This window comes from Alexandromys fortis, unplaced genomic scaffold, assembly GCF_014885135.2.
Source record: "Alexandromys fortis isolate MF-2015 unplaced genomic scaffold, M_Fortis_MF-2015_v1.1 scaffold_24, whole genome shotgun sequence".
Classification (NCBI taxonomy): domain Eukaryota; kingdom Metazoa; phylum Chordata; class Mammalia; order Rodentia; family Cricetidae; genus Alexandromys; species Alexandromys fortis.
In genome coordinates, this window is record NW_026067906.1 from 12,952,594 (window position 1) to 13,024,682 (window position 72,089).

Consider the following 72,089-nt stretch of genomic DNA (forward strand, 5'->3'; position numbering starts at 1 on the left):
TTTCCTCTTTTCTAGACATAGATGAGGTATTAGTAATATTTCACTATTTTTTAAATGCTTCCTTTATTCATTATGACAGACACTAACTCTACAAAGGGTTACCATGGCTCATATATTAGATTTGAATAACATATTTGTCTCAATTTTCTGAAGTCTAAGGTAAATTGATTGTTTTAAAGAAAATGAAAGCCTTTTTATGAGCTACTACATCAGACTTAATTTAAGTAATTTAAATTTATAATCATACTTATGCTATCTCATAGGTTATAGTACTATTTTTTATAAAGCATATATAGTTTTAAAGGATTAAATGTAGCAATCGCTCAGTGTTTAATGGAGCAACAATAGACATACACAAATTGTGCATTGAATAATATATCCTCTCCTCATGGTTTTTCTAAAACAAAATTATCGTTATATAATTTCTCCTCCATTTAGTCCTTTAAATTCAAGGTAAATTACCCAATTTATTTCCACTCACTTAAAATAATTTACAGCATTCATGTTCTTTAGATGAGAAGTTGGAGTCGAGAACAAAGCGACTTGTGCAGGGACACACACTGAAAGAAGGGGTGGTTGGGAGTTAAAACTCATTATGTTCGTGGTTCTTTGGTTACTTGTCAAACTAAAGAACAATGCCACAGTTCTTATCAATTATCGTCTTTCTAATCCCCTGGGAAAACGGAATTTTCTGAAAAAAGAGAGAAAATACATCCTGAAAGTAACAGACACAAAAGAATAACCCAAGAGGTTTGCTTTCACTGTACTTATCTGTAATTCATTTGAGTTTAGGGATTTTGTGTGAGTGTATGTCTATATGTGTGTACATGAACATGTGAATGAGCATGCATACACAATGTGTGCATGAATGTGTAAAGAAAAAGTTCTGATGTTGGATAACTTCCCCATGACTTCTCACCTCATTTTCTGCCATAGTTTTTTTTTTTTTTTTTCGTACTTTTATCCACTGAAGCTCTCTTAGCAACTGATAGATATGGCTGGATTATAACTCCCTAAAATCTTCAAACTTTCTCCTTCAGTATAAGTGCATACCACCAGGTCAACTTTTTTTATCTTTAGATTTTTTTTATTGTTTTTATTGAGTTATATTTTTTCTCTGCTCCAGCCCTTCCTCTCCCCTCCCCTTCTACCCTCTCCCATGGTCCCATGCTCCTAATTTACTTAGAAGATCTTCTAAGTAAATTACTTCTTTACTTCTTCTATTCTCAAGTAGATTAGATACATGTATGCCTCTCTTAGGGTTCTCTTTGTTGTCTAGGTTGTTTGGGAATGTGAATTGTAGATTGTTTTGTTTCTTTATGTCTAAAAGCCACATATGAGTGAGTACATATGATACTTGTCTTTCTGGGTCTGGGTTACCTCATTCAATACGATGTTTTCTAGATCCATCCATTTGCCTGCAAATTTCAACACATCATTTTTTCCCGCTGTGTAGCACTCCATTGTGTAAATATACTACATTTTCCTTATTCATTCTTCAGTCGAAGGGCATTTAGGTTGTTTCCAGGTTCTGGCTATGATAAACTGCTGTGAGCACAGTTGAGCTCATGTCCTTGTGGTACAACTGAGCATCCTTTAGGTATATACCCAGAAGTGGTATTGCTGAATCTTGAGATTCCTAATCTTCTGAGAAATTGCCGTAATGAAATTCAAAGCAGCTGTACCAGTTTGCACTCCCACCAGCAATGGAGGAGTGTTCCCTTTACCCCATATCCTCTCCTGCATAAGTTGTCATCAGTGTTTTTGATCCCACCAAGTCATCTTTATGTGGTGTGTGTATGTATGATATTCACTCAGGTCATACTCATGACTTATACTGTCTTGGTGTGGTAGTTTGAATGTAATTGGCCCCCATAATCTATTAGAAGATGTAACTTTGTTGGAGTGGTTAAGGCCTAGTTGGAGGAAGTGTTACACTGTGGGGGTAGACTCTGAGGTTTCCTATGCTCCGGATGTATTGCAAGATGTAGCAATCTCAGCTCCAGCACCATGTGTGACTGTAAGGGGGGGGAGCAATTCTCTTCACCATGATGATAATGAAACTGAGTGTGAGCCCCCCCTTCATTAAATGTCTCCCTTATAAGTGTCGCCATGTTCATGGTGTCTCTTCACAGCAACAAAACAGCCTAACCAAGATACTGGGCAAGTATGCTACCAACCGAGATATCTCACTAGCATATAAGTTTTACAAACTATTCACAAATCTTATTATTTTAGTATAATAAATTAGAAGCATGGCTAAGAAAGGTGTGTAGTTTTTTTAGACTAATGTGATTTTATAGGAATGATAAGGAATTTAAATTAGTTGGGGGTGGTTCCACATTAATACGAATTTGCTAGTATGGACCTTGCAAGTTAAGACATCAATTTTCAGCCTAGAAAAAAAAAATATCATTTATTAGCTGGAATCGAACTCATATCACAAAACAATTTCAGAAAGATAAGATCAAGGCATTGGGAGCAAATGATGCATGGGGACATCCTCAGCAGATTCTTTGCAAAGGTAGAGGAGAAGGAACTAAATCTCTATGTTTGAAAAATGTCAAGAACTGATAAGATGGGTAACTGGGTAAAGACATTTGCTATCAACCCTCATGTCCTGAGTTTGTTATTACATTTTATTTATTTTTGTGTTTCTGTTTGTGTGTGTGTGTTCATGCATGTGCAGGTATAGCCACAGAAACAAGTGGGGATCATTGAACAATTTACCTGAATGAATTCTTTCTACATGGATCAAATTCAAGTCTCAGGCTTCATGGCAAACACCTACCCTTGCTGGTCTTTTTTCCATATCAGACTTTTGATTTCAGATTTGAGAGTTAAAGCTGACATAATTAAAGCATGCACTTTGGAGTCCCCAAGCAGAACATTATCAACTGAATTGCTATACCTCCCTAAATTAATTTCTTGGAATTAATCTCTAGGGTGATCCTATCTGGAGACGGAGGCATGGGAATTAACTAAGGGAGCAGAGTGAAATTTCATCAAGGGAATGGTGCTTCTATAGAAAACTACAAGATAAACCTTACATAATTTTCTCTACTCTCAGCCATGCTATACCATTCTGCAGGGTCATGATCTGTAAAACAGGAAGAGACCTCCTCGGACACCAGATCTGTCAATGACTTCACCTTGGGAATTACAGCCTAAAGAATTGTAAGTAATACAGAAAATCAGGCTACAATCTTTGTTATAGAAATACAATCTATATAGGCATGATGCTCTCCTCTGTTATCTCAACAAATGAAAAGATATTTTGTACAAACTCAAAATTTAGCCAAAACTAATAAAGACATTATGAAACCAAAAATTAATTTTGAACTTAATGAGGAATAGTGGATGCCAACTCTTCTGGGAAATGCTGTAGTAATGAACAAGATTGAGTTATAGTTAAAGGGACTGTTACTTTGGCTAATATATAAGATCATTTTTATGTAGCTCTTCATTTATTTCAGGTATATTATAGGCATTTTTTCTAAAAGTAGGTCTATATATTAAAAAATGTGAAACATTATTTTTGAAATTGTGTGTTACAATTGTTTGCTGAAATTATTTTTGATGTTAAGAAATATTAAAAAGTATTTTATTTCAAAATTCAGAGAAAATGGTTTTCTATGTGACTGAACTATAGCAACAACTTGAAACTAAAATAGTTTATAAATTAAAGTGAATAATTTTAGAGGGATTAAAATTGTTTAATATTTCATAAGCATTTTTAAATGTCCTTAATTTCTAGTTGGGACAAAAGATTTTACAATTAAAAACTGAAATATTTCTATTTTTTCTCTAGTTTACTTTATGTAAAATAATCAATAATTTTAGTATGTATTCTTTCATTTAGTGCTCTTATACCTTTTATATTCTATTTTCCCCATTCCAAATTCAAGCATATATGCACATGTATATATATATTAAATATCAAAATATCTAACTTTATTTTCTAGAATTCATAATGTTCAATGTGTAATATGGAATATCTGTTTATATTCATAATATAATTAATAAATAATAAAATGCCAAAATGATACAGTGAAATAAAATACCTGAAAAATGGGAAAATGTTAATGGAAAGTATAAAAGAAACTGAGGTTCTTTATACTTAAGCTTTTGAAAAAGGCCTTTAAGTTCTTGAATGCTGTTTTTGCCATCATGGTCTTTCTGTCCTCTTTTTATATAAATTTGAACCTCAGGCTCATGTTTGATATAAGCAGTGAATGAAGTGGGCATCAAGCAGACTTAGGAATAGATTTTTTTTTTTTAAGAAATAGATTTGATGCTGTCAGTGTGTCTCTAATCAGATGAGAATGTGTGATTGGTTAATTCTGTGAAAGATTTGAAAGGAAGATTTTTTTTTCCTTCACGGAAAAAAAAAAAAAAAAACACGTCAGGATTTGAAATGTAAACTGGCCTAATTTTCCATTCTGTGTCTCACACTGATGACCTCATCAGTCATACCTGGAGGAAAGTTCAAGCAAGCAGGAGAAGGCTGGAAGTACATACGCCTCCCTGTATCAGTGAAGGCGCTGATTAGAAAATATGTTACAGCATCAGCAGGAAATCCTAGGAGTGTTAGTGCAGAGTTGAGAAGAAAAATAATTTGGATTAGGAGGATTAGAAATCCCCAGGTCCTAGTTAAAAGTAATTCAAACACACACTAAATAAACAAAGCCAGTAATATTTGAGTTTTATGAACAAAGATAGCCAGAAAAAAAGGGATAAAGACGTGCTGATACAAGCAAAGCTTTGTTCTTGGAGCTTTTGAAGGAAAGAGAATCTGGGGACTGTAATCCATGAGGGAGCAGGGTCAAGCTTGCGGCTGATCCCTCGCGTCTCACCAACCACCTTCCTTGGCATTCAAGTGTCCCTTTTATTAGGAATGCACATGATACATGAAAACTGTGACATCATAATAATTGACAATTTGTTGACATATCTTTAAAATTTTTCAAGAACTGTGATTGTCTTCATCTGTTTTTACTGTTTTTGTAAGGATTATTTATTCATAATATTAGTGGTTTCACTGAATGTATACCCATGTGTTCTTTGGAAAGCGTGTTGATGCTTCACCAGTAGGCAACAAATCAATAAAGAGAAAAAAAAAAAGATTATTTTCTTCCTAGTGGTGGTCTAGCCTCTCCCAGTTTCTCCAGATGAAAAAAAAAAAAAAAAACCACATTTTATTCCTTTTAAGAAAGTTGTTTCTCCAGAAAATTGAATGATTTGAAAGTAATTCCAGAGAGGATTATTTGATGTTATAAAATATTTTATAAATGGAACTACACATTGTTATTCACTTGACACTCATGAATAGTCATGCCTTTGAGGGCAGATATAAATGACATGGGCAATTATAATTAATTCTGAGACGTCTTGGGGCAAAGGCTGATTCAATTATAAAAAAGTAACTTAAACCTGTGTAAAATTTTAATCACGAAAATTAAGAATATGAACCTTACGAGAAAGTCTGTTCCTATACCTCTTTCTATGTAGGGGATTCCATGCAAGTAAAAATCTTTCGCACAGCTAGAGAAAAAATCAATTGGCTGAGGAGGAAGGCCCCAGTATAGGACAGAGACCCTTTGTCAACTTTACAACTGATAGGGGGTTTAATATCCAGACGACACAAAGATCTCAGAAATAACAGAGTGAAATAAAATGGGCACTTGAAAAATGGGCCTGGAACCTGAATAGAGAGTTCTCAAACGAAGAAAAAACAATGGCTAAGAAATATCCCCCAAAACATGAATCAACCCCAGCAATTAGAAAAATGCAAATCCCTCCTGCTCCAGTCCCTATCCTCCCTCGGGCCACCTACAAAATCTTTTCTAGTTCCCCTTCCCAGGATGTCAATGCATCGGCCTCTAGAGCCCTACTCTTTACCTAAACTCTTTGGTCCTGTGTATTATTATCATTTACTTAACAGCTAATATTCACTTACAAGTGAATACATACCATGTTTGCGTTTGAGTCAGGGTGACCTCACCGAGGATGATTTTTTTTTTTTTTACTAGTTGCATCCATTTGTCTGCAAATTTCATGATGTCATTTTTTTAAACAGCTGAGTAATACTCCACTGAGTAAATGCATCAGATATTCTTTATTTGTTATTCCCTTGTTGGACACCTTGTTTGTTTCTGTTTTCTGGCTCTTATGAATAAAGCAACAATGTTGGTGGTGGTGAGCTGAAAGGAGTGGAGGGAGGAGGAACTGTGGTCAGGATGTATTGTATGAAAGAAGAGTCTATTTTTAATTTAAAAAAATAAAAAAAAACTGCAAATAAAAATGCCTGAGATTTCATTTTATTCTAGCAAGAATGGCAAAGATCAATGAAACAACTTACAACAAATGCTGAACTGAGTGTGGGGAAAAGGAATCTCATTCACTATTGGTGAGACTGAAAACTAGTCCAGCCACTATGGAAATCAGTATGGAGAATTCTTAGAAAGCTAAAAATAAATCTACTATAAAACTTAGCAATACCACTTCTTAGCATATGGCCAAAGGACTCAACATCAAATTCCAGAGATACTTGCCCAATGGCATTTATAGAGGCCATATTCATAATAGGTAGGGAGTGGAGTTAAGCTAAATGTCCTACGACCAAGAATGTATAGTGAACATGTGATACATATTCACTATGTAATACTATCCATTTGTGAAGAAAAAGGAAACCATGAACATTGCAAGTAAATAGCTAGACATAGAACAGATCATATTGAGTGAGGTAACCCAGCCCCAGAAAGACAAATATTGTATGTTCTCTGTTTATTGAAGCTCTAAGTCCTCAGATGTGAGTACCTACAAATCCTGTAGTAACTACAGAAACCAGGAGAATAAAAACATTTCTAGGATTGGAATATTGAAGAACAGTAGAGTGGGCAATAGCAAGGTACAAGTAATCTGATCAGGGTAATGGGAAAAGATGGTCTCCTTAGGGAAGGATGGATGGTAAATGTAGAAGAAGATATTTGGGGGTAAAACAGCAATGGGGATGTCTGGAAGAAAAGCCATAAGGAATCTTATTATTAATTATTTACTTGCAAAGTATCCTGTAACGAAGACAATGCAGTGTATAAAATACATATACAGTTTTAGTTAACTTTTCTTATCCAGACTGATGGTGCTACCTCCAAGAGAAAAACACCACATATCAAAAACCCCAATAACAGTTATTGGTCAAGGCTGTCTAAGAGACTCCCAGTACATGCAGCCTACTTATTGCTGTTGTTCTTGGTTACTGCCAAAAAACGGAGGGTAATCCCTAACTGCTAAAAACTATGTGCACTTCAGAAAAGGTACCAGAGACCACTTAAGCTTGAATTGAACTTAACACTCCCAACCTGAGGGCTGTCTTTCATGGTACTGATAAAGGTATCTTTATTTAGGGATAGACTCACAGATCAGCAGTCCTCTGTATGAGCAGGGAACAGGAACACAATCCAGCAGCCAAGGGGCTGTGTATATTTCTACAACTGAACTTATAGTACACGTGGCTACTCCCAGATTGAGCCAGTATATTAAATGGTATTGGCTGAAGGAGTTCCCACTCACCTTCCCTTTTGTCTAAATAAAAAGAGTCCCAAGCATAATACAAAACTATATACGTAAGAATAATTATCAAGTATAAAAATTAGAATTATACCCAGCATAAACAAGATCAAGCAAGAATCATATGCTAAATGTTTTTTAATAGTTATCCTATCCTAAGGATTCTATGTCTTGTATTAGAAATAGCTTGGTTAAGTCATGAGAGGAAAGTAACTACAACTATTAAGCTTCAAGTCCATCAAACACCTGAGAATGGAAATAATATTATTTGAATAAACAGAACAAACTTTTTTCGGAGAGGGGATGCAGTCTTCTAGAATTACTTCCAGCTGTCATGGGAGTAGCCTGAAACAAACAAGCAGTCTAATGGTGCGGGAAATTCTTCTGTAAATATGTTGCTTTTATTGGTTAATGAGTAAAGAAGCTGTTTGTGTCTATGGCAGGGCAAAATAGAGAAAGGTGGGAATTACAAGCAGAGATAGAAGAGAAAAGAAGGCAGAGTCAGAGAGAGACGCCACATAGCTGCCAAAGTAGACAGAGGTCCAGAAACCTTACTAGTAAACCACGAGCCTCACGGTAAAATATAAAATAACAGTAATGAGTTAATTTAGATATAAGAGTTAGTTAATAAGAAGCCTAAGCTATTGGCCAAGCAGTGTTGTAATTAATATAGTTTCTGTGTAATTACTTAAAGTCTGGGTGGCTGGGAAAGGAACAAGCAGTCTCCACCACCAGTTATATTTAGGAATGATACACAAATCGTGAAAAGAAAGGTCATGTGTTTTAGAGTGACCATGTGGGAAAATGGGAGAGTTTGGAGGAAGGGCAAAAGGGAAAAACAAAGCAATTAAATTGCAATCTCAGCCTTTAATCTTAGGAGGCAGATGCAGGTGGATCTCTGTGAGTTTGAGTGCAACCTGGTCTACAGAGAGAGTTCTAGGATAGCCATGGTGGTTACACAGAGAAATCCTGTCTTGAGAAACAAACAAAACAAAAACAAAGACAAAGAAAAGAAAAAATAACAAAAAACCTTATGAAATAAATAGCTTTTCCCCTCATGGGTCACTCCTACCTCCTAACACCTAAGTATCAACCAGAAGGAGAAAGGCTGATGGCTCAGTGGATAAAGGTACTTATATCCAAGTTCCATGATCTGGGTTCATGCATAGTTAATTATTTATTTTTCTTGTTTCCAATTGTGTGTGTATGTTTGTGTGTGTGTGTGTGCAAATGCTATAGATATGGACTCATGGGTAGAGCAATGCATAGAGGCTCAAGACACATAATTACTTTTCTCCAAATGCAATAGAGAATAGTAAAAGCTTAGCTATCATGCCAATAAATTTATATTCAGCCCAAGATGTTGACATGATTTCAAATATAAATTTCTTTTCGATATGTTTTTGATTGGTAGATTTGTTTTGATGATAAATCTTCTCAGTAGGTAAAGACTATGAAATATGTTTTGATTGAGCAAAGCAAAAATCTGAATAGCATGTTTTTATTTAGTTTTATTTCTGTCTGTGTTTGTGGTGTATCTGTGTGTGCATGTGTGTGTACGTGTGTGTGTGTGTGTGTGTGTGTGTGTGTGTATTCCTGCCTCTGGTGACTAATGGTGAGGTTATTTGCTTGCTTGACTTTTACTTGAGTCTTAGGGACCTGAATTCAGATCCTTTAGTTTTCATGACAAACGCTCTTACCCACTGAGCATTTTCGTAGTCAGTTCCTCGGTTCCATGTGTTTTATTTAATTTTTTTGTTTTTTAATTTTTTTCTCAACTTTTTCTTTTTATTACTTTTTAAGAGTGCCAGCAGAGAAATCTTTTGATTTCTCCATACTTTAGGTCAATTTTCTGAATTCAACCATGCCTACAAATCCCCTACTAATCCCCTACAGAGCCCCTTTAACATTTGCAATATTTGATAGTTACTTCACTCTCTATGATTATTGGACTGCCTTTTTGATGGATTTAAAATTTCTTTCATTACTTAAAAAAAACTTTTAAATTTAAATATATTTTGATCATAGCTTTTCTTTCTTACAGATCCTCTTCCGGTCCCTAACCAATAAAGTTTCTTCTCAAAAAATACCAATCAACCAAGCAAACAACAAAAACCCATTGCAACAACAAAATCCCCTCAAACCAGGAAAACAAAACAAAGACACAGCCAAGACGAAAAGCAGGTTAAAAATACTATCATACTATAACCAACTAAATGCAGAGAAAAAGAAAAACTGTGGCGTCCATTATATATTAGTCAGCCACTCCTGAACATGAGGCCTGTCCTGGAGCAGTTGATAGTCCCCAAGTCTCTCATTTGAAGAACCTGACTTACTGCTCTCAGCAGGTACAAGTAGCAGTTCAGTTGTTAACATTTACACTAGTCCTTAGGTTTGCATTCACTTCTGTAGTGTAAGAAAATAAAATAAGATAAAACAAAACATCACATTGAAGTGGGACGAGACAGACCAACAGAAATATATTTTAAGATGCGATTGACTGTGAGGGTTCCACACATTCACTCATCACATCATTTGAACATGGAAAAATCCTTCATGAACCTGCCCTGTTTCTTTTTCAACTCCCCTGACCCCATTTCTCACCGGCAAAGGGAGCCCTTATCCTTTCATGTCTTTATGTAAGAGAAAAACTTACATTTGTCAGAGTACAATTATCTCACTTCCTCTGGGATAATTACCTCTGATTCTATGACACAGCTGTTATTCTTTATGGCTGAATAATAGTCTAGATACCATGGTTTTTTATTCATGTATCTTTTATTGGACATCCAGGCTGATTCTATAAATTAGTTATTAAAAATAGTCCCACAATAGAAATTATTATACAATTATTTCTATTGCACTAAGACTTTTAACTCTTTCACATATATATCCAGGAATGATATAACCAAATTCTCCTCTCCTCACCTTATCTCCCTCTTCCTCTCAAAAGTTTCTTGCAGAATTCCACAGTGTCTGCACTAATACTACTTTGCATCCCTGCCAGCATTTATAAAGGTTCCCTTTTTCCCAGATGGTCACCCGATGTTGTTTGTCTTCTTGATGATAGTCGTTCTCATTCAGTGTGATGAAATTTTAGTTTTGATTTGCAGCTCCCTGATGGGGCCACAGATGTTGAACAGTTTCTTCATGTGTTTATTAGCTATTTGATTTTCATCTTTTCAATACTACCTGTTTAATGCATTTGCCTATTTATTAACTGGATTATGAATGGATTTTGAGGTTTTATTTCTTGGATATTAATGAGATAGGTGGGAAAGACCCTTCTCCCATTCAAAAGGCTATCTGGTTACTCAGGCAACTTATCTTTTTGGTGTGTGCAGAAAATTTTTAATTTTTGATGGTTTTCCACTTGTCAGTTTTTGGTGTTTCCTGAGTTATTTGGGTCTGTTCTGAAGCTCATTGTTTATGAGTAGTTTTGCTTTGACTTTTTATAGCTTGTCTATTAGATGTATCCTTTGCCTCAAGCTTGAAGTTATGCTCATATCATGCATTCCCTGTTCTTCCATAATTAAATGATTTTAATCGGTTATTTCAGCCCTCTCCCCTGCTGGAACCAAGTACAGGGTCCAGGGCCTTGAGCTTGCTAGGCAAGTGCTCTACCACAGAGATAATCCCAAACTCTTAATGGTTTTAATTAGATTGCATCTCACTTATGATTCATTTTAATTCCATGTGTTTAACCTGTATAAACTATATTATACTTTTTCCAAGAAGCAAATAGCTAACAGTCTATGTTATTTTATGAGTACCCTCTGTGTTAGTTTAATATTTAGAGGACCTAAAGTGAAAATTATACCATCTTACGAAATATTGTTTACAACAAATTCGTTTAAGAGTTGAAAATTGCTTTTACCTTTTAATTTTGCAAAATTCCTGAATGAGACCTCTTATAAATTATATCAGCAATAATATTGTTAGCCAAACATTTCAGTTAAAATCAATTCTTCAGATAAAGAAAAAAATATATTTTACTTTAAATTTTTCATGAACTGTTCCTTTGATTATTTTGAGAAAGGGTCTTACTATATAAGCCCTGGTAGTCCTGGTTCTTGTTTAAACCAAACTGGCCTTTAACTTGTGAAAAATTCTCAGGAGTCACCTCAGTCTCTTTTCGTGTTTTAAAGACACAATTTGGCAATGCAGTTTACAATTTTTAATCATTTTACCAAATAATTAAAATAAACTGTTCAAGTAAATAAATTTTAATCATTATAAAAATATCCATGTATGAATGCAGTGTATTTTGATCATATACATTCCCCAATTCTCCTTCATCTTCTTCTATTTAGCCCTTCTAATGCATGTTTTATTTAGTCCATGTCCAGTGTTCATGACTCACTGAGGACTGTTAGTGTGGTTCATGTACTTGTGAGTGTATGTCTGTTCCTTGCAACATGGGCAAGTTACTAGAATTCATTTCCTTGAAAAGTATGTATTTTCTATCCCCCCCTAAACTGCTTACATTTTAAAATTCAGACATTCTGACATAGTTGTCATAGTCTTAAAATGGATTACTATCACATAAGTATTTAAGATTTTATGAGATTAAGTATGCCATGTAAATTTTAGCAGCCAAAAAGCTCAGAATTTAAACTCTCTTAATGTATTATAATGTGATCAACTAAAACTTGTAGTGAAAAAATGAGGTAAAAAAGTCATTCTCAGTTCTGCTCATGGCCTATTTTTACTTCCTCCATTATTAGTTTTTTTTTTTTAATTTTTTGACTTTTTGAGATAGCATTTATCTGGATGGTTCTAGCTATCCTAAAACTTGCTCTGTAGGCCATGTTGGCCTCAAACTCAGGGGTCTGCCTGCCTCAGCCTCCCTAGTGTTGGGATTAAAGATCTTCACCACTATTACCTGGCCATCTCTTATTTCTATATAATACTTTTTCTCCGTAAAACTTGACTTTCTCACTTTTGCTTTGTTTTTAGAGACAGTTTTTTTCTGTAGGTTTTGGAGCAGTCCTGGAACTAACTCTTGTAGTCCAGGCTGGCTGACTGCTGGGACTATAGGCATGTGCCAACACTACCTCGCAGCTTTGTCACCTTTGAACTGCATAAAAATTAATTTCTGAAATCAGTGGCTATTCCCAGACCTCATATTTCTCTATATATAAATATTATATTTCAATTAATAAGTTTGGGCCAACAAAATGAAAATTTGTAGGGGAAACCTTATTAAAACTCTAAACTATGGTAAAAATATTTACTATAACAAAATTAACGTTAAATGGCAAAAGAGTATATTGGGGGAATTGATTTCTTTATTAATTAATTCACGATATTCTAAGAAACAGATAGAATATGGTTCCCTAAATACCACTAAGCTCTGCTGGCTTCCAAGTCTAAATATATCTAAATAATCAGTCACTCACATCAAACCTACCTTCAGTGTCCTGGAGTTTCTAGACGGTTACACTGAAACAGTCATCCTCCTTTTGGTAGGAATAACTTTTGAGATAGAAAATGTGTTTCGGATCAGGGTAGTTGGATTGCACCAATGCAGAGAGGCGATTGGACGAAAATAAACAAGTAAAAGAAAAACTTAGGTTGATATTTCCATTGCTTGAGTACCGAGTTGAGTATTAAGCTTTCATTGTGGTTAACTTCTGAACATAGCATGCCTCACTGCCTGTGCAAAGGAGAGATCTGCTCTAATCGGAAGCCTCATCCTCCCTCCATCACCTGCTCAGAAATCTGCAGGGCGGAGGTTCCAGTATTGTAGCTGTCTGCTCTTAGGGTCGTTGTGAGGTGGTTCTTTCAGAACCAGGAGATTCTCGTGATGACTGCGCAGCTTCCAAACCTCATAGACGGACCCGCAAGGCTTGTTATTATGTAAATAGAATATCGGCTTGGCTGTTTCACCCACAGACGACAGCGCAGATGTGCTTGCTATCAAGCCTTCTGTTGCTGTCATCCGGTGTTGGATGGAATAAACATAATAGGAGCGATGATTCACGTTGGCTCACAATTTCAGAGAGAGAGAGAGAGAGATCCATCTTGGGGCATTCCATGGCCACTTGAACTTATTTTGTGCGTCAGTCAAGGTAGTGAATTCCTAGCAAGGAGCCTGTGATACCGACAAGCAGGGGACCAAATATTAAACAAGTTGAGACAGAAAGTGAGGAACTGGTTTTCTTTAAGGACATGTCCCCTGTGACCTATTCCTCCAACCAGCTCCTAATTCCTATCATGTTCACCACATTACAATACTGCCACTAACTGAGGAGCAAGAATTTAGCTCATGGCTTTTGGGAGACAGGAAAGATCCACACTACAGAAACAAAACCACAAAAGAATTTCAGAGAGTGCACTGTGAGAGAAGGGAAATTAATACTTCCTCATTGCTGGACCCATGGAAGAACATAGGCAGTTTTCTATAAAAGGATCATAAATTAACTTCCAAAGTAGGAAACTCTTTATAGAAGACAGTATAAATTTTTCTTCAATTAAATATGATCATTTACTTTATAATTTCAATTTTTAAGAAAAACATTGACCTTCATCTACTATTTAAGTGAATATTGTGTAAACTCGATTTATAGAATAGTGATATAAGTTTAAAAACCTAAGTGTTTGTGGAATACTCTTAAGAAATTTAGCATATTAGGTTCATCAAATTCTTGCACATTTCACAATTTTAATTTATGAACAATGAATTTATAATACACCTATTAGACAATGCTATAAAATTCTTTAAAATTACTTTTAGATCCCTTAGGTAAATAAACCAATAAACAATGTAATTCATGAATCTTTATTAAATGAAAAGTAATGAAGATTTTATTGGTATATAGTTTTATTAAATATAAATTTCTCTAAGGCTAAAATATTTATTATCACTCAATAGTGTTTTGGGGAAAATATAAGATTTTAATGCACAGAATGGGTATGCTTATGAGGAAAGCATTGTGAATTTTACATTTTAATTTTAGTGCTCATATTACATACCAACAGACAAAATATTTATATGCCAAATAGCGTATCATGTTACTTGCAAAGTGATTGACGTCACATCATACTAGAGAAATATAGAAATATACTATACACACACACACATATATATCATAAAAACATACTATAGAGTGGTTCTAAAATATAATGCCAGACTACAGAAGCAAAAATCAGTATTTGAGATTTCACGCAACAGATGATTTATCTGAAAGAGCAAGAGATAGGATTTGTTAAATGACAAAGGCTTTCCCTCAAAAACTCCATCATGAGGAAAATTAAAAGGGTTTATTGCCTTCATTAGTTTTCTTCTCCCCAAATCCCATGAACTTTCTTTGAATATCATCCATCAGTATCATCCGAGGAGAAAAGGTCATGGATCCCATCCCTCATTCAGGCACACAGGACATTAACATCGAACATACAATGTTAGGTATCATATATAATAATTAGGGTGTAATTATGTCCATATATTTCCACATAGATGTCTTCAGGCACTAGCTATTCTTCCACTTCAAGAAATTGCAGAGGATACTGTTCCTATGGTTACCAGGAGGAATTTTGTGAAGATGGATCAGGACTATAAAAGGAAAAAGGAACCAAACCGGAATCATGAGACAGGACAAGAAAGTCACTCTGTCAACTGGTGTTTCTCAAATGCCTTAATACTAAAATTATATTCTTTCCTAAGTTCTAGAACATCACTGAAATACTTAACATGCAAAAAAACCAATTAGGTTAGTGTCTATTAAGTTTGTCAATTGGCACTGCTACAGCTCTTGATAAAGATTATTAAAAAAAAAAACAAGAAAAAGACAAGGTAGAAGAGGTTCTTTAACTCAAAATAATAGGCACTGAGAAAGACCCTATTCTGTCACCATCACTGAGACATGAAAGGCCGCAATAAACTCAACTAGAATTTAAAGTAGGAGTAGAACGGAAGTGCCATAAAATCTGCACCCAATCAGTTCGGTTGCTGTCATGTCAATTTTATAGTGACTAACTTGAAATATACTATTTCCGTCTCTTCAAGAGATCTGCCTACAGAGACCTGTATGCAGAGACATAGAGAGAAAGAAGCCCTTCCATCCTTTCCTTAAAGGAGAGACTTAGTTGGTAAAATGAAGAGAGCACAAAACTCTGCATTTCTTCTGTAAAAATTGAGATTTTATAAGAAATCTTTGACTTAAACACTTCTCATTAATAAGACATAAATCCTTATGTACCTAAACACTTTTAGTTTGAAGTAAAAACAACACCTTCCCTGCCCAAAAACTTGGAAAGTGCTGATGTGTCTGAAAATATGCTTATGTTTCTGCAAATATGCTTATAAACTCATGCCTTTTTATTCTTTTTGCTGATCAAAAGGACAATATTTAATCATTTTATATAGTGTGTGCTTTTTTGTTTCTAATAATAAAATATAGATAGAATCTATAGAAATAATTAAGTGTTTTCATTTCAAATATCTTGCATGTTTCTAATACTAAATATATTCTTGCAGCCTAGTTGTCTCAGTCCAAGAGAAAACATGGTTTTCTGACTGTCAGACCTGAAGAACACACACAAAAAATGCATTTTAAGTAAATTTATAATTAAGCCAAGAGAATCAAAGGCATTGGATCTAACCTGCCATCCTGGGTCTTGACATATTTTCAAACTGAAGAAGATATAATTATTTGTATATGTCAGCTAATACCCAGTGGCATATGTGAGAACAACATCTATTAAAACCCAGACACCCTCGTTTTCCTTGGAAGAGCCTGAAATAATTAAGTTAGTAAATCATCACCTAGTCAGGACACTAGGATCCCACGGCTACTCCCCTTGATCTTCACCTTCATTATGCGCTTGTCTTGATCCCTGACTATAAAATGCACTGATGTGCACGTGTCTTTGACTGCTCAATTTTGGAAATACTTTGCAGCCTATTCGCGATGTGCTGTTTTCATTCTAACTCCCCATGTCTCCTTGACGTACATAGCCAGTGTGCAGGGCACAGGGTGGGATGAAATTGCTTAAATTAATTTTCACTGTCCAATGACTACCAGTATATTAGCACCAGGTGGGCAACAGTTAATTAATATTTGTATTATGAGGAACATTATGTCAAGTCTATATTTTAGTTTAATTATAAGTATGGAGAGGAGACAAGAATATTTGAATAGACACATGAACACAATAATCAATCTGTTGGGCCATATAAGTACATTATCTTAAAGATGTATCACGGCCATAACTGTACTTTAAACAATAAATTTTAAGTGGGAGGATATATGACTATAAACCATTCAAAAAGAAATATGATAATATTGACTATATAACAATGGGAAAATGGTATTAGTGTAGATTGGATATACAGGTTAGTCTTACTGCTTCTACAGGCACTTCAAATTTCTAGTTTTATTAATGTTTGTGTATTTATATGTATATGTTAATATAGTTATATGTATATGTAATGATTTTTGTAGCAATAAAAAGAAGCTCAGTATCTTTAGAATAATCATTTATTTAATGTACTATCTCATTAGACACATTAGATGGCCAAGTTAGAACTCAGTATTCTACTAGGTAATTAGTTCTTGTGGAACACCTACAATATTATCTTTACAAAAGTAATAACCTCTACTATAGGATCAAGAATTAACATATTAAGGACAAAACTCACATCATTAAAGTCTTTAAAACTAGATTTTCCTTAAGGGGTCAGGTTAGGGGTTAAGAGGCAGAGTACTGAAAGAGATGACTGAAAGAGGGAAGGTATTCAAGGGTCAGGCAGAAACCTGGTGCAAGGGAAACTCCCGGAAATCTACAAGCATGATCCCAGGTAAGACTTCTAGCAGGAGGGGATATGTAGCCTGAGCTGGCCATCTCTTCCAACCAGGCAAGTCTTCCATTGGAAAAATTGAGAGACCAATGCAAGCACGTAACCTTTAACATACAATCTGTCTTGCCCATGGGATTACTGGAGTAAGGATGGTGCAAGATTGTAGTAGTGACCAACCAATGATTGGATCAGCCTGAGACTCAGGCCATAAGAATGAGCACACGCCTGGCACTGCCTAGGGTGCCAGATCAGAGAGTCAAAATAGTCCAGAGGCCTAGGATAGAATGAACACAATTGGCAAAAAAAAATCAATAAATTTATGCCTAGCAAAATTCTGCTATATTCATACGTTGGTGTCTAGCCCAATTGTCATCAGAGAGACTTCATATAGCAATTGGTGGAAACAGATGCAGAGACCTACACTCAAAAAATTAGGCTGACCTGGGGAATCCTGATAAAGAGAGGGAGGAAGGATTGTAGCAGGCAGAGGGACCAAGGACATCACAAAAGGATCCACAGAACTAAATAACGTGGGCTCATAGAAACTCACAGAGACTGAACCAACAATGAGATAGGCTGCCTGGGACTGATCTAGGCACTCTGCATGATGTGATAGTTGGGTAGCTTGTGGAACTTTTAACAGTGGACCAGGGGCTCTCTCTGACTCTTTTATTGGCATTTGAGACCCGATTCCTCATACTGGGTTGCCTTACACAGACTCAGTACAAAGAGAGGTGCTTAGTATTACTACCACTTGATATATCATGTTTCATTGGTATCCATGGGAAGCCTGTTGTTTTCTGAATAGAACGAATGTGTGGAAGTTTGGATGGGAGGGGGCACAGAGGATTGTCTTGCTCACCTATCATGAGAGAAGTTTCCTCCAGTAATAGATGGCAACAAAATTTTTTCAAAGAATCTCAAGTTTTTCTACCAGGAATAATCACATAATATGGACCAGTTCTAACATTTGATATTAAATTGAAAATTCAAAGATCGTCTTAATATTCATGGCAAACTTTTTCAATTTACTCTTTTGATAACTAAATATATAAGCAGTATCTATATTTTTCTACTTTCTCTTAACTCAAACTCCTCACATGTTTTCTTCCAAAATCCATCCCTTCTGAATCCATTTTGATTACTCACATGTTCACAAAATTATGGCTAAACACTTGTCATTGGATATTCTATGCTTAAGCTTGTCACTGGAGGACAGGACTTCCAATTCTTTTTAGTAGCCATTGACCAACTGTAGTATTTGACCTAAGGATGGCATCACCTGGAGTTTACCCTTTCTATTTTGCGATGTCAAATGATGTTGTCTTTATGATGGTCATGTTGAGATTTTAAGGATGCATTTTCCCTGTCATGCCTAAAAGACACAATCTAACACTAGGCATCCTGGCATCTTCATGAATTTTTCACTTCCATTCCAAAGCATAGCCATTCCACAGGGGCCCCACCATCCTGATACCTATAAATGTGAACTTTCATTCTTTTTCCATCCTAGCTACTGCTAACATTAGCTCTCCATTTGGTCACTTTAGAGAACCGACCTGTCTATCTTTGTTTCCATCTCAATCCCATCATTTGAGTGACTTCAGAGTTACTTAGGTTATAACCAGCGAAACAAAACTACTGAGATATGTGCAAATGTCGATAATGTAGATATGTGGTGAGATTCTTATAGGAACCAGATCATACAGTTACGGAGAGGAGGAAGTTTCCAAATCTTCCATTTGTGCATGTGGAAACCAAGACAAAAGATGGTGTAATCAAGTCTGAGTATACAGCCTGAGACCTTTAGGAGACGAATCCTCCAAGTTTGAAAGAAGGCTCCAATCAGGACCTCTTAAATCCAGACCAAGATAACATGAATGCTGCAGTAAGGAATAGAATTGCAGAGCAGGAGAGAGGAGAAGGGGTGCAGGACAGAGGAGGAGAAGAGGCAGGAGAAAAGCAGAACTCATCATTTCTGTGATCTTCACTTAAAACAGATTAGATCATGCTGATATGATTAGAGCACTTTTACTCTGTCAGTTAATACAAATCCTACTATCTTTGAAATCTCTTTGAAAATTTCCCTGCATTTTAATGCCAGAAATAACAGAGATAGTATTTTTTTTTTCAGTATTCTTACTGGTTTTATGTCAACTTAACACAAGATAGAGTCATCAGAGGAGGATGCTTCAATTGAGAAAATGCCTGTATAGAATTGGGCTGTAGGCAAACCTGTGGGGCATTTTCCTAATTAGTGACTGACATCGGGAGGGCTGTGCTCATTATGGATTGAGCCACCCCTAGACTTGTGGTTCTGGGTTCTATAAGAAAGCAGGCGGAGCACAGCAGAAAGCAACAGTCCTCCACGGCCTCTGCATTCACTGTGACTCTAGGTTCCTGCCCTGTTTGTATTTCTTTCTGACTTTCTTCATTGATAAACATTGATGTGAAGATTAAACCAAATAAATCCTTTTCTCCAAACTTGCTTTTGGTCATGGCATTGCATCACAATGGTAGTAACCCTAACTAAGACAACCAGCCATTTGAAATCCTTAGCGATTTGAAACCTCATAAACGTTTACCACCATACATCTTGTCCACTTGCCTTTATACCGTAGGAAAACCTACAGCCAGCAGTTACCTGCCCACTGGGGCGTGGCCTCTTATACTATTTATGCCAATGTAGAGCTTGCCCCAGCCTCTTTTCTGCCTGTAGGATTCGGTTTCTGTTCTCCATTCCAGCAGAGGATTCTGATTTGTGAGTCTACCCCTAAATTAACCAAATATTTTTCTCAATTCTGAGCTAATGTGGGATTTCTTTTAAGTGTACTTCTTCATCTTTATATGCATATTCTTAAACCAATTTAGTTTCCAAATATCAATAATCAAACATGATAGCAAGTCTATATAACATGATATGACTATTCTATATAAATATATTTTTAATATTTTCTTAGAAGAATTAAGTCCTTAAATGATGATACTCTTTTCCTGATACAGCTTAACCTTAAATAGCATGATGTAAAATCAGCTACCTTAAGTACTAAAATAGGCACCATGATATATAAACAAGAGAACAGAATGCAGAGATGTTTTTATCAATGCAGCATTGTTCAATATGTGAGGGGCTTTGTCTTCAGAGTCTGCATAGACACTAAGATCTATGGATGCTAAATCCACCATACTAACTGGTGTAGTCATATACTTTCTATATGTGTCCTTTCATACTCTCTGCCTTAGACTTATTTTTTTTAATATATTTTTTATTGAAAAAAATTTCCGCCTCCTCCCCGCCTCCCATTTCCCTCCCCATCTCCCATTTCCCCCCTCCTCCCACTCTTCTCCCCCTCCCCCCACTCCACTGCCCATCCCTCTCCAGTCTGAAGGGCAGTCAGGGTTCCCTGCCCTGTGGAAAATCCAAAGTCCTCCCCGCTCCATCCTGGTCTAGAAAGGTGAACATCCAAACTGGCTAGGCTCCCACAAAGCCAGAACATGAAGTAGGATCAAAACCCAGTGGCATTGTCCTTGGCTTCTCAGCAGCCCTCATTGTCCGCCATATTCAGAGAGTCCGGTTTTATCCCATGCTTTTTCAGTCGCAGTCCAGCTGGCCTTGGTGAGCTCACAATAGATCAGCCCACTGTCTCCGTGGGTGGGTGCACCCCTCGTGGTCCTGACTTCTTTGCTCATATTTTCCCTCCTTCTGCTCCTCCTTGGGACATTGGGAGCTCAGTCCGGTGCTCCAGTGTGGGTCTCTGTCTCTATCTCCATCCATCTCCAGATGAAGGTTCTATGGTGATATACAAGATATTCATCAGTATGGCTATAGGATAGGGTCATTTCAGGTTCTCTGTCCTCAGCTGCCCCAGGAACTAACTGGGGACATGGCCCTGGGCACCCTCTAGCACCAAGTCTCTTGCCAACTCTAAGATGGCTCCCTTAATTAAGATATGTGCTTCCCTGCTCCCCTATCCAACCTTCCTTTATCCCAAACATCCCGTTTTCCAAGTTCCCCCCAACCTCCCCTTCTCACTTTTCTCTCCCCATCTGCCTTAGACTTATATAATAGAATCTAACAATACTAAGATAAGTGCTGAGTGCAATTGAGATTCTAAACATGTTTCTCTTGTTATTTGTAATTATGGAATTGTAATCATGAAATATTAGTCCATTTGCTTTTCAACTTCAGATCAGTTATCCCAGCTAACACTTTCTTTTTTCAGTACCATCGCCTCGAGGATCACAAAGAGCAAAAGAATTGGAAGATAGTCTTCCCTTCTCCTTCACAAAATCGTTGTTAAGTCTCTTCAGAGAAGTATTTATACAGTTGGAGAAAAGAACTGCCTGTCTGCAAAACATAAGAGTCATAGAAAGAAACAAAGATGTCGTTGAATGAGTAAGAGAAGCAATGAACAGTGACATTCTCATACATACCTGTGGATTCCAAAAAGTGCTGGGCTTGTCTGTCAAAGAAACAGTAGCATGCATTGGAGTTGATGTTTTGCTGCTTTCTTGAGCACATTCTCCAAAAATTCAAAGAGATTGCTATTTTCGTCACATAGTACCTGAGTCTTCAAAAGGACATTCCATTGTTTAAAATGCTAACTGCTTCAGGATGATACCCTCAAGATGTTAGGAAGAGTGAATTCCACAAATAAAGGTTCATTACACACTACTCGTGATATGAGTTAATTTTTCAGAAACAATGTTATGGGAATACTCTTATGTTGAACAAAGGACTTTCGTACACAGATATTTACTTTGGGCAAAAGCAGTGTGTGCAGAGAAAGCAAATCTATACACATCACAGTTATCTTCTCCAGTAAAGACAAAATGCTACCCTTCTATGATGGAAGGGGTCCAGTGCAATCAATCTGTCCACGAGCAAGCTGGATAATCACTCCAGGGAATGTGACATATTGAAAGCTCAGTGTGGTTACTACTGCTGACAGATTGGACAACCAGAAGTGTAGCCAAGATCGCTATCAGGACTAGAGGTCCCTGTTGCCCCTGATCCTTACTCATGGCTGAGATAACATTTTGTCCTTTATCCTATTTTGTGATGACAGGGTGGCTTTAAATAGCTGACTGATGTGAGCTGAATATATCATCCTATTGACTTTATTTTCAAAGTCTGTTTTTTGTGAGTTCTTCTAATAGCATGTCCTTTCTCATCTACTTCTTTTCCAAAGCTATTTTGTACTCTATGTCCCTCTAGTGTTCCTTTCATGATCTAACTCACCCAGGAAACCATTGTTATAGCCTAGCAATCTGTGTATAATGACATGTTTTCTCATGTTTCTTACAAGCAAAATGAAAAAGCAAATTCAAAGCATAGTGTGCGATCCCTTCACAACCATCACCTACGGATATGTCAACAGGAGTCAATAGTGACATAGTTGTCTACTTCCTGGAACTGGCCACTCATATTGAAGTCGTAACTGTCAAATTCTGCCCAGTCATTTCCCTGTCACATGACTATATAAGAAAGACAGTCATTCTGCAAGTGAAGATAGTATAGTAGAATTGAAAACCATGAATATTTATGCTGTTTCTTTGTGTCACTTACTTGTGCCTTCAGCATCTGCTAGGCAGAATTGCATTGACACAGATTATTTGATAATGGTGCTATGTTGCTTATCCTCCAGTTTGTGGTTTGAGAAAATTCTAACACTCAGCCTATGGCTAAGAGGTCAGTTCTTAGAGTGGGTTTTTGATATGTGGTGTAGCATTCTATTTCTACCAAAGTTTAGTAGCAGATCAAAATCTATCTTTCCAAAAGAGGATAGCTACTTGCAAATGGTGGCAGGACCTCCATTAAAAACCTTAAAATGCTGATTGCATTTTACATATGGGGCTGCAGAGTTACTTGAACAACATTAACATTTTTATCCGCTTGTAGCATTTCAGTAATCAACAATCCCCAAACAACTAGACGTGCTGAATCAAATGGCTAAATGACAGAGACCCTTATGCAGGATGCATCTTCTGAAAGGACCCATACACAATCAAGACCAAGCTGTAGGACCATTGGATCTCTTTGTGTTTTGGAGGCAGTTGCTCATCTAGTTTTTTTCTGGATCACTTGCAAAGAGACTAGATTTGAGGTAATCTGAAAGAAGACAAGTTTCTTTACCAGGTCCAGAGTCCTATGTAAGAAAGAAGACCTTGAAATTCAGCTGTTTTTTTTTTTTTAATATAATGTCATTCTCGGATATCTGAGTATTTGTTCAATCTCACTCGCCAGTTCCAGTTAATCAAATGTCCCTCATATAATGAGCTGGTCTCTGTCAATTAAATTGGGACACAGTATTAGAAGGTTGATATGTCTATGAGGAGGCATAATGAGGTATATTTATTGGCTGACTAGCTAAAAGAAACATATTTCTGGTGGGCTTCTAGGTAAGTATTAAGTAAAAGGTATTTTCTCTAGATCAGCAGCTGCCTCACAGACACCAGGGACATGATAATTTGCTTAACCAAGGGAAACACATCTGGTGAAACAGATGCAGGTGGAATGACCACTCAGTTCCTAATCTACTTTAATTCACTCATGTTCATATGTTTCTGCATAGGGCAAATAGTGTTGAAAGAGCCTGCACTGGGAATCGCCACTGTTAGAGCTTTTCAAGTCATTTCTGATGACACATCTCTCCACACTCCCTCCAGGACTTTTGTGTTGCTTTTGATTTACTGCTTTCTCAGATCGAGGCAGTCTAATTGCTTCCCATATTGCCTCTTCTGTCATAACAGTCCTCACTTTACAGTGAGTGCAATCAATATGAGAATTCTGTCAACTGCTAACTACATTCCTTTCACTTATTCCTTCTGAAACTGGGGGAATATCCACAGGATAAGGTTAGGGAAAACTCAACCCACCCTGAGTGGAACTGTGTTAACATTCCATTGATCTTCCCCTCGCCATAAGCACCTTCTCTCATGGGAGGGCTTTGGAAGCATGTTGAGTCTCTTGGAATCAATGCTAGTTCATTACCAGTGTCCAGTAATTTCTTAGCTTTTCCTCTTCGTAATGCACAGTTGACTTGATAAAGGCGGTTGGTCTCTTTTGAGAAATCTAATATAAGGACAAACAGCATCAATTTTCAGCAATGCCCACACATCCGTGTGGCTACTATCTGCTTCATTCAATGGGTTCTGGGAGTGTAAATTAACTTCAGCTGTGAAGCCGAACAAGTGTGTGTCCTTTCTGGATTTATGATTAACATTAGAATTCTGTCCATTTGCCCCAGAGTGTTTCTTCAATGGATCAAGTAAGGATTTAGTAGACTTCCCATTGACTTTACTCCTACGAACACAACGACTATCTTGTTAATGGCATAGGGTTGTGTAGGTCAGATGATGTAGATTCATCCTTTGATCCCGCTGTCCATTATCATGAATTATTCTCACCTCGCCCTAGGTTGGCTGCTTCCATTTGGATGCTGCCAATCTGGTACCTAATTCTTCCATTGCATGCAAGTTTTCCAGTTGATTGGCAGTGGTTTTCATTGCTAGATCTGGTATACAGATAAAAATGTACATTTCAAACATGCTTATGTTTACCTCCCTAATTTTATTGTGATGTATGGTGACAGGTGTATTTTATAGACCATCACAGAAAAGCTAAGCAGTCTTAAATTGTATTTAGATAGTTTTACTTGTTATGTGTGCTTGCATGTTTTGCCTGCATATATGTAAACATGTACAGAGTGTGTGTGCCTGGTGCTTGTGGACTTCAGAAGAAGGCATCAGATTTCTTGGAACTGTTGTTATGAATGGACGTGAGGTACTACGTAACTGCTGAGAGCTAAGTGAAGTCCTCTGCCAAAACAAGAAGTGCTCTCATCCACTAAGTCAGTCCTCAAGTGTCTGATAATAAGGTTTGAAATAACCAGTGTACTTTAACATTCTTATCTTTCCCTGTCTTTGAGTCTTTTCTTTCATGTAGAACATTGGACATTTTCAGCCTACTCATAGTAAGCAATCTTTTGATCTCTGGTTCACCTAATCAAGCAATCAAACTTTTAGAGCTTTGTCTTGTTCTGCAAGCTGACTAATCAATGCAGCACCTTTTCTTAATAGGCCCTTAAGGGTGATGCTAATGAGGACAGAAGCAGGGTTGGGGATATGCTCAATGTACAATGCATACTAGTGTGAAAATAACCTTACAATTGCATGCAGTAAATACATACAATGAACATTTTAAAAACACGAACAGTATCTGAAACAACTTAGACCTCCCTTCAACCATTCCTCTGTGCCTTTACTGATGGAGAATATAAAGGCAGACTAGTAAGAGGTCATGGGAACAGTCTGGTTTATTCTGGCTAAAAGTGTCAAGAAACAGCAGACACCACTGATAAAACAAAGTTTCTCTCAGATACGTGTTTTGCTAAAGACACCTCACATAAGAATGTTGAAGACAATAAAACCACCTGTCCTTGTTTAAAACCTAGATTCTCTGTAAATTGAGTTTCTTGGCACATCGATTGCCTTCTTAAATAGAAGAATTGTCTATTATCAATATACCTTACCACTTTGCTTCAAGAAGAAAATTCCTTAACTTTGAAACATTGTTGTAGATTCCACCATCTGACAATGTTAACTTAGAAAACCTTAGAATTGCACACAGCCATTGATAAAAAGACAACGAGATGGGAATCTACTTTAAGAAGCCCATTCCTATATTTTAATGTGTCGTATGTCTCCCAAGATCATCAGGCCAAGCTTACTATCCCTTGCCTCTGTATTATGGTTTCCTCTTTTGTGTTTTTATGGGCTTTCTGTGTATGAGACTATGCACATCTCTGTGTCTGGATTGTTTACTGTGCTTTTTCCTTGACTCTTTTTCTTCAGTTTGTTTGTTTTCCTATTCATGTTCTTTTAATTTTCTCTTTTTTTTTGTATTTTGTTAGATGACTCTTTGTTTTCAAATAAGAGAGAAAGACGTATGTGGATTTGGATGGGTGGGAAAACTGGGTGGATCAGAGAGTAGCTGGTGGAGAAAAAAAATCATAATCCAAATATAGTGTATGAAAACAGATTTTATTTTTGTTTGGTTTTGTTTTTAAATATAACTTCATTATTGATTCTTTGGTAATTTAACCTCAAGCACCCCAAATCTGCTCACCCCCCCTCAGTCCACCCTTATCTTCCGTTACTCCTAGAACATCACCCAAAAGAAAACAAAACAAAACATAGCAAGCAAGCAAAGAGTAGGTGAGGATCTAGTGATCATGGTGTACCAGAAACCAGAGGCTTTGAAACAGACCAGTGATTCATCGCAATGAACATCTAGTAAAACTGATAAGACAAAATCTATTTTCAATTTTAAGAAAAGTTCCATATGTTTTGTTAAATACCACCTCTGCTTTGTATTTGTTCCTGTGCAGCAAAGTCATGAATCCTGGCATTGGGTGAGCAGAAGTCCTTCTAATCCTATAGGATTCCTCAGGCGATTGCATGTGGCCTTACAGAGTTGTGTCTCTATTCTTTCTCTCCTTGATACTTATCTATTTAACCACATATTACCTGGATTTGTTATCTAACTTTCAGGGAAACACAGGGTGTTGATCTTGTCATAAGGTTAGAACACAATAGGTACAGAAGATCATTCTGAGGAGTGTAAAAACAGTCAAACAGAGGCAGTTTTGATAGTTTGCCTGTAAAAGGGAGAATTAATCCAAAGATTGCATTTGTTAGTGGTGAAGGAACATGTTCTGTCAGGAGAAATGAGGAGCTCACTTCTGCAGAGAGGAGGAGTCTACTTCCATTGCAGCTGGTAGGACAAGTTCTATAGGAATTGAGGAGACTTTCCTACTGGAAAACACAACTCAGAGTCTAGGAAGAACTTAATCATCCCACATTTAGGCATCTCCATCTCCATTTAGCAGACTCTTTTCTTTACCCGCTTAACAGGCCACATCTTTCGGGATGGGGATCCACCTTGCACTATACCTAAGTTCGCTGTTTGGTTTTTAACATTCATTGTTTTCCTTCAGGGTTCAGTTAGAAGCTGTTAATGATAAAGACAACTCTGGCTGTGAGTTCTCAAATTTTTCATCTTATCTTTCTTTTTCATGACACTGCACAGCAACCAAGATAATCAGGGTAAGCCATTCTACTCTTGAGTTTCTCTGAAAATATTTTAGATGATTAAATTCAGAGTTGCTTAGTGGTTTATTTCTTGTAGCTTATTGAATAGAAAAATCCAAGGCATATTTGCTATGTATTTTTGTAAATGGTTTACACTGTGGTTTATCAATACTTGATTATGTAGAAAAAAATCACAAATTTTGAGTCTAATTAAAATGAGAACCTTTTTTTTTTTTTTTTTGTATGACAATCCCAGAAAACTTAGACCTGGTTCTGAACACTAAGCAAGAGGGAGAACCAAAGATTTATTTCAGGAATTGGCTCGTTTTTACAGGATTTCAGAGACTGAGGAACTCCATGATATACCGTCTGTCTGTGAACTAAAGAACCAGAGAAATCAGTGATTAGCAATTTGCTGAGTCCAGCGGACTGAACAGCAAAAGATCTGATAGTGTAACTGAAACTGAAGTGCTGAGAAATGGAGGAGAAACCAATGTACCACTCTGTCCTCTAGTCTAAATTCTCAGGACCATGATCTGTGATGTTGGAGAGCAAGAGAAGATGGATTAACTCAGAAGGGGATTTTCATGCTCTTAGCTTTTTTGCCCTGCTCAGACACTCAATAAACTGGGTGAAGTCCACTCTTATTAGTGAAGGCCACCTTCTTTTCTCGGTGCACTGATCCATGTCTGAGTCTTGCAGATCGACTTTTGCCGACGAACCAAAAAATGCGGGTTCTTCTTGTTTTTATTTGTTTTGCTTTTCAAAATAAAACATTTAGCCTTCCACAACTGTGACTATTTTTAGAAATATTTTGATATATATGGACAAAGTCTAAGAATCAAGCTAAGGCAAGTCAATTAGCATTCCTCTCCCTTTAGATGCTTCAGTTTCTTCATGTGGGAAGCAGCGAACTAACTCCTCTCTCTATACAAAATACTTAAGAATGTCAGAAATTACACTCACCTTTTCATGCTGTAGAACATTAGAGCTGGTTAGCTCTCTGTAATTGTATTTTGATCCATGTTATTCAACATTTATCTAACCTGATACCCACACTTGTTCTACTCTCTTGAGAGCAGAATTCCACCTTTTGCTCCTATGAAATTGTTTCTTAGTTTTAATATTGAAAAGAAATATATCCATTTGCCTTTCTCATGAGTGTGCCATCAGAAACAAAGGTGAACATGTTTATATCATTACACATACAATATCAGAATGTTTAATTTACAGGGTAAAGTTGTTTTGAATATAATTACTTGCCACATAGTACTGATTGCCTTGATAGTTGATAGAGGAAAACAGAGGGTCTTTTATTCCAACTTAATTCCTAATATTGACTTTCAGATGAAACATCCCCCCTCCCACCCTCTCACCTTATCTCTAACTACCAAAGGTTAAAGAGGCCATAGAGGAGTGTGGCGTTTTAAACATGTCAAAGAGACAAAATAAAAATCTGATAGAGAAGCAAAATGTGTCTCTGAGAGTGAGTGTCAGAGAACTAAACCTGGAAGTGATCTTCTCAAAGCACCCCCAGCCAAGCCTCCTCATCCAGCTGTGCAGCTGGAGCATAGTCACAGAGGCTCTCGAGGTAAAAGGAATGATTGGGCCCAGATGAATGGATGGATGATGGACAGTTGAGTGCGCAAACAAATGACTAGATAGATAAGTGAAAGACAATTTGAATAAGTCACATCATCATCGAGAATTTAGCTGAAAATGAAGTCTTGGTACAGATGAGTCTCTTTCTCCTTTCTGCTCCTACCATGCACACGCTGTGCTACAAGATGATAAGATGTTGGGAAGTTGCTGCTATACTGTTCGCTGTCTTTCTCATGATGGAAGAAAAAATGTTTCTCGTTCCTCTGTATTTCCTCAATAGATTAATAATGTAGATTTTTGTTATAATTTGGTTTTGGATCTCTTATTCTGGCCTCTATTCTCACGATTCAAATATTCATTAATTCTTTTTTCATTCTGGGAAATATTAGAACAAAATAAAGAGAATGAAGGTATCACAGTGTACACTTACTCATTTTGGCATGGTATTGTTACTGTGTTATTCTCACCTATCTTGTTACCAGAACCTCATAAGTCATCAAAATATATGAGTCAAAATTAATAGAAAATGTGAAAATATTTATACATTGTCGTAATATGAATCATAGGCAGGGAGTGTGTTTATTGTTTTCTCTCATATATGTGTTCAGTCATGAATAACAAGATGTCCTTAGTGATAATTATAAAATTTTGAATTAAAACAGAACATTAAAATCGAGTAAACACTTAGAACATTTGAGTTGTTTATTTATTCACTTATTGATGTAATCATTCAACAATGTCATGCAGATTAGGCACGGATGATATGTTGAGCTACAAATATGCAAGGGCTAAGATAACTTTCTAATAAGAATGATTGAGATTGTATATATGTAATTGATACTTTAATTCAGGGAATGAAGTGTGTGAGATAGGGAATTAATATCATGTCAGTTCTGCTGAGACAGAAGACTTACTCCTTGAGGTGTCACATTATTGAATGTATTAGAGAATTGGAAGGAGAATAAAAATGACTATATGTATAAGTTTGTAACAACATTAAAAATGTATGTTGGTGAGTTCAAATAAAATAAAGTTCTACTGTATTCTTTTCAATCCATAAATAGAGGAACAGATGGAGAAGTTGTACTCTAATAATTGATTTGATAAAATGGAGATAATTATGATTTAGTTTTAGTATTATTGTCAGTGTGTGTGTGTGTGCATGCGCGCGTGCGTGTGTGTGTGTGTGGCATTCTAAGGGAGAGGAAAGAAATGATTTATTTATTAAGACTGGCAATCAAGAAATAATTAAGACAAAAAGTGAGTTTTTATTTATATATTTTATTTTATTATTTTTTTGTGCTTGTATGTGTATACCATGATATGAGGGTGGAGGTCAGAAGACAACTTTCAGAAATTTGTGATTCCTTTCCACCATCATCTATGAAGAGAAAGCAGAAGTCATCACACTTATTGGAAAGAACTTTAACTTCTGAATCATCTCATTCGCCCACAATACATTTTCTAAAAAGTTTTCTTTCATGAAAATTAACAGACATGTAAAGAAAGAATTGAAGACACACGTAAGCCTACCGTTATTTTAAATTAAATGTGAGCTTCTGCAGGATGGAAATTTTTCAGAGTGTTTGATGCATTACACAATCATAGTTGTAATCTAGAAAAGTAAAGTTCATTGATAAAGGAGAACGCTATCAGTCAAGGAATCATGAAAACTTTACAATAATACAAGAGTCGAATATGAGGAAATAGGAAAGAACACTGGATAGTTGGAAAGTTCCAGTAAGAGAAAATATCAGAAGCCTTGGAAAGATCAGAGTTTTCATTTAAAACATAAAGAGTGTGACATACTTTAACACTTGGAAGAAGTTGAACATCTTATTTTGTATGAATAGAAATCCATACATATGCCATGATTTTTATAGGTAATTTAGTAAATGAAAGAGGATCAACACACACACACACACACACACACACACACACACACGTAGGTAGTCTCTACAGTGTTCTGTCTGATGTTGAACTCAGGATCCTCTTACCTTAACCTCCCAAGTACTAGGGTTGCCAACATGTTAAATAAGATTATTCAGATTTCAGTGGACCATTTTGTGAAGTTTATTAGTAGTGAAAAAAGGAAAAATAATAGCCAAAAGTGTTCAGCAAAGAAACATCAACACATACTTTAAAACATCACATAGTTGAATAGGAGCAAAACAACTAATTGTGGAATAAGTTGTCTAGAAACAAGTAAGTGGAGGGAAGAGTGAGAGACAGAGAGCAGAGAGGGAGAGATACAGACAGACAGACAGACACACACACACACAGAGGCAGAGAGGAGAGAGAAACAGAATGGTTCTAATTAAGAATTTATATTGCTTCTCTTTGTCTCATTTTCCTTTGCTCTTCAAAAGAAGAATAAGGTTTTGCTTCATTACCCTAAGATTGTAAGACAGCTCTCTGTGTGGTGACAGATTCAAGCCCATGTATGTACTGCAATAAATGTCTAATATCCTTATACATCTGATTTTGAAATCTCAAAGTACGTGAACATTTATGAAATAGTATTCTCCCCAGTGGAATAGGTCTGTGGTACACACAATTCCACTTTAGGTTCTACAAAGCTTGATTTTCTTTCCCTATAGATTTCATTTGTACCTTCAAGAGATGAAAATAGGCCAGGTGCACTGATCGCTACTGAACTTCCCTTTGAAGTCCGTCTTCTATAATTTACCGTGGCATCTCTGATATAAGGTTTCTTCTAGTCGGGAGAGATTTTCAGTTTAACTGGTTGTGTAAACTTTGAGAAGACCTGGACTTATTTCAGAGTAATTCCTGTCCCAGAATAAATAAATAAACACAAGGTGATGATTATTTGCTAGTTTTGAATTTTTTGTGTTCTGTCTTCCTTGGCTGAAAGTTTTCACACAAAAGTAGCATGCAGTTTTTTTATGTTTTTCACTTATACTTACATGTAAATAAGTAAATAATAAATTAATCCTGGTTTGATCCCCATTGAGTCTATCTTTCATTAAACTTATAGGTTTCACATTGACAGCCTGGGACTACATCATGGCTCACTTGGTAAAGAACACATCTGTAACGCTTCCATCCTAAAAACCTAATCTTTCTCATTAGTGAAATTTGAGACCTAATTAAACAGTTCTGAAATTTCTAATTAACTTTATATAAGTACCCATGTCTATTCTAAGTTTTTCATTTGTGGAATTTATAGTAAAACTCATTTTAAAACTATTTGAAGAAAATTGTTTGCTGTTGAGTACTGCCCTGAACCCTTATTGATAAGTTATTCTAAAACAGCCCTGAATATTCTAGAAATACACTATCAGTTCAATATTATACCTCTGTTTACTTAAAAAGAGAGTAATGTAACCCTGTCCATGTAATTATTGATATGACTGATCTACAATATTCTCTATGTTATGAAAACATCACAAAGGAAGAATGAAATAGTAACAACATGTATTATTTATTTATTTACAGTTTTACTTGTTTCACTAGTGTTGAGGATAGAACATGGAGTCTATCTAGCTAAAACTCTACCACAGACTTATAGCTCAGCCTTCAAGTGAAACCCTTTTATCATGATTATGTTTGTGGGAGTATATGCCACACGTGAGGACTTACCAAAAGGAGCCAGAGAGGGTATTACATCCCCTACAGCTGGACCTTCAGACATTTGTGAGCTGCAGCTGTGAACTGCCTGGTTTGAGCATTGGCCACTGAGCTCTGGTCTTCTGTAAGAACAGAAAGTCCTCTTAAGCACTGAAATTTCTCACTAGCCTTAAGTTCAACTTCAATTCCTTTACTTAGGTACCAGGAACTATAGGACAATTTATTTTGCACCTGCTAATAATTATTCAAGTACTTCTTGAACATTCTTTAATTCTGCAAAGATATAAACTCTACTTTTAATTAAAATGTAGTTAAATCACTGTCCGTACCCTCTTTCTTCAAACTGGCTCTTCTTAAGTATCCTTCATCTGAATCCTTATATACCCATCTTAAACTAATAAAGTCTTCTCAAATAAACAATCTTACTTGTATATAATCACTAATATTTTAACAGTCTTCTTAATCCATTTTTGTTTGTGTGTAAATGATCTCAGTGCTGGTCACTCAACATTTGACAATCAGTTAATAGTCTCATTCCGGGTAGTTGTGACCTCTCCCTCTCTCAGCAGGCATTAAGTCCCTGTGGGTCCCTATGCAGGGCCCTGACCCTGAAGAATTTCTCACTCCCAAGTTAGCATGTCTATCAATATAGCCATCATTCATATATTATGCCACCATTTTATGAGAGATGGTTTCACACCAAATTTCCTGGTATTCTGGATACTACAATTACCAAACCTTCTTCCATATGTTCCCTGAGTGGGACAGAATAATAGTCCAGTGGTTGAGAGCACTTGTTCTTACATAAAAGTCACAACTGTTTGTAACTCTAGTCTTTGGTGATCTATGATCCACTTCTTGACAAGCAGGCATGAGTCATGCATGTGCTACAAAGGTATACATGTATGCAAAACACTGAAGTGAATGAAATAACAAATTCCAACAACACCACCAATACTAATAATTTTAAAATATTCATAGTAGTATGTGCCTCATTCAAGCTCAGGGTGTTCAATATGAATTTTAAATTTGGAGGTATGTTATTATGATTTATTTATATTATTAAGATAAAAGTTGGTTGCACACGAAGTAACAATCTACACAAAAGTATTGGCCAATGCTAATGGGATTTCTTTTGACTTTGGAAGTTCCACATCTCTGCTAGTTGACTTTTGTGCAACAGAAAACTTTCAAAAGAAGTTCCACATCTAAATTGCCTGAATATAACTACTGCTATCAGCAGTTTGCCAAGAACGGTATCATTAAATCATCTGTGAAACACAGTGTGATAATGGTTATTTATCATGTGTGAATCTCATCTCTCATATCAACAATGAGAGATGAGATATAATTTACAGCATCAGTTAAATGAATTATCAATAGGAACACCAAAAATTAAGGAAATTTAAAAATAGACTAAAGGCAGAAGAAAAATTAAAGTGAGTCGGGCTTGTATCTCTCAGAAGTCTTTCCTTTTTCGGAGGATATTTTTCATGTTTCCCACTTGACATTCTTCATGTCCCATATATCTTAAATGATTTGCCACAGTGGTCAATGGCACGGCATGAAATCATTATTTTTGCTTTTGAATGGAAAATTTGAAATACTAATCTTGCAGCTGTTTACCTTATTTATTCAAAAACACCAGGCAGCTGCATCTTGTCATTTTCTTGAATGCTGGGATAAGTTCTGAAGACCTTTCAGATCGATCACTCTATTTTTTAGTTTGTTGCTCTTCAAATGTATGGAAAAATTATCCTCAAATCTGATCAACTCACACATTCCATCTTGCAGGTAGAATAAAGAAAGATTATGAGAAATAAAGAGCCTCAGGAAGAGCTGTTCATTTTGACAATTGCCTTTGCCTTGTTCACTCGTAACATAAAGCACAAAAGTTAAAGAGAGTGTAACTGAAATGCATTGGAAAATATATGTGTTAATCTGTAAATCAGATAATCAGTGAATGCTGAATTCAAATTTATAAATTATAGATTAATTTATATGGTAGGCTAACAAATAACAATTAAAATATTGACATTTTACTGTCAGCAAGCTAAAGAATATCTGCCAGAAAGTGTGGAATCTTTTTTTTTTTCACTAAAGAGCAATATGGGCATAAAGGAAAGCCTTGAAAAACTCAGGATGACAGTGAGGTCTAGAAAGGGTTGGAGAGGCATGAAATTTATCTATCTTCTTGCTAGCATCCATCAACTGGACGACTGTTCATTACAAGTTGAACCTACATTTTATATTATCATACTTGTAATAGGGATAAATCCTGGGCCTATGTCAGTGACCCCAAAGGCTGCCCAGCCATAAAAGTGTCACCCATATTCAGAGGAACTAGTTTGGACCTATGATGGTTGTTTCCCTGTCCAGCTGGACCTGGTGAACTTCCATTAGCTCAGATAAACTGGTTCAGTGGGTGTCCCTCTCATGGTCTTGACCTCTTTGTTTATATTCTCACTCCTCCCACTCTTCACCTGGATTTTGGGAGCTCATTCCAGTGCTCTGCTACTGGTCTCTGCCTCTGTTTCCATCAGTTGCTGGATGAAGATTCTATGGTGATGTTTAAGGTATTCATCAGTCTGACTACAAGGCAAGGCACCCTCTCCTCTATTGCTTAGGGTCTTAGCTGGAGTCATCCTTGTGGATTCCTAGAAATTTCTCTAGTGCCAGGTTTCTTGCTAGCCCCATAATGGCTCCATCAATCAAAATATCTCTTTCTTTGTTCTCATCCCTGGCCTTTGTCCATCTTGACTACCCCTTCCCTCTAATTCTCTTACCCCTCCCCTTCTTCCCTCCTCCTCTCCTTCTGCCATGCTTTCTCCCCCCTCCCCCAATTTGTCAGGCGATCTAGTCTATTTCGACTTTCCAGGTAGATCTATGTATGTTTTTCTCATGGTTCACCTTGTTTCTTAGCTTACCTAGGATCATGAACTATATATAGGCTCAATATCCTTTGCTATACAACTAATATCCACTTACGAGTGAGTACACACCATGTTCATCTTTCTGGGTCTAGGTTAACTCTCAGATTGTTTTTTTCTAGTTCCATCCGTTTAAATGAAAATTTCAAAATGCCATTTTTTTTTTCCGCTCAGTGTATAAATGTGCCACATTTTCTTTATCCATTCTTCAATCGAGGCACATCTAAGTTGTTTCCAGGTTCTGACTATTGCAAATAATGCTATTATGAAGATAATTGAACAAATGTTATTTTAGTATGATTGAGCATCTTTTGGGTATATACCCAAGAGTGGTATTGCTGAGTCCTGAGGTAAGTTGGTTCCCAATTTTCTAAGAAACTACCATACTGATTTCCAAAGTTCTTGCAGGCATAATCCTCTTGCTCCATATCCTCTCCATCATAAGCTATTGTTGGTGTTTTGGATTTTAGCCATTCTGACTGGTGTAAGATGGTATCTTAGAGTTGTTTTGATTTGCAATCCACTGATGGCCAAGGATGTTGAACATTTTCTTAAGTGTCTTTCAGTCATTTGAGATTCTTCTGTTGAGAATTCTGTTTAGTTCTGGTCCCCATTTTTCTTGAGTTATTTATATATTTTGGAGTTCAGTCCTCTGCCTTGTAGGGTTGGTGAAAATCTTTTCACATTCAGTAGGCCTTGGACCTTCCCCAATGCAATGTGCCTTAACCTCCCTGAGGAGAGTTTGGGGGATGGGTGGGGACAGTATTTTGAGGGAATAGGAGGAGTGGAGTGAGTAGGAACTAGCATTGCTATGCAAAATAAAAAAGATAGTTTATTTCATTTAAAAATAAAACTAAAAGAAGAGAAATAAAAATAAATTATCATACTAGGTGTATTATTTTATTGAACATCTAACTTTAATCAATCAATTTTAGCTACTAGACAACAAGAGAACACTTTTAATTTTAAAGTGAGAGTTTTTAATCACAAAAGCTGGCAAATATGCTGTATCATATGAGGAAAGAAAGAATACAGAAAAATTAAATTATTAAATGATCAAGGGTATAAACATAATTTTCCAATATAACAATAATGTCCATTAAAATGTAACTATAAAACATTAAATACAACTCAAAACTAAAGAAACTATATAAATAAGGTGAATTCTAAAAAGCTCATGGATTCAGAAGATATGAAAAAATTCAAAAGTGTTCCAATTTGATCAAGAAATGATATTTTAATGAGAGGATTATTTAAAAAAAACAAATATTTTGCAAAGTAATGTTTTTTTTTTGCAATTTAGAGACAATTTCCCCCCCAGATTTATAGTGCTGTATCTGGATACTTGAATGTAAATACTTTTATAAATTTCAGGGGCTGGATCCATGGCTTAGTAGATAACATGTTTGCTGTGCAAGCCAGAGGAATGAATATTGGATTCCTCAGACTTGTGTAAATACCAGACAGGTTTTGAAGGCCTTCACACACACACACACACACACACACACACACACACACACACACACACTCATACATGAACATATATATGTATCCTCATGCATGTACTCCCACACAAGTGAGGACATACATGCTTTCAATACATATATGACCATTAAAAATGATTTCATTCCATGCTTGTATTAACACTAATAGAACATTTTTAAAATCACAAAACAGGAACAAAACAGAATTTAAAATTGGATTAAATGATGCTATCTATCACCTATTATTCTTTTTTCTCTATCAAACATCTATTACCTATCCATAAATAGGTAATATATATGTATATATACATATATTTTTCTATCTAAATATCTATGTATCTACGAATTTATCTTTCTACCTATCTATCTCTCTCTGTCTATCTCTCTATACATCTATCTACCTAGTCTAATATATCATCTATTTACCTATATATTGATCTATCCACCATCTATTTATTATCCTTTTTCCTGCCATGTAACCAAATTTTGCCTCTTTCTTGTAGCTAGTTTTCATGAGTCGTCTATATCTCAAGGTAATCAGATCATCCTTTCTGTATTTTCTACCATTTTATTGATTTTTATAACAATACTATAGACTATGTAAGTTCATAAATCTATAGGGAATTCAAGACAAATTAAGGTAAATATTTTATACAAAAACAATGCATACAAAGGCAATTTTCCTTAGCCTTTTATATCCTATAACTGCCTATACTTAAAATAGTTTGAGTTTTGTCTGTCCACCTTTTCAACCTAATAGAACAAAGATACAAAACACTTGACAAAATGAGCTGAGTTGAATTTTTTATTTTTGCATGTTCCATTAATCTGCTAGAGATGCCTCCCATTGTATGATATCAATAAAATCAACAAAAGACACATAACTCTCTCATAGTTCTAGGGACTAGAGGAATATGATCAAGCTTCCATCCAATTAGGTTTACATGAGACATCTCTTTTTGACTTTTAGGTGGATGTTTTCTGTCTATACCCTCCTTATGTCTGTCCTAAACAAATGTGTGGTGGGTGTAGGATGAGGGAGGGTGGCCAAAACATTTATATGCATCCTCTTATAAAAACATCCAAGAATCTATCATTGCTAAACTTAGGTCTTCATTGAAACTTAATTAATTATCCAGAGTAATCATCTCCAAGCAAAACCACACTGCAGAGGGGAGGTCAAACTAATGAAGTTAGCAGAACAGTTAGTCCATAATAAGTTTCAGTCTTTCAATCTAGACTGAGAGTTTGTAGGTGTAAGATATATACAAATCTTTATTATTTCCATTCACAGTAAATGACATATGTCATCAAGGTTGAAAATATCTACTTAAAATCTATAAAAACATTGCTAACATAAATACAGAGAAAATATTTAAAGTTTTGAGCAATGTTATTTTTTAAGAGTCCATAGCTGCCATTCTGTATTATAACATATAATTATTTCAGAAATGATTTTAAAATTTGTATGTTGAAAGTCTGGTTTATAATTATGATAATAATATGGGATTCTATGCACTGATGCTGCTAAGATGTAATGAACATAATTACAAGAATAATTTGTCCTTTGGTGTTGAAACTTCATTCCTATAATTTAAGCACATTTCTTTATTTCAACTATACAAAATACACACTTCCTCATTTCCCTAAATACATTTCTCTATTTTATCCTAAACTACATTTGAATCTTTTTCTCTAAATCTTTGTGGCTCTAGCCAGTCTATTTTGATTTCTTGTTTCCCAAACACTCATAAAGTTGTTTCAGTGGTAGTGAGCACTTGTTTTTTCCACAAGGGGTTCAGGTTCAATTCCCAGCACCTACATGGTGATTCACAACTATTTTTTAGCTCCAGTCCCAGGGCATTTCATATCATTTTCTGACTTCCAAAGGCAGAAGAAATGTATGAGGTGGATATAAATTCCTAAAGTCAAAACTCTCATACATACAATAAAATAATAAAATAAATAAACTTTGAAGAAATGAAACTTACTCACTTAAGAAAAATGTTTGTTTATGAATAGTAAAATAAAACAAATAGTAAAATTAAACAAAAAACAGAATGGGATGGTCTTCCTTAATGAATCAAAACTAATTGTAACATGTATAAACTTATGCTTGAACAAAATGCTTACATGAAAAATGTTCTCTGCCTTTCAGTCTCAACATATTCCTCCAAATAATACCTGAATAATTTCCAATATATTATCATAAGCTATGCATTATTCTAAAACTAATTTTCTAAACTGTATTCATTAGTGTATGAAATAAAATATTTCAAATTATTAAATAATAGATTAAATTAGATTCTGGGAGCCAATTCTTTATCAAGTATTTTTATTTCTGAAAACAAAATTATATAATAAGTAAGCCATGTGTATTTTTAGATTTTTTAATTAGACTGGTTTTTAATAATGATCTGAGGCTGTGGAAACTGAATAGAAAATAATAATAAACTATATAGTGATTTTTATTTTGTCATTTTTTACATTAAACCTTCAAAAATATAGATATCACCTCTAGTCATAAATGATTACATTATGAGAAAATATCCCAGTGTCAGTTGAGTGGCATCCATTTTGTCCAGCAGTCATATCAAGAAGTAAAACTTTCAAGTTCCTTGGTAAAAAACAATCTGTATTAGTCTTTAGTTCTTTGTATCCTTTCTGAAAATATATCCTCAAGTACCAGATCTGATATTTCACACCCTGAGGTTATAGGTTTAATCCCTTACATTGTTTTAGAAAATAATGTATAAAATCAGTTTAGGAAGACACTTTTTCCCTTTGCTTGCATAATGCTCAAATCAATATATAGGCTTCCAGAATTATGATCAATAGTTTTATTATCATTAAATAGGTTGGTTAGCATTGGAACCAAATTTATGATTATCTGGTAGGAAACAGTATCAATCCACCTGCAGTTTAGGTCAATAAGGTCCAATTGCACAATTCCAAGTATGATAAAGAAGCTAAACTTATAAAATTTTTAAATTATACAACGGAAAAAAAGAAAGCAAATGGTGTTGTCATAAATGGCTATCAATATGTAGAAGAATGAAAATAGATCCATATTTATCACCATGTTCAAAACTCAAGTCCAAATGGACAAATACCTCAACATAAATCCAACCATACTAACCACCTCCTAGAAGAGAAGGTGGTAAGTACCCTTGTACACATTGGCACAAGAGACCACTTCCTAAATATAACACCAGTAGCACAGACACTGAGAGCAACAATAAATAATTGGGACCGCCTGAAACTGACAAGTATCTCTAAGGCAAAATCACAGTCAGTAAGACAAAACAGGAACCAACTGACTGGGAAAAGATATTTACTAACCACATTGTACAGAGGATTGATCTCCAAAATATATAAAGAACTAGAGAAATTAGATATCAAAATACAAAATAATCCAATAAAAATAGGGTACTGATCTAAACAGAATTCTCAACAGAAGAATCTCAAATGGTCAAAAGACACTTACAGAAACGTTCACTAACCCTAGCCATCAGGGAATGCAAATAAAAATGACTCTGAGATACCATATTATACTAGTAAAAATTATTAAATTCAAAATTACCAATGATAGCTTATGATGGAGAAGATATGGATTAAAGGAAACACATTTTCACTGTTAGTTGACAAACTTGTACAACCACTTCAGAAATCAGTATAATGGTGGTTTCTCAGAGAATGAGGAATCAATCTACCTCAAGATGCAGCAATACCAACTTTGGGCATATACCCAAAGTAGCAACACTCATACTACAAGGAAATTTGTTAAACTATGTTCATAGAAACATTATTCATAATAGACAGAACATGGAAGCAACCTAGATGCCTCTCAACTGAAGAATGAATAAAGAAAATATGGCACATTTACACAATGGAGTAGTACATCAAAAAATCAATGACATCTTGAAATTTGAAGACAAATGTATAGTACTAAAAAAATCCTTAATGAGGTAACCCAGACCCATAAAGAAAATCATGGTATGTACTCACTCATAAGTGTATATTAGACATAAAGGAAAAGGGTGATCAGCCTATAGTCTATGACCCTAGAGAAGCTAGGTAGAAAGGAGATATACATGTCTCCCCGACCCCGGAAAGTGGAAATAAATAAGAACTCCTGAGAAAATTTGGGAGGGGAAGAGAGGACTGAAGAGGAGGATAAGGGGAAAAGGGAAGTTAAGAGGAGAACAAGAGGGAATGGGATGGCCTAGATGGGGAAGGAAACAGGAGGAGAGCAAGGAAAGAGATATCTTGATGGAGGGAGCCATCATGGGATAGCACGAAACCTAGCACTCAAGAAATTCTCAGGAATCAACAAGGATGACCCCACCTCAGACCCTAAGCAATAGTGGAGAGGGTGCCTGAACTGGCATTCCCACTGTAATCGGATTGATGACTACTTTAATTGTCATCATACAACTTCCAGAGTCCAGTAGAAGAGACGGAGGAGTGATAATATGAGCAAAGGGGTCAAAACCATGATAGATAACCGACAGAAACAGCTGACCCGAGCTAGTGTGAGCTTACTCCAGACTGAAAGTAAGGGAACCTGCATAGGACCAAACTAGGCCTTCTGAATGTGGCTGGCAGTTTGTGTGCCTGGGGCATTTGTGGGGCTCTTGGCAGTGGGACCAGGATTTATCTCTATTGCTGAACTGGCTTTTTGGAACCCATTCTCTCTGGAGGGAGACCTTGTTCAGACTAGATATACTGAGAAGGGCTTTGGTACTGCCTCAAAGTGATATGGTAGACTTTGTTCCCCATGGAAAGCCTTACCATCTCTGAGGAAGAATGGGTGGGGGTGGGGGTGGTTGGACTGTAGGTGGGGACAGGAAGAGGGGAGCTAGGGGAACCTGGATTGGTATGTAAAATGAGAAAAGATTCTTTTTTAACAGTTAAATTGCAAAAAATATTGGAAATTAGGCAATATACTTGGTAGCAGAGAGAAAGAGATACAGAAAGAGAGAAAACAACTCTTATTCTAACTTCTATACCTTTAGTGACTTTGAATGTTATCAATTTGATAATATCTTGACTACTTTCATAAATATTTACAGTTACTGATTTGGAGATTTAGATGATTTTACAAAAAAACTATCTAAAATTTTCTATGAAACTCAGTTTTATATTGCTAATTATTTAAATTAGTCTACACCAAACATACTGGAAACAGATTTTTCATCTTGAAATAGTTCATAGTCTTACTTCTATGTATGCGTCTTGAAATTCATAGTTAATTTTACATTAGTTTCACAAAAACCACCACCCCTGCTCAGATTATTTCGGTGGGAATGGAAGGATAGTGCTGACAATCTGCCTTTAGCATTCCTGCTATTTCTGGAGGTATTGGAGGTTTTTCTCCTGTCCATAATTTCCTAAATAACCACTCTGAGGCTTAATATAACTCACACACTGTTTGGCCTACCAGATCAGGCTTGTTATTAAGTAGCTTTTACAGCTTAAAGTAACCCCTTTCTATTAGCTTATATTTTACAACGAACTTCTTAACTCACATATTGCTTCTCTGGTGACTGCTGGTGTCTTTCAGACTCCAATTTCTTTTTCCCTGTGTCTTTACTTAGATTTACTGCTTGACTCTATTCTGCTTGGCTATTGGCCACATTAGCTTCTTTTATTAACTAATGAAAATAAAACATATTAACAGCTGTATGTAGGGCATTCTGCATCCTATCTATCTATCTATCTATCTATCTATCTATCTATCTATCTATCTATCATCTATCTATCTATCTATCTATCTATCTATCTATCTATCTATCTTCTATCCTGTATCATCTATCAACTATTTATTTATTTGTTTATTTTTTTACTTGAGGAAAGGTCTTATGTAGTTCAGACTAGCCTATAATTGGTTATGTATCAAAGATGCATTCAACCTTTTCTTACTTTTTGCATCGCAGGTGCTGGAATGAATGGCACTAAGCAAAGATAGGAATCTTCAAATTTTCAGGCAGTGCAGTCAGTGTCTTAAGATTATGTGCAACTTTAAGTGACATCTGCTTAACCTAGCATTGTAGATACTTGGGCCTGCTTTTCTCATTCTTTTACTTTTACTAGTCTTTAACAATCTTCAGAACAATCCTCCTAGCATACAGACACATACACACACACACACACACACACACACACACATCCACAAATGACTAAGTGAGATCATATGTCAGTTTCTCAAAACTCAACAATGAAGTGGGGACTGAAGGTAATAGTTGAGTGATGAATACTATACCAAGTCAACTAACTTTCTTACATTGTCTTTAAAAAGAAAAGACCCATTTGCCATTGTGCTTTGATACTCCATTCATACAACTGATACTTAATATAATACATAAACAATAGGATGGGGGCTGTGGAGCTCAAACTGTACATAAATTTGAAAATGCAAAACAGTCTATCTTACATTTATAAACATTTTCCTTCTATGAAGGTGTAATCCCATAATGGTTGTACTGTAAATATAAAATTGAAGATGGGTTCTGTGTAACCAGATAAACATTAGATTTTAATGTTCATTATATTAGTTTAAAATGCAACCTCTCTGCTCTAGGGTTTTAAGATTACATTTATGAATGCCTCACCTCACTCATTCTATGGTGCATATGGGGATATTTGTTAGCATATATTCCAGTGAACATGGCACTCTCCCTCCGTTTATCTTTAATTTCATTCAGTGCAACTCTTTGTGCATTCATTGGAGACTTTAAACAAAAGCTATTACATGCCCAGGCGATTTATCTAGAGTTTAATGTGGCAGAATAAGCTGTTGAAAAATTAATTCTGTAGTTCTTTTATTATAGAAAAATGTATAAAATGTTATTGTCATTTACTTTCCATTTGAACCTGGGTAGTTCTGATTTTGTATCATTGGATGCTGGGGCTCCTTTATGTATTGGGGGGGAAGCAGGCAGAGATATTTTTGGAAGTGTTTTAGACAACATAGTCATTGGTAATTGCTGTAGGAAAGCAATCAACATTTCAAAGTAAAGTTGCCTATGCTTTCCTCATTCTAATATTGTAAATAGTCTTGACTCTTTAAGACAATGAGCACCTGGAACATCTTGTTTTGACACTCAGAGGATTGTGGTCCTTTAAAAACTGAGTAGCCTAAACTGGACATCTCTTGGCATCAGCTTGGTGCCTCTATCAGTTGCCTTCAAAGGGTCTTTATCCAGTGACTGATGGAAACATATTCATCAATCCACAGCTAAGCACTTAGCTGAGCTCAGAGAATCCTGTTGAAAATAGGGAGGAAAGACTGTTTGAGTCAGGGGGCTCAATGTCATTGCAAGTGAACCCATAAAAACAACTAACCTAAGCTTATAGGATCTCATGGACTTGCTAGCTAGGTTAGCTGCATGGGGGTAACCTAAAACCTTTACATATGTGCAACAGATGTGTAGCTTAGCCTATTTGTGGGTCTCCTAATAATGGGAGCAGAGGATGCCCCTAATAATTTGGTTGGCTTCTAGGAACCTATTCCTCATACTAGGTTGTCTTTCCCAGCCTTAATACAAGTAGAGGAGCTTAGTCCTACCTCAACTTGATATGTCATGCTTTGTTGACACCCATAGGAGGCCTGTCTAATTCTGAAGAGAAACAGACTGAGTGGATAGGGTAGAGAAAGGTGGGGGGAGGGGATGGGTGGAGAGGGGGAGGGAAAACTGTGGTCAGGACATAAAATAAATGAATAAACTTAAATAATTAAAAACTTAAAACATTGAAAATCAAAACAAAAAATCAGCAACAAAGCTTGTGAGATTATTAAATCTTTACACAATGAACTGATTCTGAAGTACACATTTCAAGACATTCACACAGCTGTATTCTTTTCATCACAGCCTGGGGATTTCTGGAGATACTACCCTAACATTATTACCCTTGGAAGTGGTCAGAAGGATAGCAGATATGGTTTTATTTTAGTTTCAGGGTGTCGCACAGCTAATGATAGTTATGAGCCAAATAATATGTGCCTGGATTAACAGGGTTTAAAGTTTCATATAATTTCCTTTGCATTTGTAATTTAACTGAAGACCACAGTTTTATAGGGAAAATATGATTTATTTTGTGAAGTGTCACTACTATAAAATATATAGAATTAAAAGAATACACAATTTCTCTTTTTTTCTTTTGTTACTTTCATTTTACATTCCATTCACAGTTCTTCCCCTACTCCTCCTTCTACAAACCCCTACTACCATCCCCCCAGCCCACCCCCATCCACTCCTCTCAATGGGTAACATTTTTAAAGCAATCAAAAATAAATAAACAAAAACCATTGTTTTGATTTATAAGACTATAGGAACAAATCAAAGGCAGAAGATGGCAGTGGCTAAAATCAACATGAAGAGCTAAAAGAAAGCATTGATTTTTTTAGAAAATTAAACATCCTGGCCTGGAAAATTTCCTGAAGCAAAGAGAGTGAAGAAAGTCTGCAGACTTTGTAACATGTGGATGCTAAATAGTTCAACAACATCAGTATGTATGCAAACATTATAAAATTCTCCACAACCACTTATACCCTTAGATCTGAGAATTCAAAAGATGCACATCAATGAAGTGTGATATTTTCAATAGCTTATAAAATGGAATATAGTGTATTCTCACCTCGAGTTTTCTATGAAAAGCTTTGCTACACAAAGCTAAAACTGAAACTTTAAGAAAAAAAGAACTGTTTCTCAGAATGTGGAAAGAATGTTGTGGGATTCCTTTCTGTATTCTGTGAATACCATTGGTGACTAAAGAAACTGCCTTGGCCAGTTGATAGGGGAGAACTTAGGTAGGCAGGGAAAACTAAGCTAAATGCTGGGAGAAGGAAGGCAGAATCAGAGAGAAGCCATAGGGCTGTCACTGGAGACAGACATGTGGGAACCTTGCTGGTAGGCCACAAGCCACATTGTGAAACCTAAAATAATAAAAATGGGTTAAATTAAAATTAAAAGTTGGCCAATAAGAAGTTAGAGCTAAAAGGCTAAGCAGTGATTGACTAATACAGTTTCTGTGTGATTATTTTGGGGCCTGTGTAGCCGGGAACAGACAAGCGGCCTCCTACTACAAACGAAGGCTAATGTTCAGACTTAGTATTTTGAATATTGTAATCGTATTGTTCTTCCAGATCACAAACTTAATAAAGTATTTATGTGGGTAATGAAACCTAATATAGCCTATATTTTACTGTGTTTCCTTGAGGACATTATAAAAGTTAAACTGAAATGAAATTTCTTAATTTCTACATGTCTTAACATTTTAAGATGAAGCTATATTGACAACTAGTTTTATTTCATATTCAAATGATGACAAAAATAAGATAGAGTTAGAATTTATCAAGGACACAGAGTGTTCTTATTTAGAATTATGGCCATCAATATTATCCTCATGAATTATTCTTCTACTTACTGTTCTGTATTTACTTTAATGTAAGTTAATAAAGTTTTAGTAATGAGCTTTGTAAGTTTGCCAAAAGACATAATAGTATGCATAATACTTTTGCTAAGCTTTAATGTTTACTTAATTTTACCATTTGGAAAAGGCCCGTTCAGTGTTGGACTAATATATACTTTTACTGCATTCCTTATGTGTCTCAAAGTAATTCCCAAGAGTTATTCAGTGAACACACTTGAAAGTAGTTCATTAATTCATTTACACCTACAGCCTGGCAGCTTTTATTCTATTATGCCTACATAGTGGTGCCATTTGTCTGTGTGTTTTTCAGGACAACAAATTAGCTTGTAGAGTCGATATAGAAAATGGTACTGATTAACTTTTTAATTGAATCTACTCAATTCAGATTTCAAAACTAAACATTCATGGATAAAGGGAGAAAGATATTATAGGTAATATCATTTAATATCATTTAAGCATTGGACATAGATTAAAAATTAAATTTTATGTTGTATTACAGAGTGTACACAGATCTTCACCATGAGATAACCTATCTCAATATAATCATAAATAAGCCTAAATAGATAAATAATCATAAATAAATTATAAATAAGCAACATTCTGGAAAAAGCACTGCTTTTATCATTTGTCTTCAGTAGTCAGAGAATTCTGAGAGCAAATTTTCACTAACTCTTTGTTTAATCTAAAAAATTCCAAATTGATAAATTGATAAAATAGACAGAAATGGTTAGAAACTGCTTTGCAATATATATATATATATATATATATATATATATATATATACTTATTATTATAGCAACAAGAATTTAATTGCATCAATGAACTTTCACCAGAGCATTGATAATATATTGTCCTTGTTATCCAGTCATTCCTTTCCACCTTCCTCCTCCTCATATGTAGTTTCTCTCCTGAATGAAGTGACTACTTGTTTGCTCTTAATTTAAAATTTTTGAGAACTTTATATATGATTATTCTTCTTGGATCAATTACACTCATCCCTCTTCCCCATTTAGATCCTCCAATGTCCCTTCATCTACTCTTAAATTCATGACATTTGTTTCTTTAATTACTTTTTTGTGTATTTTATTGTTTATTCATTTTGTGTGTGTGTGTGTGTGTCTATACATGGTTTGATGTGTCCTTTTAGGGTTTTTCCTATACATATTTAGTAGAACTGACTTCTTAGGATAGGATCAGGGTTTAGTCTCTAGAGAAATATTGTTCTCTATCTCTTAGTAGCCATTAACTACCTGTAGCTCTTCATCTAAAACTAGGGTCTGGTGATATTTCTTGATTCAGGTCATCCAGGGATTGTTTGGGGAACATTATGATGATGATGATGATGATGATGATGATGATGATGATCATGATGATGATGATGACGATGACAATGATGATGATGATGATAATGATGATGATGATGGTGGTAGTGGTGGTGAAGTTGTACTAGTAGTAGTATTTTATCTTCATTATTTAGATTTTGTGGATAAAGCTTTTGTGGATAGATTTTGTGTTAGAGTTAGAAGACAGCTTCTCATAGCAGACATTCTGACCTTCTGGTAATCTTTCTGCTCCACTTCATTGTCCACTGAACTGTAGTTGTAGATATTTTGCTTTAGATGTATCAATTGGGGCTGGCAACTCATTATGAATTGTTTTTTGCATTTTAATTGATTATGGATTACTGTGATGGTCTCTGTCTACTATTTGGATAAAGCTTCATTGATGAGGGTTGAAGACTGGATATATTTATCTGTGAATATAAGGACTGACCATCAGAATATGGCTAGAAATTACACTGACTCAGGAAAGTGAAGAGACAGTTTTTCTTTGAGGTCCATGGCCTTACTAGCTAGTAATAGTTGTCTACATTTACAGAAGTGGGCATGAGTTATATCACTTTGAACTGGCCCTGATTTTTAACTCAGTGACATAATTGGTGATGTTGAGCTTTTTATGATCTTTCTTCAGTTTCAAAAACATGATCTAGCCTAAATTCCTATTTTCCTTACCTTTGTGAAAAAGTACAAATGAAGGCACATTTTTCCACCAAACTGTTTCCACAGAATATACTTGCAGTGTATAAACCAGAGTTCAAGTGATTTAGCTGTACACATTATTTAAGTATAGACCCACAAAATGTAGTTGCTAATTGCAGACCAACAGCTAAGTGTGTAATGATATTAAATAACCTTATTGAATTACTTTGGCATTCTATGTACATGTTGATTTTTAAAACATAATTTTTGGGGGACAAAAATAATGCTGTTAGAATTTTTGCCAAGAAGTTACTTAGTATTGCTCAGGTCATCACTTCTGTTCTTTTATCCAGTGTGAAATTTTAAGAAAGAGAACACATAAAGTTACTTTGAAAAATTTAACTTGTACAATTCTACTATAATATTAGCATGATATTCAAAAGCTATTTTTCACATATTTTTAGTAGAACAGTGTGTAAATTTGTCCCTATAATTTTCTTCAATCTCTTTGCTTTTATTAGATAATAATATCTAATTGGGTAATTAAATTTTCTGTGAAATCTGTATACATATATATATATATAATTTCAAATTAGTGAAAATACAAATATGCAAACTGAAGATGATTTTCTAATGATATCAAGAGGCCCTGGGTGATATTAGCTGTGTTATAGAAATATGTTGATAAAGGCAATTAGGAATAAAATATTTACAGCCAAACAATTGACTGAATATAAAATCCAGGAGAGACATTTCAAGTTAGTATGTCAATAAATTTTCAGCTTCAAATATTTCATATTTTGCATGCAAGAAAATAGCATATAAAACCATCCACTGTGACTGAAACATAAAATTATGTTGTTTATATCATTTAACAGAAATTTGTCAAGGAAAATAACATGATAATAAACAAAAATACTCTTTGGCTCAAAGAAAAGGAGAATAATTATTTAAAACTAGATGAGACCAAAAAAGTGAGGTGTTTTTTTACTTGTAATCTTTTAATTTTTTAATTGCATTTTATATTTCAACTACAGTTCTCTGTCCCAACCTTCCTCCTGCCTCTACACCTGCAGCCCACTCCCCCTACCATACTCCTCCCAAAGAGTAAGGTCTTCCAGGGAAAGTTAACAAAGTCTGGCCCTTTAAGTTGGTGCAGAACAAAGCCCTTCCCCCATGCTTTAAGGCTGAGTACGCCATCCCACCATAGAGAAAGAGATCCTATAAGTTAGCTCATGAACTAGGGATAGATCCTGGTTCCACTTTTAGGGGCTCCTCTGATAGACCAAACTACACAACTGTCTCCCACATTAACTTGTAAGTTTTAAAGAAAGTTCTGCCATAGGCATTGCTAGCCTAAAATTTACTAGTAGCCCAAGCAGCACTCATCTGCTTGATGAGTGCTGGGATTACAGGCAGTAGCCCAAAATCCTGATTAAGTTATAAAGGCATTTTGTTTTTATTTTAAATTCACCAATATTGTCCTGAAGAGAAGGTACACATTTTGGGTCTCAAGATATCTGTGTACATTTTTTGTGGATATTTCTTAGAAGTAGATGGAACATTTAAACTATTATCACTTAACAAAATCTTTGTCTGCATGAGGGTATGCATTGCCCATGCAAGTCCTTTCATGGTCTCCTTTCAGGTCCGTCTTTAGTAGAGGCTTTTTTTTTTTCTTGGATTTCTGTGGAACTGTTCCGTTTCTGCTATTAATTAACCTTTCTCTCTCAGAATTGGTTACACATTCAATGTGAATGCTTGTCTCTCTGTGTGTACTGTCCGTGAATTTTGGAGACTAGCTGACACTCTCTCAGGAAAAGGGCACCAAATTTTTTCACATTCAACCCTTTGGTTAGTGGATTCTCAGTGGTCAGTCGGAGGCAATAATTGTGGTCATGTGTCACCATAGACTACTCTCAAGGGCCTGATCTCTATTTCTTAGTCCCTTATAGAACCCTTAAATGCTATCTGCAGTCCTTTTTCCTCTTAAGGTTTCAATTAAACAGCTGCAAAATGCGATTGCCGGAGGGAGAGCAGTTATAGAAAATGCGGAGAAAAAGTAGCATGGCTGGCTATGGATCTGGTGATTCAGTATACAAGCTGTAGAGTTATCCAACATTGTTCCTCCCTCATACATTCCAGATGGAAGAAGAAATAATGTAGCCACCCAGAGAGTCTCATCAATGAAAATATTGCAGGGTTTAGTTGCCTTTTTTTTTTTCAATCAAAGCACCTGCAATTTGACACTCACTACAAGCCAAGAATAACTTAACATGATGGTTTTTCTTTGTCTAAACATTACAGCTGTGCCCTGCTTAATTTGTTTCAATCATCAAGTATATTGTTTAAATACAGAGGTGTCTTAAATGTTAATTCATTCTGAGAAGAGTAGGGGAACACATCTTTCAAGAGCATGTTGACTAGCAGACACAAAAGTCAAAGAGTTCATTGACTTTAGGTCAACTTAACAGTGTGGCAGAGCATGTGGGCCAAATTCTCAGTCTGCAAACCACTCACTTCTGACACAGGCACTTAGCAAGGTGACCTTGAGAGAAGCACTAGGAGTCGCAGGAATTATATGCATACTTCAATGACAGGTTAAGAAGGGGTGAGGAGAACATGTTACCACAAACCTATGATAGCAGACTGCTCACCAGTCATCCAAATAGGAGACCCACAACAGCCACCAACAACGGCAAAGTTTTAGCCTGAGTTTTGCCATTCGAGGATCATTCTTTCCCAGGAGATCTCACAAGGGATATCAATATTTATCAGAGAAAAAGGAGTGTGTCATTTCACTCTCAATATTAGTTTTAAGCAGTACAAAAGAATCTGCTACCACAAGCTGAGTTAAGGATGAAGGACATTTTACTTGAGAATGAAAGATATACCCAATTTATTTAATTGTTCTGGACTGAATCAATTCTCCATGGTTAGTATAGTAGCTATGTTTCTATTTCTGTGATCAAATATACTGGCAAAATAGTTAATTTTGTCTCATATTTCATAGGGACGCTGTTATTCATACAAAAGGAGGCACAGCATCTCAAACAGAAGGCTGCTTCTCAGGTTGTTTTCTAGGCCAGGAAGATGACAGTAATGCCAGCAATGTGTGTTTGCGCATCTCTTTTTATTTTCTTATTTTTTAAATTGATTTTTCATGATTTCTCCCTTTTCTTTCCTCTGTGCATATACTTTCCCTTGCTCTTCTTTTCCAATTCAGGGCAAGGCTGCTTCATTCATTTATTGTTGTTACATGAATATGTATGTATGTACATATATATATGAACATATATAAAACACATTTAGATAAATATAAATGCATACATATACATAAATACTTACATATACTTATATACCAAAGACTATATATGCATGTATGTATTCATATATATTCCTAAAAAGCACTTGTCTCCAGGCCTGGATATTTGAGTTCTGTCTTTGGAGCTGGAACCACACGATAGAAAGTGAGAAGTGTCCTCTGATGCACACACACAAAGGCACACTGCCACAAGCACAAACACACATGTGCATGCACGAGCACAGTGAATATACAAATTAAAAATAAGTAATAGAAAAGTTATACAAAACTAAATTACCTATACGATGCTTTCCTGTGTGGAACTCATGCTAGTTTAATTTTTTCCATTTCTATAGAAGGAACTGAGAAAAATCCTTCTTCCAATTCTAAATCAAATCTAACATTTATGAATAGAGGTGACAGAAGTTCCTGGATTTCTGTTCTGAAAAATAATAAGGGTGTCCAAATATTTTCTCATGCCGTTGGTAAGGTCAAAGAGTTGAATTCACAAAAACTATCTCCATCAGTGGGAAGTTATACTGACAGTGTCTTCCACGTGAACTGTGACTGCTCCTGGTTTGACTCAGTGGACTCCTGGAAGAGGACAGAAATAACCAAGGAGATGAAGCTATACTGTATTTGGTGCTGTATGTATTTGGTCAAGGGAAACTTTACCTTTCCACATGTTTTTATATTAACTGAAAAGATGAAAGTGCTATCACACCAATGGAGCAGCGAGAACTTCTGTCTGAAAAGCGTGCATCCACTGACACAGGATTTATGCAAATCTTAGAATTGTAATTGATTTTAAAGGTCCAGAAGCAATGTGTTTTACTTATATGGTGAATAAATGTATATTAGGGAAAAGCCAATATAAAATGTTTCCCTTTTAATATATCACTTCCCCTAACAATATGTCAGCAACTGTGACCTTTCCACGACTACCAATTCTTCTTCAGAAAACATAGTCGAGCGTCACTGAACAAGGGGACTGTCAAGCACCTCTGTCAGGTTTGTGACAATGAAGACATGAAGAGATTACATTTTAGGGTTGTCAGAAAAAGGTGAACAAGATTTTTTCACTGATTTGGTAGCAGTACAACCTGTGAGTGACATGGACCTTTAAATCATAACCTTTGACAGTGAAAGGAATGCTGGGCCTCATCAATGTGTATATAATCATGTACAAAGAAACAATGGGGACACATGACTACTGTGCCATGCATAAATATATGCATACCTATACATACATATATTGTGTATTTATTTATATACATTATATTTATATTATGGAATTATATAGTATTTATGAATATATATGGATTTTAATTGGTTATGTAATACCACATCATCAGCATTGGGGTCACTTATATTTAAAACAACACTAAATAGATTCAAAAGATTATATTTAGATATTTATTTGTTATAAATATATCTAAAATATAATAATAATAACAATAATAGTAATTGAAGAAAATGGGCCATGCTTTTTTGTGGGATAGAGATGTGGGAGGAATTAGATGAAGCAAAAGGAGTGGGAGATGATTTAATTATATTTTTACTTTAAAATATTATCAAAATATTTTCACCTTAAAAAAGAATTTTCTGTACATGAGTATATAAGACTAGTCATGTCTTCCAAGAATTTTATTGTCAAAATGAGCATTTGAACAGGTATTAATAAGAGTTATATTTAAAAATAACTACATATTTTTTGAATGTAAACATTGAATATACAAATATATTGTAGAATATACAAATATATTGTAGAATCTGATAATGTATGGGAACTTCCCACATTTGCTTACATATTTAACTTTTAAATGAGCTATCCCAAGATAAATATTTTGCAAAATTAACTACATATATAAAGCAGATTTTGAAAAATACTATCACTGACTAAACATAATTATATTTATATGTCATTATGTCATTTCACTATTTCTCCTCTTTTTAAGAATTCAATTTCCCATTTTAGTGTACTTCATTTTATTTTATGTCTGTTGGTGCTTGGACTGAAAGTATATTGGTACACATGTGTGCCTGATGCCCATAGAAGCCAGGATAAGGTATAGGATCTCTTGAATGTGGAGGTCCAGATCATTGTAAGCTACTGTGTGGGGGCTGGGATCCTCAAGAAGATCAGCAAGTATTGTTAACCATAGAGCCAGCTATCCAGCTCTTTCTAAAGATTGTTCATGTATATTTCATTTTCAGAGCTTACTAAGCATTCACTAAACCTAACGTACCAGAAGACAGAAGCTAATTGTTGAAGTGGCAAAGCATATAAGCTAAGAGGGGTATAGCATAAGAAGAGATAAAAAGAAGTTATTCTTTAAAAATCATTTTTTTCCTACGGTCTTCTTGGTCCTTTATAGACCCATTTCATTATAATATAAATGACTATAAGAATGTCAAGCTAAAGTACATCTTGGACCCAGTACTCTGATTCTTAGAGGTATTAACTATTTGGAAATTTCATACACCAATGAACTGTCATATTCCACATACTAGCCCTCAGATACTTGACTTTTAGTAAAATTTAAAACATTTCAGAAAAGCACAAAGGAATTTCTAAGCACCATGACAGTTCTGAGTAGGCTTCCATAAATGGATTCTCTCTCATCAAAGTCTTTCTAACCTCCTTTTTTGAGATACTATGTTGGATAATTAATTCAATGGTTATATTAGCAGCTGGTCTCCTTACATTTAATAGAAAGTTCACCAGTCAGTTTTAATTGATACCATCCTCGGATGGATTTGTTTAAATATTCAGCCTGATACTCCGTATGACTAGTTTATTGTCATAAACTGAATAAGTGACATTTCTAAAATTCAGCATTTATCATAAATTAAATTTTCTAGTATAAAAAAATTTCCCATGGGCAAGTTAACTGCTTAAACTGAAGCCTCACCCCTTTCTACCATACACTTCTCTAAGCATAAATTAGGTTCTCTTATGCCATATTATACTAGAAATTCATCTGTGAAGAAATGGTATGTCACTTACTCGTAAACTATTTTCTGCCCTAGACAAAGATCACAGGGTGGGTAAACAAAGGGCACAGACTAGGGAATCAGACAATGCTTCATTTCCAAAGTCCCATTTAGAATATATAGATGATCTAATATCATTAAAATGTTGTATGTTAATTGCAACATTGATAGTGAAATCCCCAAGGCAAGCACACATGTCTTTGTCTTCCAGAAGGGGAGAACACCAAATCCAGGCATCATACACACACTAGTGAGAGGGAAAGAGAAATTGATGGAAAGACTCACACAGAGACACACAGAGAGAGATAGGCACAGAGAGAGAGAGAGAGAGAGAGAGAGAGAGAGAGAGAGAGAGAGAGAGAGAGAGAGAGAGAGAGAGAGAGAGAGAGAGAGAGAGAGAGAGAGAGAGAGAGAGAGAGAGAGAGAGAGAGAGAGAGAGACAGAGAGAGAGAAAGAGAGAGAGAGAGAGAGAGAGAGAGACAGAGAGACAGAGACAGAGAGACAGAGAGAGACAGAGAAAGAGAAAAAGATAATGAGAGATGGAGTCAGACACAGTGTGTGGTGGCTGAAACTCATTGTCAGCTTGACTACATTTTGAATTAAATAAAATTCCAAAATGGAAGTGGTACCAATTAGAGATGTTTTGCTTAATTTAAAGTAGGACGATCAATTTATAATCCCACACTTGAGGCAGAATGACACACTTATAATCTGGGCTATACATTCTGTTGGAAGTCTATTATACAAGTCATGGAAGAAGGAAGCTTTGTGCTTTGCCTGCTTGTTCTTGCTTTGATAGCAATCCATTCCTTCACTGGCATTAGACTCTACACTGGCATTTAGAGTCCTTGTGGATAAGGAAACTACTGGGTTCTTGGATTTTCTGTTCACTTTCATTCTTTAATTAACCATACCATAGCCTACTATTCATTCCCATAAGTCTTTGTATATGTATACATACACACATATATAATATGCATCCTATGCACACATACACACATATAAAGAGGCATTCTATAAGTTCTTTTACTCTAGAGAACTCTGACTAATACACAGATAAAACAAAATAAAGTAAAATAATAAAATAAAAATAATAACACACCCACAACAAGATCAGCAAAATCAGCATTTCTTATGGTTTATGTCTGCTTGATTTGTTCTTCTGCTGTGAAATCTGGATCTGTTCATATTAGAATATTTTCATGGCTTAGTTTCCAAGTAACTTTCTGTTTATTGCCAATCAGATGTTAGTATTCTACAGCTGTGAATTAAACCGGATTTGAAACAGGATTTTCAGTTTTTCTCATGCAAGGCATATGGGTATTTAGCAAACTTGGAAATATCGTCATTTTAAGGAAATGTGAGAATTTTTATGTCAGCAATCTGATTTCAGAAATTACAGTAATTCTCTGAATTAGTAATTCAGAAATTATTAATGATTCTCCCTTTTTGTTTAAAGTTTTGTCTTGTTACTTTATAAGTTTCCAATATTGTAGGGAGGCCGTTAGTTCACTTGCAGGCCACCCGGCAGCTCACACCCAAAATCATCACACAGAATTTGTAACCCAAAATCATCACACAGAATTTGTATTAATTAAAACAGTGCTTGGCCTGTTAGCTTTAGCTTCTTATTGGCTAACATTTATATCTTATTTTAATCCATTTTTAGTAATATGTGTATTACAACGTGGCTGTGGCTTACCACCTAGAGTTCCAGTGTCTGTCTCTAGCGGAGCTACATAACTTCTCCCTGACTCTGCCTCCTTTCTTCCAGCATTGAGTTTAGTTTTCCCTGCTTACCTAAGTTCTGCCCTATCTACAGGCCAAGCCAGTTTTTTTTTTATTAACCAATTCATCACATACAGAGGGGAATCCCACATTGCCTTCCCTTTTCTGTTTAAACAAAAAAGAAGGCTTAATCTTTAACACAGTAAAATTACATACATATAACAAAACAGGTATCAAGCAAGAATTACAGTTAAAATATTTATATCTACTTTGTCTTTTATCATATCTAAGGAAAACTATAATTATAACTATAAATTCTTCAACTCCATCAAAGACTGCAGAAGGATATAATGTTACCTAAGTAAACAGGAAATACATTGTAAGCAAATTCCCAAACTCTAGAAATGACAGAGACATTTTGCTGTCTGGACAGACAACCAAAGTTCTTCTGTATTGCTGGAGCCTCCATCTTTACCCTATAGGCCTATAGTATCCTGCAGATTTTTCAAAGACAGTTCAACCTATATTGGCAGTTTGTCAATCACATTTTTCTGTGTACTGAAGAATGTCTAGCAGTTTCTTTCATGAAGCAGGAACCCTAAAGAAAGGTTTCACCTTTAGGCAAGTTCAACAGTCATTTCTTTGCAGGTCCTGCTTGTCCAGCTCAATAAACAGTCCAGGCAAGAGCAATTTCTTGCCCAAATGACTAGCAAACTCCATAAGGAGTCTCTTTGATGCCCATCTTTCTCTTGAAACAGATTGGAGCTGCCAGGAGCATATGTGTCTCACTGTCACGAAGTCCTAAGTTATTCAGACATTTTAATGCCATATTCTGAAGGACTCTGAAAGATTTGAAGAATACCCATCTAACTGTAATATATCTTTATATATCTCGAAAACCTAACTAACACGTATCTATAAATCAAGATCAATACCAATGAAAATGTCTATAGCATATGCCCCTTTAATTAAATGTAAAGAAACATTTATAAACAATATGTGGGAATATGATGATGTAACTAGGAATGAAAAAAATAGAAGGAAATAGAAACATTAGAATAAACATTATCTTGAAATTAAATAGCCATATTACTAAACAGTTCCATAATGTGATAGTGTAAGAGGATAGTCTTCTTCCCATAATTTATGTATTACAGGATGAACTTATTATCCTGCAGGATAGGAACTAGTTTAATAATTTCTTATTCTTCTAGTCTCAGAAAGCAATTTGGAAGATGTATCAAACAATTTAGAGGTAAACACAGTTGACACAGAAAAACAAACGAAAGGAGATATAATAAAGAATTCTTTCTTAAGTCCAAGATTATGTTTCCATTAAAAATACTATTAGATAAAGGTATTTTTCAGTAAAGTTGTTTCTGACAGGTATTTTGGACACAGAGACAAACAAGTAGCTCACACATGACTGCATACATATTCATGTTTAGCCCTGTAAGCTAAAATAATTGAATTCATAGCAAAATACTGTAGTTTAAAAAATGTTATTCATATCAAAGTTTAACTATTTTCTCCTTCTAATCTTGCCAATGATCTCAAAAAATCATCAGCTACATCAGCTAAAACATTTCATCCTTTTATTCAAAAACATTCAGTAAGTGCCCATTTCAATCAGAGCAGTGAATACACCTAGAAATAATTCTACGGGTAGATTTATAATTTTAGTTTCACTTCTACTATTTGATGTGACAAGGACCAAATAAGTATAATACACACTAACACCACTTTTCATGTAATTTTGTACCTTTCTCTCAACTGTTCAGCATTTTTTTCATTTAATATTTACTTAGATGCGAATATAATGGTTGCCATAATGATGAACACTTTGGTCTTTCTAAAGCACTATAAAGAGGCATCATTATCATCTCCAACTCACATTAATGCAAAAAAAAAGCAATAATAGAAAGTAACTTTTCAGTGTAACATTTAGAACACGATCTTGGAACCTTAGCTCCAGAGATTTCCATTTCAATCTTTACATCTTATTGCTCCTCACATCAAAAATAGCCAAGGTAGTGATTTAGTAAAACATGCTTTTTCACACTCTTATACATAGACCCAGAAATACAAGTACATTGTGAATATTTTGTCATTTGATTTTAATTCATGGGAGATTACAAAACTTAATGATACATTGAAATGTCTTGAATAACAATTAGGCCAGTGTTTTTCTCAAATCCTGTGAGACGTTTTAATTTCTAGAAGGATCTAATTCATTTGATTAAGGAAATTCCAAATAGGAAGCCAGCAACAAACACTAGCAATGTTTTGAAGTGGGAAATTATGCACATTTGGATACATAATGTGTGTGAGTGAACCAACAAATGCTAAGTCCTAGTAAGCAGATTGAATCCTGCAAAGACTTAGTAAGTTTCTACCAATATCTTGTATTTGTATAGTGGTAAATAGGCATCAGTCCTGAAAGCAATTTCTCTGCCTTCATGGAGTTTACAGATTAGCAATTGGAAAGACATTCATGTATATGGAATAGCAAAACAAAACCCAGGATAAACATAAATTATAAAGTAGTAATAACTATAGAAGATATAATTAAGGCATACTAAGAGAGATTTGAAATCCCAAGTGGATTGTGGTGATGGACCAATGTTGTTTTTTAAATCAATTGTTCATGTAAGAATTCTTATTTGAAGGGAAAAAGCAAGAAATTGACAGGTATAAACTATTCAAAAAAGAAAGTCAAGCCAAACAAAAATCAAGAAAATCAGTAAAGAACTCAGATTCTAAAAGAACTCAGATTCTAATGTAGTAGCTCACTCCTATATCCCATCACTTGTGATGCTGAGGCAAGAAGATCAGGAGTTCAAGGCTAGTAAGGATTGCATAGTAAATTCTAGACCAGCCTAAGCTGCATGGAAAGTTTGCTCAAGAAACAATAAAACCAAAACAACAACAAAGAGTTCTCCAAGATCAGGAAGGACTGAGTATATGATCAATTTATATAAATAAATTCATCAGGAGAGGTTGTATAACCTATATAAATAAACACACTGTTTTGAAAGATGATGACATAAGAAAATGAAACGTGTACAGAATATCCATTATCACCAGACATGAACTGCAGATGTCCTGTGGAACTGGCTCTTGTGCCAGAGTAAATGAGAAGGGAAAGGAGTGAAAGCTAGAGAGACGTGAGGTGGCAGAAACTTGTGCTTTAATTTGAACGGTAAAGAGGATTTCTGCTCTGAGTGAAATGGGCACTTACTGAATGATTTTAAACAAAAGGGTAGAATGCTTTAGCTTTTTTTTTTTTTTTGAGAACATTGGCAAGAGTAAAAGGAGAAAATAAAAAGCATTAATCACCAGTAGTTCTTTGAGTTGGATAACAGGTTTTACAAAAAGAAACTATAGCATTTTGCCATGAATTAAACCATTTTGGCTTACATGGATAAGCATGAATATGTATGCAGTCATGTGTTAGCTACTTGTTTGTCTCTGTGACAAAAATACTCGCCAGAAACAACTTTACTGAACAATGATTTATTTTGGCTCCAAATCCTAGAAAATCCTCCACAGTGAGGAAGGCTTTCTAGCATTCCCAAGAAGATAAGCATATAGTCAGGGCTCCCAACATGGGAGCAGATCAAGAAGTGAACCCAGAATTAAGTCAGCACCGAGTACAATCGTCAAAGGCCCTGTGCACAGTGACCTTCTTCAGTCCATCATGATCCTCTTGCTAAAGGCTGGAAAAGCTCCCTGAGCCATGCTACAAACTGGAAACCAAGATTCTAACCCATGAACCTCTAGGCACATTATACATTCAAATCCAAACTGTTGATGAGAATATATATTGAGAGGAACTTCTCAAAATGAGATCATTATTTAACTTTATGAAAGTTGATTATAAAAGATGAGGACAAAGTTTTCTGCTGTAAAATATGGACCTATACTGTAATAAATGATATTATACTTATTATAAATTTGCATAAATGGAAATTCCTTGCATAGTTGGAGTTTAAACTGTAGTCAGTTTTAATTGCAAACATTTGATGAACAAGAATATGTGAGTTGTCCTTTAAAACCATCACAAGTCAAAGATAAACACTTATAAATAATCCTGGAGATTCCACACTTTAAATAAATGGAATCACAAACTGCAGGAAGAGGCTCATAAGAACAGCAAGCAGGTACTTGAGCTCGGAATTAGTAAATTCCACGTGTGAGAATATCTTCCAGGTTTCACAGCTCCAGCTGAGAAAATAACCTCAAACTGAGAGGCAGTGTCTAGCAGCCATGAATAAGTGAAGACTAGAAGACTATTAGAATAAAGGGTGATTTGTCTAGACTTTAGTAAATTTCGAACAAAAGAGTTTCGAAAGTTTATATATGGAATGCCATTTTCAAGAGCACAGGAGAGAGAGAGAGAGAGAGAGAGAGAGAGAGAGAGACAGAGACAGAGAGAGACAGAGAGACAGAGAGAGACAGAGAATGAGAGACAGAGAGGTGGGGGAGGGTGAGAGAGAAAAAGAGACAGAGACTGGATCAGGGATTGTTTTTTTGAAGCCCCAAAACTCACCCCGAGTTATACACCTCCTCCAACAAAGTGACATCTCTTAAAAAAGTTTTACCCATTGAGGACCAAGCATATGTACCTTAGGGGGCAATCTTCAGGCCACCACAATTGGCCAATAATTATCTCCTAAAACAACAGAAACAGTAATATCCCTTATGAATGGCTGAGGTTGAATTTCATAGGAATAATTACCAAGAAGTCATGGTCCTTAATGTTATATGAAAAGGGAATATCTATTTAAATTGCTTAGGCAAAGAAAATGAAGCCAATATGTTATATTTAGTCAAACTATGCCAAGATATTAATGAGTGCCATATAATAGTGGAAGATCTTTTCCCAATGGTGTTTCTTTAACACTGCAGTAAGACTAACATTCCCAATTATAAATGCTGGAGTTGGGCATATATTTAAAGAGATACTGATTTAACCATGCAACATTTTCTCTTTGTACATATTATAGCTTTAAGAATTATTAGAATGAGTTAAACGTTGCAATACTTCATTGCTGTTTTTAGAAATTTCTGTTGGTGTCCTCAGTCACCTAATATCTGTTTTGATCATATTCAACCCCTCCCTCAATTCTTCCCAGATCTTCCCAGATCCCTTTTCTACCTTCCTAGCTTAGTGTCTTTTTTTTTTTCTAAATTGCCTTCTTTTTTTGTGTTTAACCCAAGAAGACCAATTTCTGTTGTTCATATATTCGTGGATGTGTAGTCTTCCACTTAAGTATTGTTAAGTACTAGGCTCTCGCTCTTTTTGTAACTAACAGTTACCAATAGCATCAAGGTTAGAGTGCAAATGCTTGTCTAACTCCCATCTCCATCCCGAGTTTAGTCCTATGTGGGCTTTTACAGATTTTGTACATGGTAACACAAGATATGATATGGGATATGGGTGTGGGTGTGTGTCTTGCCTCCAAGCTTCTGGGGATGATCCTGTCTCTTCTTGCCACCTCAACCACGAAAGGAGAACTAGAATTAGGTGAAGAGCTAAATTCTGATCTCCATGCTTGCACAGCCAGAACTTAACCTGCTTATTCAAATCTCGAACCCCAAAGTGGGTGTTTCTTCAATGATTATTTAAATCATCAAAGAATTTTTTTTTTGAAATTCATTGCTTTGCTCTGATAACTCAAAATAGCTACAAATATCTTGACTCTATTAGGAACACAATTAAAATAAATGAGAAGAAATAAATTTTAGCCTGCTGTGATGAAGTAGAAGGAATTGGTATTCATACCTCTGGTAGGCATGGAGACAAATCAAATTTCAACTTATTTGAAGAAGTATTAAAATGACTCAGTGACATAAATAACATTAAATAAATGGATGTATCTAATGGAAGTCACAGTATTAGAGACAGGGACTCCAGAAAGTCGTCTAGAAAAAGCTTAGTGACAGAATTGGGTTAGCTAGAAAGTGAGTGCACTCTGGGCAATGATGTGGAGAATTTCAATTTTGCATATTCCGAGTCTGAGATGACAAGCAAAGCCTCTAAGTGGTGACAATTTCTGCAAATGCCAGGTGCACTTTTGTTGCCAGGACTAGAAATATGAAAGTGGAAGATCTCCTAAAGAAACAAAAGACTCTAAGGATGAACTTACAGGCTGGGGCTAAGGACATGAAAACCAAATGGCACCGATTTCCAAGATTAAACACCTTCCCATGATTTATCAGAAGCTATAATCTTTTTCTAGGTGAAGAATTGATGGGGGAAATCTTGATATTTCAGGACATTGATGCAATGTGTCTTCATCTCAGGCGACTACGTGTTTGTGTAAGTCATTCTTAACAAATGAAATTTTCATGAAGATTGCTGCAGGCATGCCTTATAAAGGCCCAGCTCTCAATTATATTTTATCTTTTCAGCTCGTAATAAAATTATTGTGGGGAGGATGGTAGGACTCTCTGTGTGTTCTGGAGGAACAAAATGCATTCAACTGTGCAAAGTAATTTATCTTTATACATGGAACTGAAAAAACTCAGTTATATCCTTTTCTGGCAGTGTTGTATCCAACTTATAAGAAAAATGAGGAAACAGCCTAAGGCTGTGCCAACCCAATGTCAAAACAGATTGATAAATTCACTATGAAAACATTCAAGTCCTGTACTTCCTTGAAATAATTTTAGATAAACTTTAATATTTTTATCTCATTTTAGGAAGATTTATGAGTCAAACTATACAGGCTAATAACCAATTCATCCTATTAATTTTATGAAATATTAAATATGGGACCAACAAAACATTATGATGAATTGATGCCATGCCTAAGTTTTTATGACTTTAAATATACAGAAAATATATGATAATGTATTTTCTGAATCTTTAAGCTACTCTAGTATAGTTATGACAATAACTTCCTAAGTGGAAATGCCATAAGATTTTGAACAAAAGACAACTTGCAAAATGATAGTGTGAAGGAAGACGGTCCATGAACTTTTACAGGATAAGAGCCATTAGGTAGACTTTCTTTAGTTATTGATATATTATAAAGGTCTTACTTTCATACTCTAATTGATCTTAACTCATAATGTAAGTCAGTCTATTATCAAACTTGCTTTGTAGCTGAGGCTAACTCAGAATTTTTTCATTCTCTCCCAAGCATCTATAATACTAGGATCGGCATAAGTGGCCACATAGAGTATATGTAGCTTCTTAAACCTCCATTCAGAGTTAAAGCTCAATATAACCATTATTAAATTTTAGCATGTTTGTTTGTAAATAATATTATATCAGATTAAATTGTAGAAATAAGAGAAAGAAGCTAAAATATTCTTAACCTCTACATATTCCACTAGGTTTATTTTATTATTTATTACATGAAAACATAAGTCAAGATATTCAAATATTGTGAAAGAACATTTGTTATACTATTAGAGAATTTAAGAAAAAAATAATTAACTTTTCTTCAAAATGTAATATGCTTTTATTGTTTATCATGTCCTCTCTCTCTTTTTGCTTTTTTCTTCATCCAGGCAACTGGATATTTCATAAATTAGAATCCTAAAAACGTGGTTCTTTGTAAGCGTCTCTAGTACAAGTCATCTCTAAAGCTCACAGACATTGAAGAATGCTTAAGATTTCATTAGTTTTCGGTGCTACATTATACTCCATTGTTTGGTATAACTCCACTAGGAAGATAAAGGTGCTGTAGTATTGTTACCTGTAAGCTATGCATATCCAGGTACAGTACTTTCTGAGAATATACCTGTTTGTTTTTCTTTGAAAATTTCTAGACTTGAAATCAACAGGTCAAGTGAAAACTCTGTTGCTTAACACTTAGAGAATCTAGCATGCTATTTCCCAATATGGTTTTATCATTTGACATTGTAAGTCATATGACAGAAAATTTTAACCTTCCAATAGTCCCAAAGTTTTGAAATCAGAAACCACTTAGGTACAAACTAAGATAAAATATTGTATTTAAATACAACAGGGAACTCTCAACAGAGGAATCTAAAATAGCTGAAAGACACTTAAGGAAATATTCAATATCCTTTGTCATGAGAGAAATGCAAATCAAAACAACTCTGAGATTCTATCTTACACCTGTAAAAATGACCAAGATCAAAAACACTGATGACAACTTATGGTAGAGAGGTTGTGGGATAAAGGGAACACTCCTGCATTGCTGATGGTATAGCCCCTTTGGATGTCAGTGTGGCAATTTCTCAGAAAATTAGGAAACAAACTTCCTCAAGAAACAGTAATACCACTTTTGTGTATATATCCAAAGGATGCTCAATCATGCCACAAGGACATGTATTCACCTATATGTTCATAGCATTATTGTTTGTCATAGCCAAAACCTGGAAACAACCTAAATGCCCCTCAGCCAAAGAATGGATAAGGAAAAAGGAAAATGTGGTACATTTACACAGTGGAGTACTACACAGCAGAAAAAAATGACATATTGAATTTTGCAGGTAAATGGATCAAGCTAGAAAACATCATTTTGAGTGAGGTAACCCAGACCCAGAAATACAAGTATCACATGTAATCACTTATAGGAGGTTTATAAACATAAAGCAAAGAAAACCAGCCCACAAATCACAATCCCAGAGAATTTAGACAACGAGGATACTAAGAGAGACATACATAGATCTAATCTACATGGAGAAGTAGAAAAAAAAAAGGTCACTTTATTTTACGAGCATTGTAGAGGGAAAAATATATTAGCAAAAGAGATGATCACTTACCATAACAGAAACTATTATTGAAAGAAGAATGAAAAGTTAAAATGTTTAATTCATGAAAAGATTAATTTACCCACTCCATAAATACTTAGTAAACAGTGATTATTTAACCATGAAGTAAAATATTAATTTAAATCACCATTTTGATTTAAAATAACTGTTTTTATGCATGTTCAGACTTCACCTAATAAGAATGTGTTCCAGACAAAATCCAGTAACATAATGAAAATTGGAAGGTTTTTCATGATAGAAACTTTTTGGAAGTGACAATTCCTATTCTCAGTTCATTTTGTAAATGGGTGTATAAAAGGAGACCTGATGGCTTGAACCAAAGGAACAAGTTTATTCATGCACTAAAAATTATTTCTGAACTACTGCATGCTTCTTCTCCTACCATTCCTATTACAGATAATTACTGTAATTCATGTGTTACTGGGAATCCTATGAGCCTGAAAACAACATTGCAATTATCAGCTCAATTTTCAGAAAAAAAAAGTGCTTTATGAAATGTGACAGGATCCTACAGTTTGGTATGTGGTTCCAACTCAAGGTTGATTGTTTTCTACCACAGCCACAATAGAAAGCACAATTATCCATAGGGATATAATTAGCTCATTAATTACTGACATCTTTTCTCAGGTTAAAGTTTCATGCACATGGTCACAGAATGACTATTAAAGACATCACAGTTGTAACTGCTGAGATTGAGATGAATCTACAGATTTCTGTATATAGCATAATCATTTTCTTAATTTGACTTTGATCTTTGAGGTGGAGAAGCCTTTCTACCATCTATTGTCCTCTTTTTTCTTTTTCGGTGTTAAAAAATATTTATTGTGTAGATTTTGCACCATCTTGAATAGCAAGATATTTTTATTTTTTGATGCTGTTGTTAGTGAGATTATTTTCCACTATTATTGGAACCAATAACTTTGTAGGCATGTTAGAAAGGTTCTATATGTTTAATTTGAATTCTACTACTATGTTTAAAAGGTCAGATGTTAGAATGTGTGTGTGTGGGGGGGCACTCTTTTGTATCTTTTATATACAGGATCATATCGCCTGAAAATAGAAATATTTTGACTAATTTTCCAATTTACGTTGTTTTTGTCTTTTATAGTGTTGTAATGGGTAACACTTTGAGGACTGCAATGATGAAATGAAGGAGTGGATACCTTTATCTTATTCTTCAGTTTAGAGTAGAGGAAGCACTATGAGTTTTTCACATGTAATATGATGTTTAATATGAGTTTGTCATTTACAGCCTTGATTATACAAATGTGTATTTATTCTACTTCAAATTTTCAGGGTTTTAGTATGAAAGGATGTTGAACTTTGTCAAATATGTCTTTTTTAAAATATATCATAGAGTTTTTAATGTAATGCCTTGCATTTATTAATTTTTTCATATCTTTCTATTGATGGAATAAAGCACACTTGAACAGGGTTCATGATATGTGTGGTGTATTGCTGAATTCTGGTTGCAAGTCTGGAAGTGTTGTGCATACATGTTCTTCAAGGAGATTGAACTGCAGTTTTGTGTAGTGTCCTTTCTGGTTTTAGTATCAGGGAAATGTCTTTCTTCAGATAATGGACCTGGTGTATTCCTTCACTTTCTAACTATAAAGTAAGTCTTAGTGCTTTAAATCTCTGATAGAATTCAGGATAAATCCATTTGGGCCTAGAACATTTCTCTTTGTGGATTATTGTTTTCTTCAGCATCTTGACTTGGTATAGATCAATTGCCTGTGTTTATAGACTTTTGATTAAATTTTGGTTCATCCCGTGATAGCTTTTCATGGTATTTTCATCTATTGGACTATAGATTTCAAGGTTTCAGACTTTTAGTATGTCTTTTGTTTGCTGAACTCATGTACTCACCAGCAACACTGTCTTACTTACTATAACTGCGATAAAATACCACGACCAAGAAAATTTCCAGAAGGGAGTATTTATTGAGAACGTGTTTTATAGATAAATGGAACAATGGTGTAATGGAAGTTACACAAGACAGGTTTCCAGAGTCACAGAAGCGACTTCTGCCCTCAAACCCCAACCTGGATGCAGAGAGATTCTCCTGGGAGGGCTGGTGGTAGAACTAGAAAGAGTGAAGCATTAAACAAAGGAGTCTTTTTTTTTCCTCTCTTTTTTTAATTTATTTATTTTTTTATTAATTAATTAAAGATTTCTGTCTCTTCCCCACTGCCGCCTCCCCTTTCCCTCCCCCTCCCCCAATCAAGGCATTACCATCCCTGACTTCAAACTCTATTACAGAGCTACAGTATTGAAAACAGCTTGGTATTGGCATAAAAACAGAGAAGTTGACCAATGGAATCGAATAGAAGACCCTGACTTTAATCCACAAACCTATGAGCACCTGTTTTCGATAAAGGAGCTAAAAGTATACAATGGAAAAAAGAGAGCATCTTCAACAAATTGTGCTGGAAAAACTGGATGTCAATCTGTAGAAGAATGAAAATAGATCCATATCTATTACCATGCACAAAACTCAAGTCCAAGTGGATTAAAGACCTCAGTATCAGTCCAAACACACTGAACCTGATAGAAGAGAAAGTGGGAAGTACTCTAAAACAAAGGAGTCTTGAAACTGAAAAGGGACTTGAACCACTGTAGGTTTCTACTTGTTACCTTACCTGAGAACACCTGCAGATTTATAAATGTATCCACTTGCTTGAGAAGACAAATGTAGTACCTCTGTGTTATCCTTGCCTGAATGAACACGTCAGTCCTGTGTCTGTTTGGTTTTGCTTTTCTTTCTCATGCAATTTATCTTCCTATGTGAGGAGAACCCTATAATTATTCCTCATTGATATTCAAGTTTTCCCAGCCACCAGAGGGAATTATTCATGGTCTATGTGTTGGTTTTTGTAGATAGAATTGTTTTGTAGGCTTAGGTATGCCTTAGTTCAAAATACTTGCCACTGGTCAATCATGTAGTGTGTCACACTCCAAACTATATCTCTGATTAAACTTCTACCACGAAACAGTTCTGACTAAGGAATTTATTTTTCTATGAATAGACAAATAAGGCAGTCCAAGCTGGTACATGTGCACAGAGTAGGTCAAACTGCAGCCCAATATAAAATGGTAAGACTGTTTGGTTTAAAGTATTAGGAGATTGTTTGGTGATTTGTTATTGTTATTATTGTTGTTATTATTATTTACAACTCGATTATGTTGTTTCAATGTTGTGACACAGGGTGAAAACACCAAGAAATCATAAAATCCTTATAGATAGTCTATGCCTCAAAGGTAGTCTACAAATGCTCGGGCTGGGCTTTCTGAGTAGGTTGAGTATGGATGAATGTTCACCATTTGGAGATGAAACATAAGAGATGTTTTTAAATGTCTTTTTGATGATTACCTGGTCAAATGTCAGGAACGAATGATGTTTCTAGTCTTATGTGGACTACCAGCATCTGCACAGTGATGGAATCACGGATGGTTGTGGTTTAAACTCTTTTTTCTTAAGTTTCCTTCTTTATTTTGGTCTCCAACCCTCTGTGTGCTGATCCATACACTCGCCGAAAGGACATTTCTTTCCTTTCCTCTTCCCTCCCAGTCTCTGCCTAAAAGTTGGCTCTATCAGTATTAAGGGTGTAGTTTCCATATTTGGAGGCCCTTGTCTCATCCCAGGCATTGGCTCCAACCCTCTGCAGTTGCCCTGAGAATGGACTTGGGAGCTCTGGGTTGGAATTTGGACTCTTTTCCTCTCTGTTTTTCTGTTCCAAACTTCTAGTTCATTTTTTGTTGCTGAAGCTAGTGATTCCCTGGCATCACTATCACCTGTCTCATGGGAGAACTACTCCCCAGTTTCCCCAGTTGTTTCCATGGAGTGTTTAGCAGCTTGCGCATTGTACTGTCTGCCATCCGGGGGCTACACTTCCCTGATTTTAATCCATTTGTTGATTTATTTTTCTCAAAATATTTATAACATAGCTTCATTTTTGTTTCTACTTGATTTACCAGATTTTAGGGGAGTTTTTGTTTGTTATTCTGCTTTGTTTTGTTTTGTTTTATGATCAGATATTAGCATCCCCAAATAGCCTCATGTAATCATAGACTTCTGTTTGCTTTCTTGGCTTCAGATATTGTAGCTTTAGATATCATGTTATTACTGCTGTTGGAACATATCCTTTCTTTTACCACCATATTTATAAACTTTGTGAGTTATTAAAGGTTTCATCCAAAATCTGATTTGCTGAACATTGCACTAACAACTTGTATCATTTATGTCAATGCTTATTGTAAACTTTCTACTTCTAAATTTTAAGTGTATTGTAATATATTGCATGGTTTTCTGGATAAAATATTCTTTTAATTTAATAATATTAAATTCAAATAGACAAACTCTTTACACTTGATAGCAATGCATTTGATATATGTACGATCTTTTTATGAATTCACTTACTATACCTTCTCCTTATTAAATATTTTTGCCTTATTTTTAATTTAAAGGAATATTGTTACTTTGCCCACTGTTTGTCCTCCAATTTGTATAAAAGACACATTTGAGATCTTATTTTGTTTGTCTCTATTATCATTAACTTGCTAACAAGTATTTTGAATCTACTACTTTTCTAATTATAATTTTAATAATGATAGATCTTCATTTTTTGATTCGTTTCTACATAATCTTTTAAACAGTGACACAAGCTAAGTAAAAAATAAGTTTGCAGGCTTTTTTTATCAAGTAAATAAATAGGAAGACTTGAGAAGTACTTTTGTGCTGGGGTATGAGGCAAGCTCTAGATCCATGAAGGAGAAAGTCTACCTACTCACATCCTAGTCAAACTCACATAGACAACACCTGCGCAGTATATTCTATGAGTCACAAGACATAGTAGAGATGTACTGTTTTAAGCCACAGTGTTGAGGTGATAGGTGTTAGACATTAAGCAAATTTAGAGAAAAATGTTTGTCTCCTTGCCCCATCCATCTGTTTCTCTGACAAAATAAAGGAGGACTTTGAACACTGTTAGAACCCTTTCCTTCTATCTCCCTGACTATCACTGTTGAGAAAACTAGTTCCCTCTTGTTTGGTAAAAACCCGCAATTAATTGGCAACTTGTTTAGCCAGACTATTTTACTAAAATGTCATTCAACATCTGTTCTAAAATATCAATTCTTCTCTGTGAAATATTCTACTTCTATTTTTACAAATGTATGTGTATGTAATATTTCTGGACTTAAGTGCATGTCTGTGTGTGTGTGTGTGTGTGTGTGTGTGTGTGTGTGTGTGTGTGCATGTTTCTGTATGTGTGTCTGAAGACTTGCTAGTGTGAGTGTGACTGCATGTGTCTTTTTTTTTTTTTCTCAGTCACATTCCACTGTATATTTTGACCTGGGAGCCAAGTGGTGGTGGCACATGATTTTAATCCCAGTTCTCAGGAGGCAGAGGCAGATGGATCTCTGTGAGTTTGAGGCCAGCCTGGTCCTCAGAGCAAGTTCCAGGACAGGCTCCAAAGCTACAGAGAAATTCAGTCTTGAAAAATAAACAAACAAACAAACAGCAACAAGCATTTTGATCTGGGTGTTTCACACGCACCTTGAATCTGGTCTAACTAACCAATAATACTGGTCTAGCCACTCACTTTCCTCACTGGATCTCAGAGGACAGACTCCATAAAAGTGCAATTATAGGTAGGCTGGTGTATGCACTCAACATTCATGGCATTTGTGTAAGTGCTGAGGACCAAATCTTCGGTCCTTGTGCTTACACACTCAGCTCTCACCCCAGTCTAGCCACCTCCTCCTGAGGAAATATTTAAGATTTGGTTTCATTTTCCGGCCCCATCTACGACCGACCATAAAACCCTCAGTTGCTCTCTTTTCCTAGTAGAGAGGGTCAACAGGGATTCATTCAAGTTTCTGTTTCATAGGTCCCACTAAATAAATGGACATTCTCAAGCAACGAAAAGAAGCAAGGGACTTCTATGTCTCATTTTCCTAGCAACTTTACTACATAATTTATCTTCACTCTTATGTGAGAAAATGGTCACCTTAGCCCTTGATGCATCTTTCTGGTTGAAGGTAAACTGTCTCTTTATGAATTATTCTTTCTGTAAAATAAATGTATGTTGACTTAATTATTCCTGCTTCTCAGTCTTTGATCATGATCCGTGAGCGAAAGCAACACATGAAATTGGTGTTATATTGTGGGTAGAACTCTTTTTAAAAATGAGAGTACTCTTCCCTTAGACTGAACACAGAGTTCTTTTTCTATTTTAAGTCACCAGGAAGTGATTGGCTGCTTTCATTTATCACTGCAGGCTTCATTCTTTTCTCTAATTTTAATGTGGGACAGGTGAGACCGCGGAGATGGAAAGTGCCAGCCGCAGGAATGAACAGATATCCAAAAATCTCAGCCCCATTATGAAAAATTTAAGCAATACAGAGATGAGTTGGAAATAAAAAAAATATACACAGACTATAACTTGGCACAGCACTCTTTTGGGTCTGACAGTGGTTGGGTAGGATTCTTGCGAGTTACCTGGCGCTAAACTGGAAGGCACACGCGTTTGCAAACTAACATAGGAAAGACTGTATACGCAAGTCAGATTACATCCATGCTTTTTTCCCACCTTGTCTGTCTCTTGTTCAAAGAACTTAGAAAATATTGTAAAGTATTTTTGAGATATAGATCGCAACCGTGAACATTGTTTTATATGGTGAAACATATCCCTCACCTAGCAAAAAAATTCTGAATCGATATTCTCACGTTAGTGAACTTCTTGTCTCTTTTTCTTAGTAACCACCAAACAAATGCTAAACATCAAAATATCCCCACAGTCTTAATGAGTT